This window comes from Carcharodon carcharias, chromosome 2, assembly GCF_017639515.1.
Source record: "Carcharodon carcharias isolate sCarCar2 chromosome 2, sCarCar2.pri, whole genome shotgun sequence".
NCBI classification, from domain to species: Eukaryota; Metazoa; Chordata; class Chondrichthyes; order Lamniformes; family Lamnidae; genus Carcharodon; species Carcharodon carcharias.
This window is the reverse complement of record NC_054468.1, coordinates 61,155,169-61,227,257: the sequence shown is the minus strand read 5'-3', so window position 1 is coordinate 61,227,257 and position 72,089 is coordinate 61,155,169.

The window sequence follows — 72,089 nt, the reverse complement described above, 5'->3', positions numbered from 1 at the left end:
TGCAAGTACAGCATGTTGTGTCTAAAAAAGGGGAATCCACTTAATGCCAAGTATATGCAAAAACATGCAAAAAAAATGGGGGCATTCTTTTGTGCTGAGTTAATTTACACGTCTATATATAGACTAGGTTAGTTTAATTGTAGAAGGACTAGTGACAATGCATTTACATTTCAGAACAAGTGGAGAAAGGTCAGAAAAGAATCAAACAAGGTATTATTGGTTTATCATTGATGTGCTTATATTGTATGGATGAGGTGAACATTAGGGGTTGCTGCCTCACCTGAAATCATGGGCTGGATTTTACAGGTGAGGTGCTACCCACCCCACCCCAGCCCGCCCCCACACCTACCCATCCCCACCCCCACAAACTAACGAATCAGCTGGGAGCCTGTCCACAAAAAAAAACAGCTGCCTAACAGCCATTTTGCGCTTAGAGGGGCTTTAAACAGCTCAGGCTGTGACCTCCACCCCCATCTGAGGAGGAAGTCATGCCTCAGAGAGCTGCCAGCCAATCGATTCATCTGGTAGCTCTGTAGCCCCAACAGCACCAGGTTTGAGTGGTAGCCACTGCTGACACTATAACCGAAGAAGAGGAGGTTAAAGAAGCTGGACTGTCAGTAAGCCCAGGGTGTCAATGGGGCCTAGCTGGCAGGCCTCAGCAAGTGGGGTACAGGGTTAAGAACGTTTCTGGTCAATGACTTTTCATCAGAACTGAAAAATGTTACGGATGTAACAGGTTTTAAGCAAGTACAGAAGCTGTGAAAGTAGGAATGGTGCAAAAATGAAAGCCAGCAGAATCGCCAAGATTTGCGGTAGTGAGCGGGAAAAAGGATGTTTTACCTGCCGACCACAATGGCGGGTGGCTGGTTTTCGCACTGTATCGTCCCATTCCCGGCGCATCCTGCCTCATTAACAATGCATTCCTGGGAAACATGCCGTGTCGCTGGCTGTGCGTCCTCTGATTCGCCAACCCAACTGTCACCTCAGGCTTTCACTCATCCGGGTGCCATATTTAAAGGGTGCCTTGGCACAGACCCAGCTCGCTCTAAGGCACCGGAAGCTGCTAGAAACTCATGGCTCCCAAAAGCAGTAAACATGCTGCCCCCAAATTTAGTGACGCCTCCCTTGAGCGTCACTGGATGCAGTGGAGGCCCGCCATGAAGTCCTTGACCCCTTCTCTGGGCGACGACCAGCAAACAAGATGACAAATCCAGCATGAGAGGCAATAGCAGCAGTTGCCAGGTGCTAATGCCCTGCAAAAGAGGACAGCCATCCAGTGCAGAAAGAGAATGAATGATCTCCTCTGTTCCGCCAGGATAAGTCACTCTTCTCATCACTCTCAACTCACACTCTCAAGCCCATCACACATCCACAGGGATCTCACTCAATGCCAATTCAAGGGACATCATCATTCACTCTATCTCACTCACAACCCACACATGCCAGGCATCCTTATCATCTGGCCTGGCAAATGTCCTGCTTACACACTCTCCATCTGTCCTCATGCAGGGCAAGCTGGCACACAACATAAGGGAGTGGTCGTAAACTGGTGGAGAAATGCCTCACATCAAGGGCCTCACAGACTTGAAAGTAGAGTCATACAGCTGGCCAGCAATGATCTGGACATTTTCTGTGCTGACGGTGAGGTTGGTGGTGCTAAACCAAGTGAGGATGCAGCAGTTCAACATCCATCAGGTGACCATGTTGTGAGCCACTTTCCCTGTTCCGCAATCCCCTGCCATGCACTAATTATCTCTTCCTGCCTTTGCAGGCACATCTGGGAAGCAGCTGATGAGTTCCATGAGCCAGATCCTCGACTCAAGCCCCAAAAACACCCCGGAAGATGAACCTGATGACACCCGAATTGAAAACCCGTCACAGCCACTCATCCACACCCTCCACCAGTGCAGAGACACACACCTTGGTGGGACCTAGTTCTAGAGTAGCCTCGGGGTCACAAATCCGATGAGCACATCGCACTGTCTGACCCACAGCAGGTGGTGGCAGGGACTTTCCAGGTTTCCGGCACTCGGAGAATTATTGGAGGCCAGACATTTGCTGAGTCCGAGTCAGATGATGAGCCCCTGGCCTCGGTTATACCTCAGTTGCAGGAGCTGCAAAGGCAAGCTCAGGGACATCAGGAAAGGATGTTTGCTGTACTCCTCAGATTGCAAGGTACAATGGAGGAGTCCGTCCTCCTTCAGGCTGAGGTGCTAGTGCTGGCATGCCAACGCACCGAGGTCAAAACTGGTAGGATGGCGTCCACCATGAAGACCTTGGACCAGGACTTTGCTTTTGCACGGCTGCGCAGGCTGAATTCCATCGCTGATGCCTTGGTTGGCCTCCAACAGTATCAATGTGAGAAGAGTGCAGGGCAGCCCAATCCGACTCCAGATTCCCTCCCCCCTGAAGGAGTCAGCCAGTGGCCCTCAGGCACCCATAGGGAGGAGAATCATCAGGTGCACACCCCGGGGCCATCCGCCCAGGTGAAGTCCAGCCCATCCAAATCCCCTCTTCCTGTGACCCCAGCAGCTCCAGCTCCACTGGACGAAGAGGGTGCCACCGCCATACAGCAGGACCCCAAAAGGAAGTCGGGGCCCACGAGATCTTGGCCCTCCAGAGGACACCCGTCAAGGTCATCACAGACAGGGCTTGGCAATCAGCAGGCTGCCTCCACCTCTGCTGTGGATGTCTGAGGAGTACCTAGATGTAGCGGCAGGATTAGAAAGATGAAGAAGATGTAACTCTTTTGGAGTTAAAACAATTAAACTAAATTAACAAAATAAGGGATAAATCAAGCACAGCCCCTAAGTCAGGTCAGCGGTAAAACCAAGGACAAAGTTTAAATGAAACTTACAAACATTAAACCAAAATGTGATTAAAGAGGTCATAAAACACCCCAGTCCCTGTGGTGCCCACCGAGCACGGAAGGCCTTGAGAGTGCCGGCAGACACCGCGTGCTCCCTCTCTAGGGACACCCGGCCGCGAACGTAGCCGCGGAAGAGGGACAAACAATCAGATGGGACTCCCCCTCGATCACCTGCTGCCAGAACCTGTTAATGGCCAACTTGGCCTGGCCCAGGAGCAGGTTCACGAGGAGGTCCTCCTCCTTCCCAACCCCCTTCCAGATCGGGTGTCCATAGATCAGGAAGTGGGGCTGAAGTGCAAACAAAACATTAATAAAATGTTTTTTAAATAACTGAAAAGGGAATGCAGCCTATCACACCCTATATAAGCATGGTCCACAGACTCCACAAGACCATAAAAAGAGCAGGTGTCCTTGGACTCCGTGAACCTATACATTCTTCGTTTGTAGGGGGAGTAGGTCTCGAGAGTGCTGGCAGACACCGCATGCTCCCTCTCCAGAGACACCTGGCCGCGATTGTAGCCGTGGAAGAGGGACAAACAATCGGGTGGGACTCCCCCCTCGATCGCCTGCTGCCTGGACCTGTTAATGGCCAACTTGGCCAGGCCCATTGGTAGGTTTCACGACGGTGTAAAACAGATTTTTGGCCTTTCCGCCATATTGTCTCCCCTCCCCAGCAACCACTTGCCATGATGCCTGCCATCAATGTGGGCAGAAGTTTTCGGCTAGAGTTAACATTTCCTCAGAAGAGGCCCCATGTCATTGCTGGGGTCATGCAAAATGGAGCTTTAATCGTTTGTAGAGCAGCTCATTCCATACTAAATGGATTTCTACATGAAATTGGTCACTGTGAGAAAGCTACCTGACAATGTTACATGTGTTACCAATTAGCTTGCAATGAATAAGTCACTATTTTATTAATGATTAAGGGATTTTACAACATTAGAGTAAAGAAGAAGCTACTTAGAATATGAGGCTTTTGAATTATGTAAATTGCAAGGTCAATTAATTCTTGTAACTTAGAAACAAATCAATTTTCTTATTCATCTAGCTTGCAAAGGACACTGTGAAATATATTACTTTACCTGAAGCCTAAAACCCCTTAGTAAATAAGTGCCTCCCTCTCTGGGTATGAGAATTTGTGTGAGAGGATGGGAAAGGCTGACCTCTTATAAGCATAGGAAATATTTGCAAGAATTTAGAGGACGCAACTAAAATGAAAGATTGAGTAGGCTGGGACTCTTTTAAGAGAAGACTAGAGGAGTCCTGATCGAAGTCTTTAAAATTATGAACGGGTTTGATAGGATGGATGTGGAGAAATTGTTTCCACTTATGAGTGAACAAAGGATCATAAATATAAAGGCAAAATATTGCAGAGGTTGGAGATCCTAAATATGAATCCTGAAACTATTTAGCAGGCAGCACCTTTGATAGAGAAACAGGGTTAACGTTTCTTGTCAATGACTTTTCATCACAACGGAAAAATGTTACAGAAATTTCTAGTAAGTTCAGAGGCTGGGAAAGGAGGAATGAGGCAGAAAGAACAGGATAAGTCTGAAGAAGGCTCATACAGGCTCAAAGCATTAACTCTGTTTCTCGCTCCACAGATGCTGCCAGACCTGTTGCGTTTTTCCAGCACTTTCTGTTTTTATTTCAGATTTCCAGCATTCACAGTATTTTGCTTTCAGGATAAGTCTGTGATATGGTGCAAGGCAAATGAAATTAAATGATAAAACAGATGTTTTATGAGAATTTGTGATGAGAGGATGATGATGCAAGATAAAAGGGGATGGTAATGAAACAAGTAAAGAAATGGAAGATCAGTCTAGAGGAGGCGCAAATAGCAACAGCAGTATCATTACCAACAGCTGCTGTCCAATAAAATGGGATCCATGGTTAAGATTTGAAATTATTTATCTCAATGTTGAGAACAGAAGGTTGCAAAATACTTAATCAAAAGCTGAGATGCTGTTCCTCAAGCTTCTATTGATTTTCATTACAACATTGCAGGTGACCAAGGACTGAGGTCAGAGTGGGAGTAGAACAGAGAATTGAAATGGCTAGGTACTGGAAGCTCAGCATCATGCTTGTGGACTGAATGGAGATGTTCAATGAAATGATCACCAAATCTGCATTTGATCTCCCCAATGTAGAGCAGACCACTTTGTGAGCAGTGAATTTGATAGAAGTACAAATAAATCATTATTTCTCCCGGAAGGAGTGTTTGCGACCCTGGACGTTTGGAAGGGAGGAGGTGAACGGGGAGGTGTTACATCCTTTTTATGCACTTGCATGGGAAGGTGTCATGAGAAGTTAAATGGTTGTTGTGGGTAATTGAAGAGGTGGCTGGGGTATTACAAAGAGAACAGTCCCTTCGGAATGCTGAAAGGGAAGAGCATAGTGTATTTAATGGTATCTCACCAGAGGAGATGGAAATGGCAGAGGACATGTAGAGGCCAGTGGGAATGAAGGAAAAGGGGTGAAAGCAAAAGTGTGGGAAATGGGATGGTCACGGTCAAGGAATTGGTCAACCATAGTGAAGATGGTGGGCAGAATTTTCCGTTCCAGAGACTAAGTGTGATGGTGGGTGGCAAAGTTGGCACGGCTCCCACTGGCTGGGGCGGGGGGCGGGGGGCAGGTTGCCGCACCAGATCTCTCACCTCCAAGTATGAGAGGCGTCTTTGTTACACCTTGGGTTGCACCAAAAGCCTCCATGGAATTGGTCGCTTCTCTTCAGCTTCTGGGTCTTCATGGTGCCCCACTGGCCCATGGTTCTCAGCGCAAAGCTCTTCCTTTGGTCCTGCCTTATGGCAACAGGCCTTTCTTCTCCTCTTCAGTTGCATGAAAGCCATGATAAAAGTAGCATTGCCTGCTGCCTCCAAACTGCACTCTTCCTCATGTCTGTGGAAAAATTGATCAGAGGCATAATTGAACATTACTCTGCAATGATCACCTTCCACCACCAAGCTAGGGAGTCATTGCAAATCCCTTGGGCTGCTCTCATTCCAGACATTCCATCTCTAAGTCCTCCCTTGCACAGCCTTAAGGATCATTGGCAGCTGAGTTTCTCCCACTCCCACCAACACCCCAGACATGACAGCGCATTCATTGGATCTGGATGAGAACAGCCACCAGGTGCTATCAGCCTCAGTCAGGTCATGGTCAAGCTGCCTCTTTTAGAGTACACTGGAGCTCAGCCTTGCAGTAACGTAATAACTGTAATCATTGAGCCATGTAAAGCCTGCTGCTCTCAGCTGCAATGCGTAGTGTTGTTTGGAGCATTTTGCCTAAGTATTTTAGCTGTGGCCCCTTTACAGTTGGATCCTTCTGACCTTTTCATATTCCTATGAAAGGGACGAATGGCCATTCAAACCCAATCAACATTTGGCCCCAAGCCCTATAGATTCTCACAAGAATGTGCACCATGAGTTAAGGTGCTCAAGTCCTTCAATTGACATTTGAATCTTCCTAACTTGTCTCAGCTGAGCCTTGCTCTCCATGTCCTGAAGCAGAAATTATTAGGATGCTCCTTTAGTCATTCCAAAAGTGCAGTAATCGACTCCTCCCACAAGCCCTCAGACCCCTTCCACGGTGATTTATTTTTCCAAGGTTATTTTTCAACTGCTTCATTCCATCAGCTGTCAAAATGGTGCTGCTCCGCTTCTATTATGAGACCAGCTTCAAATATCCCCTGTCACCATCCAAGTCCCTCCTATCATCCCTGGAAGATCATCATGTGCAAGTTAGCCTCCTTCTGGTTACTCTCCTGGTTTCCCCTTTAACTCTGGAGCTCACTGTTATTCTTATAGATACCCCTGTCCTCCCCACTGAACCATTTTCTGCAGATGTCATCATGCCCCATGTTGACCTCACCTCTCCTCATCTTGAAGTCCTATCGAGACTGTGACCTATCGAGAAACCCCACCCCCACCATGATCCATGATACCATCGAGTGCTCCCCTCTTAACAATCAGTTCCCCATTTACAGGCTGCAGATGCCTTCCCTGACTGTGATTGTGCCATCTGGCGCCCAGTATCAAGACGCCACCCCCCTCAAGACTCTAATGTGTGAGAGATTGAGCACACTCTGCACACCATGCTGTGCATGACTAAAAGACCACAGGCAGGCCCTTCTCCAACCTGGACTGGGACTCGGACATTCATGCCAGGCATAGGCTTGTAGCAAAGTGCGCACTAACCCAGGACAGCCTTTGTTTTCTGGCCTTGACTACATGGTGCGCAATGCCCCAGGTCTGCCTTAGACTTAATCCCTGCTCTTCCTTTAACACCCCTCAAGTCATGTGTCTCTGTCCACCCCTTGCCTCCTGGGATTCACTCAATTCAAGTGTGTGCCTTCCAACCTGCCCCCCTTTCGCTTCCTGCTGGTCTTGCCTGAGGAGCCTTCGCCCAGCGCCGAAGCAGCCACGAGCACGGTGCAGTGAAAGGTAGGTGAATGCTGTGCATATAAACCTCAAAGTCATGAGTGAAGCACAGTTTGCCAGGTGCCTGTCAGTTATATGCGATTATGATTCACAATGCTCTAATTAGCCATCAATGTGGCAATTAGATTTGGAGTAGGGGTGTGATTCTGAAGACCTGGATTTTAAATGAGCATTCATGAGATGCAAAGACAAGCAAATGTGGTTCCCGACATGGCGCAGTGGACAACCTGACCTGTCATGAAAGACGGAACGGGAAAATTGCCATCCGATACCACTGGCTTTTGGCCACGCTCTGAATTTTCTGGTCCTACCCTCAATGTTTCCCAACGTTAGTGATACTGGAAAATCCCACCCAATGCCTCAGTGAATGATATAAGTAGACCTATAGGAAGCTCTAATTCTGGAAAGTGCATTTGAAGTACAGATGCAGCATGACTGAGAAACTAGGAAGCAGGGTTGGAGGATGAGTGGTAAAAACAAAATAAACTGCGGATGCTGGAAATCCAAAACAAAAACAGAATTACCTGGAAAATCTCAGCAGGTCTGGCAGCATCGGCGGAGAAGAAAAGAGTTGACGTTTCGAGTCCTCATGACCCTTCGACAGAACTTGAGTTCGAGTCCAAGAAAGAGTTGAAATATAAGCTGGTTTAAGGTGTGTGTGTGGGGGGCGGAGAGATAGAGAGAGAGAGAGGTGGGGGGGTGCGGTGTGGTTGTAGGGACAAACAAGCAGTGATAGAAGCAGATCATCAAAAGATGTCAACGACAATAGTACAATAGAACACATTGGTGTTAAAATTAAAGTTGGTGATATTATCTAAACGAATGTGCTAATTAAGAATGGATGGTAGGGCACTCAAGGTATAACTCTATTGGGGTTTTTTTTTATATAATGGAAATAGGTGGGAAAAGGAAAATCTTTATAATTTATTGGAAAAAAAAGGAAGGGGGAAACAGAAATGGGGTGGGGATGGGGGAGGGAGCTCACGACCTAAAGTTGTTGAATTCAATATTCAGTCCGGAAGGCTGTAAAGCCCCTAGTCGGAAGATGAGGTGTTGTTCCTCCAGTTTGCGTTGGGCTTCACTGGAACAATGCAGCAAGCCAAGGACAGACATGTGGGCAAGAGAGCAGGGTGGAGTGTTAAAATGGCAAGCGACAGGGAGGTTTGGGTCATTCTTGCGGACAGACCGCAGGTGTTCTGCAAAGCGGTCGCCCAGTTTACGTTTGGTCTCTCCAATGTAGAGGAGACCACATTGGGAGCAACGAATGCAATAGACTAAGTTGGGGGAAATGCAAGTGAAATGCTGCTTCACTTGAAAGGAGTGTTTGGGTCCTTGGACGGTGAGGAGAGAGGAAGTGAAGGGGCAGGTGTTGCATCTTTTGCGTGGGCATGGGGTGGTGCCATAGGAGGGGTTTGAGGAGTAGGGGGTGATGGAGGAGTGGACCAGGGTGTCCCGGAGGGAGTGATCCCTACGGAATGCCGATAAGGGGGGTGAAGGGAAAATGTGTTTGGTGGTGGCATCATGCTGGAGTTGGCGGAAATGGCGGAGGATGATCCTTTGAATGCGGAGGCTGGTGGGGTGATAAGTGAGGACAAGGAGGACCCTATCATGTTTCTGGGAGGGAGGAGAAGGCGTGAGGGCGGATGCGCAGGAGATGGACCGGACACGGTTGAGGGCCCTGTCAACGACCGTGGGTGGAAAACCTCAGTTAAGGAAGAAGGAGGACATGTCAGAGGAACTGTTTTTACAGGTAGCATCATCGGAACAGATGCGACGGAGGCGAAGGAACTGAGAGAATGGGATGGAGTCCTTACAGGAAGCGGGGTGTGAGGAGCTGTAGTCGAGATAGCTGTGGGAGTCGGTGGGTTTGTAATGGATATTGGTGGACAGTCTATCACCAGAGATTGAGACAGAGAGGTCAAGGAAGGGAAGGGAAATGTCAGAGATGGACCACTTGAAAATGATGGAGGGGTGGAGATTGGAAGCAAAATTAATAAATTTTTCCAAGTCCCGACAAGAGCATGAAGCGGCAACGAAGTAATCATCGATGTACCGGAGAAAGAGTTGTGGAAGGGGGCCGGAGTAGGACTGCAACAAGGAATGTTCCACATACCCCATAAAGAGACAGGCATAGCTGGGGCCCATGCAGGTACCCATAGCCATACCTTTTATTTGGAGCAAGTGAGAGGAGTTGAAGGAGAAATTGTTCAGCGTGAGAACAAGTTCAGCCAGACGGAGGAGAGTAGTGGTGGATGGGGATTGTTCGGGCCTCTGTTCGAGGAAGAAGCTAAGGGCCCTCAGACCATCCTGGTGGGGGATGGAGGTGTAGAGGGATTGGACGTCCATGGTGAAGAGGAAGCGGTAGGGGCCAGGGAACTGGAAATTGTTGATGTGACGTAAGGTGTCAGAGGAATCACAGATGTAGGTGGGAAGGGACTGGACAAGGGGAGAGAGAAGGGAGTCAAGATAACGAGAAATGAGTTCTGTGGGGCAGGAGCAAGCTGAGACGATCGGTCTACCGGGGCAGTTCTGTTTGTGGATTTTGGGTAGGAGATAGAAGCAGGGCCGTCCGAGGTTGGGCGACTATCAGGTTGGAAGCTGTGGGAGGGAGATCCCCAGAGGAGATGAGGTCAGTGACAGTCCTGGAAACAATGGCTTGATGTTCAGTGGTGGGGTCATGGTCCAGGGAGAGGTAGGAGGAAGTGTCTGCGAGTTGACGCTCAGCCTCCGCGAGGTAGAGGTCAGTGCGCCAGACAACAACAGCACCACCCTTGTCAGCGGGTTTGATGACAATGTCAGGGTTAGACCTGAGAGAATGGAGTGCAGTAAGTTCAGAGAGAGACAGGTTAGAATGGGTGAGAGGAGCAGAGAAATTGAGACGACTAATGTCGCGCCGACAGTTCTCAATGAAAAGATCGAGAGAAGGTAAGAATCCAGAGGGAGGGGTCCAGGTGGAGGGAGAATATTGGAGATGGGTAAAAGGATCCATTGAACTGGGAGAGGACTCCTGCCCAAAGAAGTGAGCCCGGAGACGAAGACGGCGGAAGAAGAGTTCAGTATCATGCCGAGCCCGAAATTCATTGAGGTGAGGGCGTAAGGGTATGAAACTAAGTCCTTTGCTGAGCACTGAACGTTCAGCATCGGAGAGGGGAAGGTCAGGGGGTATAGTGAATACACGGCTGGGGTTGGGATTGGAAGGAAGGGTGGGGACGGAGGGACAGGCAGGGGTGGAGGGTCCTAGATGGGTGTTGGTGTCGATGAGTTGTTGGAGCTTGCGTTCCTTATCACTTGAGAGAAAGAGAAAAAGTTTCTTGTTGAGGCGTCGGATGAGCCGAAGGATAAAATGAAACTGGGTCACGCGCAGCTTTGACAAAGGGTACAGCGGTGCTGCTGGAGGGAGAGGTCGAGTGTGTTCATATGGCGCATGGCACTGAGTGTGGATCTCAGAATGTGATGGGAACAGCAGTCCAAGAAACGTTTTATGTCCCGGAGATACCTGTAATCCTGGGTGGGTTCGAAACATGAGGGGTGGAATTTCAGTTGAAATCCACGTTGGGTAAGTCGGAGACGGAGACAGTCACTGAGAAAGGAGATATGGCTGTGAAAGCGGGTTTTAGTAAACACCTTGTCAAACACTAGGAGGGAAATGGAAAGCAATGAAGGTGAGCAAGACAACAGAGAGATACGGAAATCTTGTCGCAGAGAGGAACAGAACTTCTTCAAGGAGGTAGGCATTTCTTGAAGAGCAGTGGCAGTCAATTAAACACAGAGATAAAAACAAAAAAACTGCGGATGCTGGAAATCCAAAACAAAAACTGCCACTGCTCTTCAAGAAATGCCTACCTCCGTGAAGAAGTTCTGTTCCTCTCTGCAACAAGATTTCCATATCTCTCTGTTGTCTTGCTCACCTTCATTGCTTTCCATTTCCCTCCTAGTGTTTGACAAGGTGTTTACTAAAACCCGCTTTCACAGCCATATCTCCTTTCTCAGTGACTGTCTCCGTCTCCGACTTACCCCACGTGGATTTCAACTGAAATTCCACCCCTCATGTTTCGAACCCACCCAGGATTACAGGTATCTCCGGGACATAAAACATTTCTCGGACTGCTGTTCCCGTCACATTCTGATATCCACACTCAGTGCCATGCGCCGCCATATGAACACACTCGACCTCTCCCTCCAGCAGCACCGCCGTACCCTTTTTCAAAGCTGCGCATGCCCCCAGTTTCATTTTATCCTTCAGCTCATCCGACGCCTCAACAAGAAACTTTTTCTCTTTCTCTCAAGTGCTAAGGAACGCAAGCTCCAACAACTCATCGACACCAACACCCATCTAGGACCCTCCACCCCTGCCTGTCCCTCCGTCCCCACCCCATCTTCCAATCCCAGCCCCAGCCGTGTATTCACTATACCCCTGACCTTCCCCTCTCCGATGCTGAACATTCAGTGCTCAGCAAAGGACTTAGTTTCATACCCTTACGCCCTCACCTCAATGAATTTCGGGCTCGGCATGATACTGAACTCTTCTTCCGCCGTCTTCGTCTCCGGGCTCACTTCTTTGGGCAGGAGTCCTCTCCCAGTTCAATGGATCCTTTTACCCATCTCCAATATTCTCCCTCCACCTGGACCCCTCCCTCTGGATTCTTACCTTCTCTCGATCTTTTCATTGAGAACTGTCGGCGCGACATTAGTCGTCTCAATTTCTCTGCTCCTCTCACCCATTCTAACCTGTCTCTCTCTGAACTTACTGCACTCCATTCTCTCAGGTCCAACCCTGACATTGTCATCAAACCCGCTGACAAGGGTGGTGCTGTTGTTGTCTGGCGCACTGACCTCTACCTCGCGGAGGCTGAGCGTCAACTCGCAGACACTTCCTCCTACCTCTCCCTGGACCATGACCCCACCACTGAACATCAAGCCACTGTTTCCAGGACTGTCACTGACCTCATCTCCTCTGGGGATCTCCCTCCCACAGCTTCCAACCTGATAGTCGCCCAACCTCGGACGGCCCGCTTCTATCTCCTACCCAAAATCCACAAACAGAACTGCCCCAGTAGACCGATCATCTCAGCTTGCTCCTGCCCCACAGAACTCATTTCTCGTTATCTTGACTACCTTCTCTCTCCCTTTGTCCAGTCCCTTCCCACCTACATCTGTGATTCCTCTGACACCTTATGTCACATCAACAATTTCCAGTTCCCTGGCCCCAACCGCTTCCTCTTCACCACGGACGTCCAATCCCTCTAAACCTCCATCCCCCACCAGGATGGTCTGAGGGCCCTTAGCTTCTTCCTCGAACAGAGGCCCGAACAATCCCCATCCACCACTACTCTCCTCCGTCTGGCTGAACTTGTTCTCACGCTGAACAATTTCTCCTTCAACTCCTCTCACTTGCTCCAAATAAAAGGTGTGGCTATGGGTACCCGCATGGGCCCCAGCTATGCCTGTCTCTTTATGGGGTATGTGGAACATTCCTTGTTGCAGTCCTACTCCGGCCCCCTTCCACAACTCTTTCTCCGGTACATCGATGATTACTTCGGTGCCGCTTCATGCTCTCGTCGGGACTTGGAAAAATTTATTAATTTTGCTTCCAATCTCCACCCCTCCATCATTTTCACGTGGTCCATCTCTGACATTTCCCTTCCCTTCCTTGACCTCTCTGTCTCAATCTCTGATGATAGACTGTCCACCAATATCCATTACAAACCCACCGACTCCCACAGCTATCTCGACTACAGCTCCTCACACCCCGCATCCTGTAAGGACTCCATCCCATTCTCTCAGTTCCTTCGCCTCCGTCGCATCTGTTCCGATGATGCTACCCTCAAAAACAGTTCCTCTGACATGTCCTCCTTCTTCCTTAACCGAGGTTTTCCACACACAGTCATTGACAGGGCCCTCAACCGTGTCCGGCCCATCTCCTGCGCATCCGCCCTCACGCCTTCTCCTCCCTCCCAGAAACATGATAAGGTCGCCCTTGTCCTCACTTATCACCCCACCAGCCTCCTCATTCAAAGGATCATCCTCCGCCATTTCCGCCAACTCCAGCATGATGCCACCACCAAACACATTTTCCCTTCACCCCCCTTATCAGCATTCCGTAGGGATCGCTCCCTCCGGGACACCCTGGTCCACTCCTCCATCACCCCCTACTCCTCAAACCCCTCCTATGGCACCACCCCATGCCCACGCAAAAGATGCAACACCTGCCCCTTCACTTCCTCTCTCCTCACCGTCCAAGGACCCAAACACTCCTTTCTAGTGAAGCAGCACTTCACTTGCATTTCCCCCAACTTAGTCTATTGCATTCGTTGCTGCCAATGTGGTCTCCTCTACATTGGAGAGACCAAACGTAAACTGGGCGACCGCTTTGCAGAACACCTGCAGTCTGTCCTCAAGAATGACCCAAACCTCCCTGTCGCTTGCCATTTTAACACTCCACCATGCTCTCTTGCCCACATGTCTGTCCTTGGCTTGCTGCATTGTTCCAGTGAAGCCCAACGCAAACTGGAGGAACAACACCTCATCTTCCGACTAGGGACTTTACAGCCTTCCGGACTGAATATTGAATTCAACAACTTTAGGTCGTGAGCTCCCTCCCCCATCCCCACCCCCTTTCTGTTTCCCCCTTCCTTTTTTTTCCAATAACTTATAAAGATTTTCCTTTTCCCACCTATTTCCATTATATAAAAAAAAAACCCCACTAGAGCTATACCTTGAGTGCCCTACCATCCATTCTTAATTAGCACATTCGTTTAGATAATATCACCAACTTTAACTTTAACACCTATGTGTTCTATTGTACTATTGTCGTTGACATCTTTTGATGATCTGCTTCTATCACTGCTTGTTTGTCCCTACAACCACACCGCACCCCCCCACCTCTCTCTCTCTCTATCTCTCCGCCCCCCACACACACACCTTAAACCAACATATATTTCAACTCTTTCTTGGACTCGAACTCAAGTTCTGTCGAAGGGTCATGAGGACTCGAAACGTCAACTATTTTCTTCTCCGCTGATGCTGCCAGACCTGCTGAGTTTTTCCAGGATGAGTGGTAAAGTTAGCTAAGGGAGTCAGTGGATTTACAGTAAATGTTAAACAACTGCCTAACCACAGAATTGGAGACAAAGAAGTCAAGGAAGATAATCGTTGGAGAGGATCATGTGAAGTGGAGGGAAGCAGCGTGGGAAATTTGAAGCAAAGTTCATAAAATTTTCCAGTTCAGGGCAAAAGCCGGAAACAGCACTGATATAGCTATTGATATATTGGGAAAAGAGGTGAGGGAGGGGACATGAGTAGGCCTGTGACAAAGAATGTTTCAAGTATCACAACAAAAGGCAGGAATATCTGGGACCCATGTGGGTACCCATGGCAATACCTATTATTTGGAAGAAATGAGATCAGTCAAGGGAGAAGTTGTTCAATGTGAGAAACAAGCAATCAAAGTGAGAAGGGTGGCCATGGTCGTGGTCTGATTGGGCCTCCATTCGAGGAAGAAGTGGAGAGCATGCAAAACATTCTGGTGGAGGATGGATGTTGGAGGAGACTGAACAAGACAATAAAAAGAGTTGAGGTGGAAAGAAATCCTTTTCTGTGAGACAAGAAAAGGCTGAAATGATCAATCTACCAATGTAGACCTCTTTGTAGATCTTAGGAAGGAGGTAGAAGCAGACTGTGAGGGGCTGGAGGAATATGAGGTCGTAGGCTACAGGCCAAATCTCTCCAGAGGAGATGATGGTTTCTTGTTCGGTGTGAGGTCGGTCTGAGGCGGGTGGGAAGAGGTGTCAGAGAATTGGCATTCTGCCTCTGCAAAGTAGAGGTCTGTTTGCCGAATAGAAAAAATATCTACAAGATAGGCAGTAACAGATCATATAAATAATCCAGGGGAAATTCCTTTACACAGAAATTGCTAAGATTGTGCATACGTCTAAGTGGAGGCTTGATGCATACATGATGGGGAAGGGAATAGAGGAAAATAAGGTGCATTAATTATAGTTTTGATCAATGTAGGACTGTAGCTTTAAGAATAATCCTGTTTTGTAAGATCACATGATCTGTGTAAACCAATGAGTTAGCAGCATGGGGTACGTCTAGGAGGGCGTTCTCCTTTAGTGACAGAGTTTGATGCTGCTGCTGTCTTGTAAACAAATTTAAATGTGTCCACTAAGAAACATTGCCTGGAAAATCAATTCTATAACATAGGGACAGGGTGAAAACAGGTAACTAGAGTAGGAGGAGGTTGGTATGAAGTCTAAACACTGGTACAGACTAGTTAGGCCAAATGGCCTGTGTCCATGCTATAGATTCTAAGTATCTAGAGTTTCTCCATAAATATTTGTCTTATGAAAGGAATATGTACTTGCTTTCTTCTTATGAACTACAGTGTATTTTAAATATTTTCAAAATATAATTTATTTCGTCAGAATACTATCTAAACAAAATAATTAATCTTTTCCATGGTGCTGACTCACGAATCATGTTTGCTTTCATGATATCTGTGTTGCATCAACAAGTCTATTTTCACTTGAATTTTTTCACCTGTGCAATTTGCTTATTTTTCAAAGCTCTGTAATTGGATTCTTTCTGCAACCCATTACTCAGGGAGGCAGCTCATATGATGGCATCTTATTTTTTCATTTCCAAACATAGTTTATATTATCATTTTTATACACAGTGCTGTTTCTGCATAATACCTTAAGAGAACATTGGCCTGATCCCAAAGCCTATTTATTTTTTTAATCTTAATTAAAAATGATTCATCTTGGACTCATCAAAGGTTCTCAGTGGATTTTATTTCACAGATACAACCAACTTCAAGGGCAGAATTTTCCTGCAGGCTTCAGGACCCCGACTTCAGGACTCAACAGTCCCCAGCTGCATGCCAGCGGCCAGGCAAGGAGCTACTCTCTCGCTGATGGCCTCATAATTGGTTGCCTCTTAACTGGCCATCTCTGAGCTCACTGCCCTACTAAGGGTGGAAGGTGGGTTCTTGATACTGCCATCAGAATTTCAGCATCCCCAACAGGAGAGGTGGGTGCTGTTGAGTCAGGTCAGGAATCAAGAGGCCGTCTCAACATGGAGGCGCCCTCAGTGGGGTTAGTATAAAATAAAATCCCAGAGGCACCAAACAGGCAGGTCCCTCAGATCAGAGGGCCATCTCCACCAGTGGCAGTGTTTGGGCCTCGGTTGAGGCCTTTGCTGCCATTGGACTCATCCTTGGGGGATTGAGTTTCAGGTGCCGATGCCCCCCAACCTTAAATATGCAGATTGGCTGCCTGCCACCTTGAAGTGAGCAGCCAATACCCATTCCTGTCCAACCCTGGAAAACATCCCCAGTGGCAGGAGTGTGTCGGAGAGGCATCCTTATGTGATTCTCTGTTATTTTCCCAGTCCCTCCATCTCCACCCTGACGCCAAGGAAATTCATCCTCAAGTCTTTATGTTTGGCATTTATATACATCATTGTGAAAAATACGTTTGTCATTCGCAACTAGTCCAGTTTGGTTGGACCAGTTTATAACACTCAGTGGGTCAACAGCTATTTTTTCAGACTGTGTTAGAATTACACCTGACATCTTGCAGCTAAGTGAGAGGCACTTTTCAAAACCCCTTAAACGCATGTTATGCATTTCTACAAATCTACACAGCCATGACAATTCTTTTTCTTTTGTCAATCAACCCTTCCTTTCCTGAACGAGTTGGTTCCTTGCCGATGTACAAATTCCATTAGTAACAGTTGCTCTCTAGTATTTGGCTAAGTGGCCATTTGTCATGAATGAGCCTTGACAGTGAAAGTGGGTGAGCTATTTTATTATAAGGGTGTCATCAAAGCTGAGCTCAAACTCATCCTCATGTGATGTTTACACAGCAAAGGTTACCAAGTCAGGAGTAGAAACACTGACTTGTTTCTTTTCCTGTTCTCTAACTCAGGGTGCTGAAGCCAATTGTCACACTGTCTACTGCCATTCCAACTGAGATCAGCTAGAAGCATAGACTGGAGTTTTCCTGGTTCATTTAATCAGCTATTTTCTGGATAAACTTGCTGTAGTTATTATGGTTTTGCCTAGTGTGTAATGTCCCTTTGAGAATAATACTTGTTAAGGAAGAACACATGATCTGTAGTAACCAAAGGGAGAGTTGCACAGTCTAACTCAGCAGTCAGTGTAAAGTTGAAAGCACAGATGTAGTTGCTGCTGAGTATATTGTAAATAAACTTAAAGTTTCCACCCAAGCAGTGTCTGCTCAAAAACTATATCATTAATAGCACAACTCGGCCACGTTACAACAAACTGGCAATGAGGATAAAACAGGGTTGAACAGAAGGAATCAAGTTAAAAAGAAATTGGCACTGTACCTCGCCCAGTGATTGTAAGTAGCAACCTCCATTAGAATTGAAGAAGTTATCCCCTCTCAAAAAGCCACAGTTTGGGAGAATTGATCCTTTTGAACTTGCCACAGATAATTGGTCTCAATGCATAGAACGCCTCATGTTCTTTTTTCAAGCAAATGAGATTACAGGAGAAGAGAAGAGGTGAGCAATCCCCTTGAGTACTTGTGAGTTGATTCAAAGTTTGACAGCACCCAATGCCCCAGATTTGAAAAATTTTGATGAATTGGTGGACCTCATGAAAGGTCACTTTCAACCAAAGTCCTCAGTTACGATGCAGAGTTTCAGGTTTAATTCGTGAAATAGAGCCCCAGGTGACATAATTGCATGCTATGTGGCAAATCTGAAGCAGCTGACAAAATATTGTGAGTTTGGTATGATTCTGAACGACATGCTCAGAGATTATTTAATGTGTGGTGTAAAAGAGGACACAATTCAGAAAAGATTATTGTGCAAAGTGAATCTGGATTTCGAGAAGGCATTAGAGATAGCGCTGGCCATGGAAAGCACAGTGAAAGATTCAAAAGCAATACAGGGTGTGCAAAGTGGCACCGTCCTCCACATCAGGCAGGAAATCTCAGCTGAAAGAGGCGTGAAAAAGCAAGACTCCGTCGAGAAGCGGAAAACAGCCACCGCTAGCCGAAAAATGAAGAAAAATAACTTTGCAGCAAAATCAAAGAATAATTTTAATAGAGATGGAAACAATCAGTCTTTTAACGATTGGCAGTTTAAAAAAATCAAATGCGGCTATTGTCATAGAAACAGACATATGATAATGCAACACAAGGAAAGATTCAAGCAGGCTTGTAAACAAAAGAAGAAGCCCAATGAAATCCACAATGTAGAAGAGCCTGAAACAACAAATTCAGACATTTACTCATTGTTTAGCCTGAAAGTTGGAAAGACAGAAACAATATTTGTCACAGTGAAAGTAAATGGCAAACCTGTTAGAATGGAAGTAGACATTGGAGCTCCCACTAGAGTAATTTGGATATTTGAATAATGGTGAACATCAATTAAGTTTAGAAGAAACAACCGCCAAGCTAAAAACATAAACAGATGAAGACATTCTAGTAAAAGGCATAAGCAGAGTAACTGTCTACTATGGAAGCCAATCAGGAAAGCTCCCAGTGTTAGTATTGAGAGGCAGAGGACCAAGCCTGCTAGGGCAAAATTGGCTAAGGGAAAGCAGCCTTGATTGGCCACTGAGATTTCAAAAGGAAGGTGGAAGTGTCCCTGTTTTGATAAATAAGTGTGTAAGGACTCCACAATCTGAAGAAATGCAAGCTGTCCAAAACCAAAACCTAGAAGAACAGCAGAAGGAACTTGAAAAGACCCTGCTCAATGACAGAGTTCGAGACGGGGTGAGCCACCCTCCAAGGAAAAAAGAAACCTGTTGAAAGAGCTTCATACACTAGAATATTCCCTCAGGTCAAAATGTATACCTCTGGAAAAGTATGAAGAGAAACAGAAATAATTCAGCACTTCTCTGAAAAAACTGAAACGTCAGTTGGCATAGAAGACACAACAATGCACAATTTTCCAGGAGGCAGCAAACAAATACAAAAAAGAGATGGAGGAGCTGAAGAATTTGGCTTAAAAAAAGTCAAAAAGGCTTTGGAAGCAAAAGTCGCAGAATTTTCCAAGAAGCAGGCAGATAATGAAATTTTGGGAGACTCAGCCACTGAGCTCAGACATGTTGAGCTTGCATCTGAGAGAAGTCTGGCCAACAGCGAAATCAAAAAGAAGGCCGAGATTAAAGTCTGTGCTAGAAAGAAGAAAGCATGTAGAAAGAAAATACAGAAATAGTAATAGGGATTTCATTCTAGCAGCATAAGAATACAATTTTGTACATAGGCCTGGCAATCAAATCTCAAATGCTGATGCCCTTAGTCGTTTGCCTTTACAAGAAAATGATGAGCACGTCCTAGTTCCACAGAAACTTGTTTTACTGCTAAATTTCTTAGATTCCTCGCTGGTATGTGCTTGACAGATCAGAGACTGGACAAGTCAGGATCCAGTCCTGTCTCAGGAACAAGAACAAGTGCTTCATGTTTGGTCATAAGAGCTCTTATCTGACGAAATGAAACCGTACTTCAACAGAAGACATGAAAAAACCAGCCAGAATGGCATCTTATTATGGGGAGCATGAGTGATTGTTCATCCAAAGGGAAGGTGGCCACTTTTAATTGAAGTACACAGTGCCCATCCAGGAATTTCCTGAATGAAGACCATAGCATGCAGCTATCTATCGTGGCCTGGGATGGATGGAGAAATAGAGAGTTTAGTAAAGCACTGTGTGCAATGTCAGCAACTGCAAAAGTTGCCAGTGACAGCTCCATTACACGCATGGGAGTGGCCAGGTAGTCCCTGGGTATGGTTACACATTGACTACGTTAGACCTTTCCAGGGAACAATATTTCTGTTCATTGTCGATGCCCATTCAAAATGGTTGGATGTATATGAGGTGAAGTCACCGACCTCGGCTGCTACAATTGAGAAATCATGTTAGAGTTTTGTCATTCATTGACTATAGCATGCAGCTATATATGGTGGCCCGGGACGGATGGAGAAATAGAGAGTTTAGTAGTAGTCATTTCCAATAATGGCACAGCATTCACGAGTGCTGAGTTTCAACAGTTTATCAGCTTCAACAGTATCACTCACGTGAAAACTGCACCCTACCATCCTTCCTCAAAGGAACTGGCCGAAAATCGGTTCAAATGTTCAAGGGAGGCATGAGAAAACTAACTGGTGATTCCTTGGCAACCAAGCTAACACACTTTCTTTTTTATTACAGGACTACCCCTCGTACAACAACAGTTGTCACACCAGCGGAGTTATTGTTGAAATGCCGTCTCAAGACAAGATTGAGATTAATAATGCAGAATTTAGAGGGGAAGGTGGGAAGGAATAAGGGAAGCCATAAAACTAGACATGACTGACATTGTCGCAAGAGGAAATTTACCATGAGAGAGACGGTATAGGTGAAGAACTTCGGGGAAGGACCAAAGTGGTTACCTGGTGAAATAAGTGCAGTGACTGGACCTCTATCTTGCCACGTGGAGGTAGAAGGCTGGATCATTCATAAGTATGTGGACCATTTAAGAAAGAGAGAGACAAATCACCAAGATATGGTTCCACCAGCGATCATGACCGGGTCTGTATCTCCTGTTGAGGATATTCAACCCAGGACTGACATGTCTGATGTTCCTGTGAGAGTTGAGGATACAGAACTGCAAGTGCCCACCGAAGCACCTGATGTTCAGGCAACTCCAGAAAAGGAGGTCCCTGACAAAGAATCTGAAGTTGTGGATCTGAGACGTTCCCCATTTACCAGGAAATCACCTGAAAGACTGAACTTGTAAATTCCTTATCCAGTGTAAATATTATGTTGTCTTGAAAAATATGTACTTGTAAATACAACATGTATAGCCGAGTAAAGGGGGAGGAATGTAGTAATTATGGTTTTATTTAGTGTGTAATGTACCTTTAAGAAGATCACATGACCTGTAGTAATCAATAGGAAAGCAGCGCAGGCTACCTCAGCAGTCTGCATAAAGAAAGCACATGTGTTGTTGCTGCTGAGTATATTGTAAATAAATTTAAAATTTCCACCCAAGAAGCGTCTGCTGATCAACTCTATGATTAATAGCACACCCTAGCCACACTACAACACTTGCCAATGCTTTAGTTTTCTGCAATGTGTTCTGAGCTTTCACCCCCATGGATAGGTGGCTGAGAACAAGAGTATGAACATCTTTAGGAACAATAAATTACTTTATTAAAAAGAACTAAACCAAACACAAATGTCAATCATTAGCCCTTCATGCTGACAGTCAGTATTTATGCCAACATTTACTGACAGAACTGAATGGTTCTCACATTGCTTCTGGTCCCTCTTCTGAAGTCTTCCAGAATGTCTCACAAATATCTGTCACACAGACACGTTCATGTGGACCCTGCACTGACCTGTTACTGGCACTCAGCTTTACCCAGCAGGCATTCACTCTTAACAATCAGTAACAGTAATTATATTGTGTTATGTAATAGTGAAAAGGGGAATATTTTACAGAAAAATTTGTACTGAAAACCACCCATAGGATCTGGAAAGCGTTGCAATCATGATTTTGAACTGCAATAATTGCAGAGGGTTAATCTTCAGGGAAATTATTTCATTCTCTCTTCATAGTTGCAACTGGCTGTGCCATTTAGTAAGAGTAAGGGATTAAGTGGTGAGAACGTACCAGTTTGAGTAGAGAGCACACAACAGAATGGGACAGACTGAAAGCAGTATTTCCTGGCAGGAATTTGTCTATGCTGGGAAGTTCAGGGCAGAAAGCAAGAAAAAGGAAGACTTGCATTTATATAACATCTTTCATGATTTCAGGGTGTCTCAATTCATTCTACAGCCAACTTTTGAAGTGTAGTCATTGTTCTAATGCAAGAAACACAATAGCCATGTTTTACACAGCAGACTCTCAAAAACAACATTGTGATAATGACCGGATAATGTCGTTAACTAAGGGATGAATAATTGTCGTGACACCTGGGTTAACTCCTCTTCTCCTCTTTGAAACAGTGCTGTGGGATCTTACTCCCCACGCCACCCTGAGCTGACAGGGCCTTTACATCTCACCCAAAGGCAGCACCTCAAAGTGCAGCACTCCTTCAGTATTGCACTGGAATATTGGCTTACATTTTCTGCTCCAGTCTCTGAAATGGGACTTGAATCCACATCTTTTTGACTCAGAGGTAAGAGTGCTACAGCTGAGGTTCAGCTGATTTTTGAAAGGAGGAACAGAATGACTCAACTGAAATTTAAGCAGATAAGAATATAATTTTAATTTAGGTGAACTAACATCTATACGCAGGATAGCAATACAAAAAAATGATAAGCAATTTCTACAGGGGTGAAGATTTTGATTAGCAGATGTTAATTTGTGTAAATGCATCGGCATCACATGCCTGCTGCTTAGATTACTTAGGTGAAAGATCTCAGAATTTGAGAGAGACCTTGGGAAATTTGGTGCATCAAGGAATGAGTTTTATGGCTGAGTTTCAGAGGCTAATCACCCCACTGAGCAACCGCAATGGCAGAGGAGTGTGACAATAACAGGTCACCGAGAGCAAGGATGGATAATTGGTGCAAGAAAACCCAAAACAATTTATCTACTCCAACTATAATTCCAGAGGAAAGCAAAAAACTGCAGATGCTGGTAATCCAAAACAAAAACCAAAATAAAAATACCTCGAAAAACTGAGCAGGTCTGACAGCATCTGTGGAGAGGAACACAGTTAATGTTTCGAGTCCGTATGACTCTTCAACAGAACTAAAGAAAAATAGAAGAGAGGTGAAATATAAGCTGGTTTAAGGGGCAGGGGGTCGGGGGGGTGGGACAAGTAGAGCTGGATAGAGGGCCAGTGATAGGTGGAGATTGCCAAAAGGACAAAGAGGTGTTGACGGTAGTGATATTAGCTAAGAAATGTGCTAATTGGTGACATTAGGGGTTTCTGCTTTCTAGCAGGACGAGCAAGGTACAGATAGCCCTAGTGGGGGTGGGATGGGGGGAAGGGATCGAAATAGGCTAAAAGGTAGAGATAAAAAAAATGGATGGAAATACATATAAAAATAATGGAAATAGGTGGGACAAGAAAAATCTATATAAATTATTGGAAAAAAGGGGGATCGGAAAGGGTATTTTTCTGGATGTGCAACGAAAGCCCTGATGTGTGGACATACATGGGGGATTGCCTTGAAAGTTAAAACATCCAATACGAAATTCCCTGTTGCCCGGGGCCCTCCAGGAGTGTCAACAACTCTGAGCTAGAGTTGGAGACTTGGGACAGTTACGCATGACTTACCTTGATAGTTACCCAGGAAACATTAGACAGTTTAAAGCCTGGTCTGCCTGCTGGGTAACTTCACAAAAGACTCCACAATCACTTCCCTGACACCCAATCTGGTTAACCCACTGACCACCCGACAACTCCCCCCAACCAGACCCGACTACCCCCCACAAACAGTCCAAACTAGCCATCCCCTACCCCGACCACCTGACCAGATCCGAATTCCTCGCCCCCAAACAGACCCAACTACTCCCTAACAAGACAAGACTACCCCCCCGCCTCCGACCACCTGATAACTCCCCCCTCAACTGGACCCAACTACCTCCTGACCACTCGATTTCCTCCCTGACCACCTGACAACTCCCCCCACCACATGACTACCCCTCTGACTGGACCCAACTACCCTTCCAAAACAAAAACAGAATTACCTGGAAAAACTCAGCAGGTCTAGCAGCATCGGCGGAGAAGAAAAGAGTTGACGTTTCGAGTCCTCATGACCCTTCGACAGAACTTGAGTTCGAGTCCAGGAAAGAGCTGAAATATAAGCTGGTTTAAGGTGTGTGTGTGGGGGGCGGAGAGATAGAGAGACAGAGAGGTGGAGGGGGTTGGTGTGGTTGTAGCGACAAACAAGCAGTGATAGAAGCAGAATATCAAAAGATGTCAACAACAATAGTACAATAGAACACATAGGTGTTAAAGATAAAGTTGGTGATATTATCTAAACGAATGTGCTAATTAAGAATGGATGGTAGGGCACTCAAGGTATAGCTCTAGTGGGTTTTTTTTTTTTATTTTATATAATGGAAATAGGTGGGAAAAGGAAAATCTTTATAATTTATTGGGAAAAAAAAAGAGAAGGGGGAAACAGAAAGGGGGTGGGGATGGGGGAGGGGACTCACGACCTAAAGTTGTTGAATTCAATATTCAGTCCGGAAGGCTGTAAAGTCCCTAGTCGGAAGATGAGGTGTTGTTCCTCCAGTTTGCGTTGGGCTTCACTGGAACAATGCAGCAAGCCAAGGACAGACATGTGGGCAAGAGAGCAGGGTGGAGTGTTAAAATGGCAAGCGACAGGGAGGTTTGGGTCATTCTTGCGGACAGACCGCAGGTGTTCTGCAAAGCGGTCGCCCAGTTTACGTTTGGTCTCTCCAATGTAGAGGAGACCACATTGGGAGCAACGAATGCAGTAGACTAAGTTGGGGGAAATGCAAGTGAAATGCTGCTTCACTTGAAAGGAGTGTTTGGGTCCTTGGACGGTGAGGAGAGAGGAAGTGAAGGGGCAGGTGTTGCATCTTTTGCGTGGGCAAGGGGTTGTGCCATAGGAGGGGGTTGAGGAGTAGGGGGTGATGGAGGAGTGGACCAGGGTGTCCCGGAGGGAGCGATCCCTACGGAATGCCGATAAGGGGGGTGAAGGGAAGATGTGTTTGGTAGTGGCATCATGCTGGAGTTGGCGGAAATGGCGGAGGATGATCCTTTGAATGCGGAGGCTGGTGGGGTGATAAGTGAGGACAAGGGGGACCCTATCATGTTTCTGGGAGGGAGGAGAAGGAGTGAGGGCGGATGCGCGGGAGATGGGCCGGACACGGTTGAGGGCCCTGTCAACGACCGTGGGTGGAAAACCTCGGTTAAGGAAGAAGGAGGACATGTCAGAGGAACTGTTTTTGAATGTAGCATCATCGGAACAGATGCGACGGAGGCGAAGGAACTGAGAGAATGGGATGGAGTCCTTACAGGAAGTGGGGTGTGAGGAGCTGTAGTCGAGATAGCTGTGGGTGTCGGTGGGTTTGTAATGGATATTGGTGGACAGTCTATCACCAGAGATTGAGACAGAGAGGTCAAGGAAGGGAAGGGAAGTGTCAGAGATGGACCACGTGAAAATGATGGAGGGGTGGAGATTGGAAGCAAAATTAATAAATTTTTCCAAGTCCTGACGAGAGCATGAAGCAGCACCGAAATAATCATCGATGTACCGGAGAAAGAGTTGTGGAAGGGGGCCGGAGTAGGACTGCAACAAGGAATGTTCCACATACCCCATAAAGAGACAGGCATAGCTGGGGCCCATGCGGGTACCCATAGCCACACCTTTTATTTGGAGGAAGTGAGAGGAGTTGAAGGAGAAATTGTTCAGCGTGAGAACAAGTTCAGCCAGACGGAGGAGAGTAGTGGTGGATGGGGATTGTTCGGGCCTCTGTTCGAGGAAGAAGCTAAGGGCCCTCAGACCATCCTGGTGGGGGATGGAGGTGTAGAGGGATTGGACGTCCATGGTGAAGAGGAAGCGGTAGGGGCCAGGGAACTGGAAATTGTTGATGTGACGTAAGGTGTCAGAGGAATCACGGATGTAGGTGGGAAGGGACTGGACAAGGGGAGAGAGAAGGGAGTCAAGATAACGAGAAATGAGTTCTGTGGGGCAGGAGCAAGCTGAGACGATCGGTCTACCGGGGCAGTTCTGTTTGTGGATTTTGGGTAGGAGATAGAAGCGGGCCGTCCGAGGTTGGGCAACTATCAGGTTGGAAGCTGTGGGAGGGAGATCCCCAGAGGAGATGAGGTCAGTGACAGTCCTGGAAACAATGGCTTGATGTTCAGTGGTGGGGTCATGGTCCAGGGAGAGGTAGGAGGAAGTGTCTGCGAGTTGACGCTCAGCCTCCGCGTGGTAGAGGTCAGTGCGCCAGACAACAACAGCACCACCCTTGTCAGCGGGTTTGATGACAATGTCAGGGTTGGACCTGAGAGAATGGAGTGCAGTAAGTTCAGAGAGAGACAGGTTAGAATGGGTGAGAGGAGCAGAGAAATTGAGACGACTAATGTCGCGCCGACAGTTCTCAATGAAAAGATCGAGAGAAGGTAAGAATCCAGAGGGAGGGGTCCAGGTGGAGGGAGAATATTGAAGATGGGTAAAAGGATCCGTTGAACTGGGAGAGGACTCCTGCCCAAAGAAGTGAGCCCGGAGACGAAGACGGCGGAAGAAGAGTTCAGTATCATGCCGAGCCCGAAATTCATTGAGGTGAGGGCGTAAGGGTATGAAACTAAGTCCTTTGCTGAGCACTGAACGTTCAGCATCGGAGAGGGGAAGGTCAGGGGGTATAGTGAATACACGGCTGGGGTTGGGATTGGAAGATGGGGTGGGGACGGAGGGACAGGCAGGGGTGGAGGGTCCTAGATGGGTGTTGGTGTCGATGAGTTGTTGGAGCTTGCGTTCCTTAGCACTTGAGAGAAAGAGAAAAAGTTTCTTGTTGAGGCGTCGGATGAGCCGAAGGATAAAATGAAACTGGGGGCACGCGCAGCTTTGAAAAAGGGTACGGCGGTGCTGCTGGAGGGAGAGGTCGAGTGTGTTCATATGGCGGCGCATGGCACTGAGAGTGGATTTCAGAATGTGACGGGAACAGCAGTCCGAGAAACGTTTTATGTCCCGGAGATACCTGTAATCCTGGGTGGGTTCGAAACATGAGGGGTGGAATTTCAGTTGAAATCCATGTGGGGTAAGTCGGAGACGGAGACAGTCACTGAGAAAGGAGATATGGCTGTGAAAGCGGGTTTTAGTAAACACCTTGTCAAACACTAGGAGAGAAATGGAAAGCAATGAAGGTGAACAAGGCAACAGAGAAATCCGGAAATCTTGTCGCAGAGAGGAACAGAACTTCTTCAAGGAGGTAGGCATTTCTTGAAGAGCAGTGGCAGTCAATTAAACACAGAGATAAAAACAAAAAAACTGCGGATGCTGGAAATCCAAAACAAAAACAGAATTACCTGGAAAAACTCAGCAGGTCTAGCAGCATCGGCGGAGAAGAAAAGAGTTGACGTTTCGAGTCCTCATGACCCTTCGACAGAACTTGAGTTCGAGTCCAGGAAAGAGCTGAAATATAAGCTGGTTTAAGGTGTGTGTGTGGGGGGCGGAGAGATAGAGAGACAGAGAGGTGGAGGGGGTTGGTGTGGTTGTAGCGACAAACAAGCAGTGATAGAGTTGACGTTTCGAGTCCTCATGACCCTTCGACAGAACTTGAGTTCGAGTCCAGGAAAGAGCTGAAATATAAGCTGGTTTAAGGTGTGTGTGTGGGGGGCGGAGAGATAGAGAGACAGAGAGGTGGAGGGGGTTGGTGTGGTTGTAGCGACAAACAAGCAGTGATAGAAGCAGATCATCAAAAGATGTCAACAACAATAGTACAATAGAACACATAGGTGTTAAAGATAAAGTTGGTGATATTATCTAAACGAATGTGCTAATTAAGAATGGATGGTAGGGCACTCAAGGTATAGCTCTAGTGGGTTTTTTTTTATTTTATATAATGGAAATAGGTGGGAAAAGGAAAATCTTTATAATTTATTGGGAAAAAAAAAAAAAAGAGAAGGGGGAAACAGAAAGGGGGTGGGGATGGGGGAGGGGACTCACGACCTAAAGTTGTTGAATTCAATATTCAGTCCGGACTGAATATTGAATTCAACAACTTTAGGTCGTGAGTCCCCTCCCCCATCCCCACCCCCTTTCTGTTTCCCCCTTCTCTTTTTTTTTTTTTCCCAATAAATTATAAAGATTTTCCTTTTCCCACCTATTTCCATTATATAAAATAAAAAAAAAAAACCCACTAGAGCTATACCTTGAGTGCCCTACCATCCATTCTTAATTAGCACATTCGTTTAGATAATATCACCAACTTTATCTTTAACACCTATGTGTTCTATTGTACTATTGTTGTTGACATCTTTTGATGATCTGCTTCTATCACTGCTTGTTTGTCGCTACAACCACACCAACCCCCTCCACCTCTCTGTCTCTCTATCTCTCCGCCCCCCACACACACACCTTAAACCAGCTTATATTTCAGCTCTTTCCTGGACTCGAACTCAAGTTCTGTCGAAGGGTCATGAGGACTCGAAACGTCAACTCTTTTCTTCTCCGCCGATGCTGCCAGACCTGCTGAGTTTTTCCAGGTAATTCTGTTTTTGTTTTGGATTTCCAGCATCCGCAGTTTTTTTGTTTTTATAAGCAGTGATAGAAGCAGAATATCAAAAGATGTCAACAACAATAGTACAATAGAACACATAGGTGTTAAAGATAAAGTTGGTGATATTATCTAAACGAATGTGCTAATTAAGAATGGATGGTAGGGCACTCAAGGTATAGCTCTAGTGGGTTTTTTTTTTTATTTTATATAATGGAAATAGGTGGGAAAAGGAAAATCTTTATAATTTATTGGGAAAAAAAAAGAGAAGGGGGAAACAGAAAGGGGGTGGGGATGGGGGAGGGGACTCACGACCTAAAGTTGTTGAATTCAATATTCAGTCCGGAAGGCTGTAAAGTCCCTAGTCGGAAGATGAGGTGTTGTTCCTCCAGTTTGCGTTGGGCTTCACTGGAACAATGCAGCAAGCCAAGGACAGACATGTGGGCAAGAGAGCAGGGTGGAGTGTTAAAATGGCAAGCGACAGGGAGGTTTGGGTCATTCTTGCGGACAGACCGCAGGTGTTCTGCAAAGCGGTCGCCCAGTTTACGTTTGGTCTCTCCAATGTAGAGGAGACCACATTGGGAGCAACGAATGCAGTAGACTAAGTTGGGGGAAATGCAAGTGAAATGCTGCTTCACTTGAAAGGAGTGTTTGGGTCCTTGGACGGTGAGGAGAGAGGAAGTGAAGGGGCAGGTGTTGCATCTTTTGCGTGGGCAAGGGGTTGTGCCATAGGAGGGGGTTGAGGAGTAGGGGGTGATGGAGGAGTGGACCAGGGTGTCCTGGAGGGAGCGACCCCTACGGAATGCCGATAAGGGGGGTGAAGGGAAGATGTGTTTGGTAGTGGCATCATGCTGGAGTTGGCGGAAATGGCGGAGGATGATCCTTTGAATGCGGAGGCTGGTGGGGTGATAAGTGAGGACAAGGGGGACCCTATCATGTTTCTGGGAGGGAGGAGAAGGAGTGAGGGCGGATGCGCGGGAGATGGGCCGGACACGGTTGAGGGCCCTGTCAACGACCGTGGGTGGAAAACCTCGGTTAAGGAAGAAGGAGGACATGTCAGAGGAACTGTTTTTGAATGTAGCATCATCGGAACAGATGCGACGGAGGCGAAGGAACTGAGAGAATGGGATGGAGTCCTTACAGGAAGTGGGGTGTGAGGAGCTGTAGTCGAGATAGCTGTGGGTGTCGGTGGGTTTGTAATGGATATTGGTGGACAGTCTATCACCAGAGATTGAGACAGAGAGGTCAAGGAAGGGAAGGGAAGTGTCAGAGATGGACCACGTGAAAATGATGGAGGGGTGGAGATTGGAAGCAAAATTAATAAATTTTTCCAAGTCCTGACGAGAGCATGAAGCAGCACCGAAATAATCATCGATGTACCGGAGAAAGAGTTGTGGAAGGGGGCCGGAGTAGGACTGCAACAAGGAATGTTCCACATACCCCATAAAGAGACAGGCATAGCTGGGGCCCATGCGGGTACCCATAGCCACACCTTTTATTTGGAGGAAGTGAGAGGAGTTGAAGGAGAAATTGTTCAGCGTGAGAACAAGTTCAGCCAGACGGAGGAGAGTAGTGGTGGATGGGGATTGTTCGGGCCTCTGTTCGAGGAAGAAGCTAAGGGCCCTCAGACCATCCTGGTGGGGGATGGAGGTGTAGAGGGATTGGACGTCCATGGTGAAGAGGAAGCGGTAGGGGCCAGGGAACTGGAAATTGTTGATGTGACGTAAGGTGTCAGAGGAATCACGGATGTAGGTGGGAAGGGACTGGACAAGGGGAGAGAGAAGGGAGTCAAGATAACGAGAAATGAGTTCTGTGGGGCAGGAGCAAGCTGAGACGATCGGTCTACCGGGGCAGTTCTGTTTGTGGATTTTGGGTAGGAGATAGAAGCGGGCCGTCCGAGGTTGGGCAACTATCAGGTTGGAAGCTGTGGGAGGGAGATCCCCAGAGGAGATGAGGTCAGTGACAGTCCTGGAAACAATGGCTTGATGTTCAGTGGTGGGGTCATGGTCCAGGGAGAGGTAGGAGGAAGTGTCTGCGAGTTGACGCTCAGCCTCCGCGTGGTAGAGGTCAGTGCGCCAGACAACAACAGCACCACCCTTGTCAGCGGGTTTGATGACAATGTCAGGGTTGGACCTGAGAGAATGGAGTGCAGTAAGTACCCTTCCAACCTGATCCGAATACCCCCTGACCCAACTAACCCACAACCAGACTACCCCGCTGGACCAGACCCAACAGACCACCTGATTACCCCCAACCACCTGACTAGCACCCGCCTGAATACCCACTCGCCCATTTACCTAGCTCACTCATTTATCCACCCACCCTTCGCACCCAACTATTCACTTCACCCGCTCACCCACCCACCTACCCAACTCACGCATCTACCCACTCACCCACACATCCACCTCACTAATGTATCTACTCACCCACCTACCCACCTCACACACCTACCTACCCACCTCATCCACCTAACTATCCACCTCATCTACTCACCCACTTATCCACCTTACCCACCCACAAACTCACCTACCTACCCACACACTCACTCATTCACTGCGCCCATTTACTCATTCATCCACTTACCCATTCATTCCTCTATTCATTAAACCACACTCAAAGAATGGACCTTTACACTTACTTGAATATGGCAGCCAGTGCTGTAAGAAGGGGGCGCATCTTCTGTTCCCCCGATTCTACTCGCTCTGATGGAGTTCTCTGGGAGACGCTGTGCTGTGCGTTTCTCTTTCAGCCAGGATTGGAAGATCCTAGAAGAAATGTGCAGTAGCTTCAGGTTGGGATAATTTTTGCAGGCAGCAGCAATGCGTGCAGCTGACCAGAAGTTTCAGGCCTCCATTTCATGAGGCAATGGCACCAGTTCTGAGGTATGATGCAAGTTATTCTGCAAAGATGGGCTACATCTGAACAGATAGGGAGCTAATGAATAATATATAACTAATTTAACACTCAATGACATAGAAAAAGTGTTTTGATGGGTTTTATTTAAGAATTAGAAATGTCAAGCATTAAGAATCAGGAATTAAGAATTAAGAAATATCAAAGAATTAGAATTTTTTTTACTTTAATTGATTACTTTAACCTCACAAATTTAATAACATTCAAATGCACCTTTATTTTTCAGTCTAAGTGGCTGCAGTGAGAAAATAAGCCTGAATCCAGGAAATTTGTGATTACAGTTAATTTAGGAATGAAATACGATAATCAAATTAGCAATTGTGCTCAAAATTTCCAGCACATATTGATACAATGTAAATAATTGCACAACTCACCTATGCCATAATTTCCTTGGACTTTTATGGCATAAAATTACAGCAGATGTACCCATTCCAATAATGCACGTCTCTGGGAAAGTGTCGGTCACTCATAGATACTGACAAACTTATGAGAATTGTAAACAAATGCTTGAAGCATCAAAATGCTAATCTCTGCAATGTATCATTTCAGAGTCATTGTTGAAAGGTATGTGATCAATTTGTAGGGGGTGTAGATTAACTTTGTGCTCTTACTAAACCTATTAAGCAAAGAAAGCTAACTTCCCACCACACCAGAGCCCGCCACTCTGTTAAATGCTACTATGCAGAGTATTCTGAATAATTACTATAACTTAATATTTTCTCTCTAACTAGATGTGAAGGTGCTTTTAAGTATAATGTCAAATCTATGTTTTGATATTAGTGCAAGTTCAGGTGAGCTATGAAAGTTTTTTGTCTCCATTTAATTTTAGTGTTTTCCAATTTACATAGGCTAATAAGAATAAATTTAATCTTATCCTTTTTTTGTTGTATGCACAGACAAAACATAGGTAACAGCACATGATTCTCTCAATGCACTTAACCCATGTAATACAGTCCATTATTGCCTTTGAAGAGTGATATTAAAGGCTCACAGAGGTTTATTGTTCTAATTCCAACGTGTGATCTATTTCCACCAATGTATTTATTTAAAGATTCCCTTCATTTTTCTGCCTTCTGTTGCTTCACTTTTTTTCCCTTCCTGCCTATCCCGATTTTCTTCCACCTATAATTCTTTTTCCAGAAGTTTGTTATGGTTTAATAATCAGTGATCCAGGGTAGGATTTTGTGTTGGCAATGGGGAGAACTGGTGCAAACCCTGTGTTGCTTCTCTCTGGGAGGCCAGATGCTATTATGGGGTAATCATGCACTTATCTGCATAGCGTCGGGCCTCTCATGAAATCAAGTCCCAAGGAAGGATGGAATTCCGTCCCCAAAAGCTGCTGGCCAATCAGAGGCTGGCAGTTCTTCAGCATTAACAATACCACTGGGAGCGATGGCCACTGCCAATATTACACTCAGGCCTACCTTGTGGATCAACACTGGATCACCAGGTAAACGTGAGTGTGGGCAGGATTGGGCTGCAGGAAGGGGATCACTGGAGAGACAGTTCAGAAGCAAGGGCAAGGGATAACTTTTCGTGGGCCCCCTCCTTCCCTATGTTGGGTCCCTTGATCGGGCACAAAATTCCTGAGAGCAAAGGACAACCCCCTCCTCCACGGAAGGCTGCAAACAAATTCAACAGGATTTGTTGTGTGGGCTCCCCACATAATGAGTGCCCGCTCGCTGCTGATTGAATATCAGTAGTGGTGGGACCACTCAGATGGCCCCCAAGTGTCTACAGAAAAGCCTCAATTGGCCTCCAGGCATGAAGGCCGCCCTTCATCCTTCCTGTCCAGAGCTTGATTGGAGGGAAGCGGAAAGGCAGTGGGGACCCCACTCCATACCCTCCCAATTGATGAAATGTTGCCATCTCCCTGAATCCGAACCCACCTCTGTCGGGGCATTAAAGTCTGCCCTCGGTATCAGTGTTGGTTATTTCTTACCTGTAAAGGAATTCAACCATCATAAATCTGATATTTTCCTTCTAGTGTTTGATTTAAATTTTCAAGTATCAAACTGATTCACCAAAAGAAACATATAAATTACACACATTAAAAGTTAATCTCCTGCTACTTGCATTTAGAAAAACATACATGATAATAAGTAGCTGTTGACATCTATATGAGGTACCATTCTGCCTTCTCAACACATTGATGATCAGTGTTGCCTTGTATTTTGCAATCAAACTAACATTTTAAAGATCTAAATAAACTTATCATCAATTCATCATTCTGTCAATATTTTGAGATAAAATTTAAGATCATACATTGTGTTTCAATTAAAAATTGGCTTTCTATTAACTTTGCAAAACAAGCATGTTATAACATTAAAGATAATCCTGCTAGTTACAGCATGAGCAATATGGAACACGAGTATGTGGTAACTATCAAGTAACAAGATAAGGATTCTGTTGTAATCGTTGAACAGATATAATTAAAAATCTTCAAAGATGTCAATTTTTTTCTGTTTTAGTGAGTTTAAATAATTTTATTTTCACAGCACTAAAGCATCAATCACTCAAAATAAAGAATATGGATGAGATTTTGTTGTCAACAATGAAGCAACACATTTACTACTGATCTTGAAGAAAGCTATCCACAAAAATTGAGCGACCTCTGTGCCACAAATTTCCTCTTTCGTGTTGGCAGTTTAAATCTGGCACCAAGTCAAGGGGACCTCCGGGTGTCCAACAGCAATGATGGCAAAAAGCAGGGTGAACAGAAAATCACATTGAAGTATTCTCACAGACAGCAAAGTAGGAAGTTAAAAGCTCTATTTCGCCTTCAGATTGGATTTAAATTGTGATATAGCGAAAAAAATTGTGATTGGATTAAAATATAAGCTAAAATTTTGTGCTGCTTGTTGATTTAAATGATTGTGCATGCAACCAGCACTAACCGAGTTATTGAGTAACCACATGCCTGAGCACAGAGTGCAATATTGCATGAGGGGGTAGGGTGTGGTGCAGGGGCAATGAGTTCAAGTTAGCCTGCACTACTTAAAGGGGATGTCCATTGTCACTGTAGCAGGTGCTAGGAATCATTTTGAGAGTCACTGACATGGAAAGACACAAGAACAGCACAACATGACAGAGCATGGGCAACAAAATGTTCTGAATCTGCGCTAGATGCTTTGGTTTAGAAGAGGAGGAGAGATGTAATATTTCCACGGTGTCCAGGGGGCCCTCCAGGCAAACTTTAAGAAGGCAGTGGGACTAGATAACCGTGGCAGGCAATGTCAAGAGCTGAACCCAGAGACCTAGAAAGCAGTACTTCCAGAGGTTCAATGACTTCACACAAGTGGTCAAATCAGTGAACATATTTTCAAATGTCATATGCCTCCAAATGCACCACTGGCCTCAGACACTGCTCATTGCAATACCGCCCCACCCCACACCCCCAATCGTTCAACTGTCAACAATCTCTATCAATCACAATTCATACCTCACATTCACAGCTTTACCTCACCCTCACACATTCAGCACTGGTGTGACCCGCACATCCATATCTTGCAGTTTGCACCCACTGTCAAGCACATCACCCAACACATTGGACCATACTCACTGATACACTTGTCTCTCTCTTGCACGACAAGATGGCTCATAAACAGAGGAAAAAGGAACTTACTGGTGGAGACTGACATAGCTTCAAGGCCTTATCCTTATGGAGGAAACGGTGGTTGCCATTATTGAAGTGACCATAACTAAAGTTGTATCCGACAGTAGGACTGAAGATGATGGTATTCTTATATCTAATCCTCCTTCCCACATCCCACCTCCCCCTCTTCCAACAATCTCTCCTGGTTTACAAGCTGCTGATGGTGCAAATACATAAGTCTTATTATGGTAGCCATTTGCCCAGTTTTAAACCGGACAGTCCAGTTTTTAACCAGTGTCTGGCACCAGATGGCTTTATGTCCAGTATTTTGTGCCTTAGTACACATACCTCAGTGAAGCACCTGAGGGGCTTGTGCTCATTCCTTTCCCTGTCCAGATCTGCCTCAAACCAACTGGGACATAAAAAAACAGTTTGGTGCACACTGACACTTACAACCAACACTCAGGTACTCATTGCACATACTTTAGGGGATAGCTTCAAGGCAGAAACTGCCCATGGTAAAAAACCAGGCATCAGTAGCCTGCAGTTGGATAGGGAGGTCACACATGAATTCTGCTGCAAAGGATTTAGATATCACTTTGATGGGGCAGATCTGCCAGAAAGTCTACGGTTGATTTCAAGGAGCATGGAGGAGGCTGCCACAACTTTGCACAGGGCTTTGTGCAGAACTTGGAGCCGACCCTTTCCAGTGCGGAAGTGATGGCCAACTCATTAGCAAACCTATGACACAAAAATGATGCAGTGTCTGACAGCTGATGTCTCAGTTTCCATATCAGGATAGGTAGAAGCTACACAAAGTCATGAAAGCTCAACTTTCTGCTACACAAGTTCGGACCACTGCCATCATAACTGCGGATAAGGCGGCTTGCAGGGTGTCACAGCAGTCCAGCAATCTGTCCTCTACATTACTAGGCTAGAATTGTGGAGGCACCAGCCCACCAGTGACACCGTGAAGCACAAACACAAAGTCCTCTCTCAGGATGACAGCTTTTGTCCTCCCACCATTGTCACTCTGCTGGTGCCCTTGGCTGTTTCCTATGTGCCAGCCAGCTCAGACTGCTGCCATCCATACCAAAATGATATAATCAAAGACAGGCCCTCCAGAGCTAGAGTTGCTTCCAGTTTGTACTGCAAAGCCATTTGCAATTTTCTCCACTGAAACTCAGCAGCATTCCACCAGCCGTGCTGCAACCACTGAGGGAGCCCTGCAAAGGAGTGCTGGGACAAGCAAAGGAACCCAAGTTACAGGGACTAAGGGAATATACAAGGGTGATTAATTGTCTTTTATACAGAATATGGCATAACTTGATTTATAAATTTGGTTTGGAATGTTGATTTTTGTCGTGACTTTTATTTTTGCATTTTTCCAAGTGAATGCTGTGTTGGTTGGTAACAGAAGCAAGGTAAGATATGGGACAATTGGTGCATTGGATGTTTATTCATTGGTTGGATGAGTCAATCACACACAGCCCAGTTATAAAGGGGCTGCATTGATCGTCTCCTCCCTTTTTACTTCCTCCTCCTCCTTCTCAACAGATCGCCATATATCTGGTGGCAAGGTCTGTATACTCTCAAGAGAGCGAAGTTGTACAGATTGCAGCAGACCACTACAGATTCAGACATACTCTCTGCTGAGTACAATAGGGCTCTTCCAAAGTGGTCCAGGCAGCAGGAAAGTTAATTATGCACCTCAATGATCTGTTCAATAATATTCCATGTGGCATGATGTCTTTCATTATATACATGCTGCTCACATGTTGAATGGGTTATACCCTGGAGCCATGAGACAGGTGATCACTGGATAGCCCTTGTCGCCATAGCTACCCTCTGGTTTGTCACAGTTGCCCAAATGTACAGAGAACAGCAGATCGCAGCAAAGTGAAAGCATTATGGCTGCTGCCAGGATACTGGGCATTGATCTGTATGATTATGCTGTGTATTGTCACAAGGCTGGATGCTGAGCAAGTGGAATCCTTTTTGTTTGTAGTATCTCTCAGAGCTGCCTTCTGATGCCTGCAAACTGACATGCATGAGGTCAATGACACCCTGCACCATGGGAAAACCTTCAGTCTTCATGAAGCTGTGTGCTTGATTCATCTGCTTCTCTCTGGTAAGAGAGAACAAAATGTACTCATCTCTCTTGAAAGACAAAACCTCAGTGACCTGCCTTATAAAATAATGGACCACAACATTAGAGGTGTTAAAATGTTACCTGCTTGGAAGAGGCCAGACACATAGAGGTTCATGGCCACATTCTCTTTCACAACCGCTTACAATGCTATCCTCATCCTGCTCTGTAGTTGTAGTTATGGTGTCAGATTGCACTGAGGACATTCTTAGTGGACTAGGGATGCCTGACACACTGTTCCTTTCTGAGGTTCAGATACAAAAATAGTTTCCTGAACACCCTAAGTGAATATGGCCTCCAAATGAGAGCCCTCACCGCTTTCTCTTCATGCAGCTTGTCCTGCTTTGTGTCAACTCAGTTCATTCTCTCTGTCATAGCGAAAATAAATGGGGATTCATACTATACGCATGAGTGGGAGCTGATAGTTTATGCAGAATCTTTGAAGTCAGGACAATGTCCTGCAGCATGTGCCATACTATTCATAAACAACTTTGGAGCTCACCAAACACACCTACAATCACAGCACAAACCAATAGAATGCAAGTAGCACCCAACATATAAGTATAAAAGCAAAATACTGTAAGCAGTTGATGATTCATTTTAAAATTGCTGGTGGGTGTCTTACCTCCTGCTGTATGGATACTCAGCTGTGTGTGGTTAAGAGAAGGCATTGAGCTACAAAATGGCAGTGCTGACTCAAATATGCAGGAATATTTAAAATGATGGGTGTTGGTTCACCAAGAATTGATGTAAAATGGCCATATTGTAATGGTTTTGTATAAATTATAAATTATTCATATGCAATCTATTTTATGTATAACCAGTTTGATTATTTTGTCACATTGAAATTGAGTTTTAGTAATTGTCCTGGGATAAATTTAATGTGAGACATGATGATACCATTTAACATTCACAGACAGAATGTATTTTCTAACTTACTGTCCATAACCTGTATATTTGTCTGAAAAGTGGTGTGTCTTTTCTGACCCTTGGAGTGTGAATTCCAATTAAACAATTCAGCAGCAAGTTCTTGTAAATTTAAAAATAAAGAAGGCTAATTATTTTCACACACTTACCCTGAATTAATGCAATGCCACACACTTGGTCTCATGCATGTGCACACATACACAAAGATTGGATACAGAAAAAGATACAGCACTTTTACTGATTACAAACCCCTGATATCTGACTTTCAGTCTCCTGCATGGCAGGACTGTGGTTTCTTGCATGGATCCTATAATTCAAAATTGAAGTGAGGCTCTTGTAAACCAAAGGGTTCACAGCAGGTTGCAAGGTTTCTTTTAGTCAAATACCTAGGAGGTTGGTTCTCAGGTAAACTTTGAAAATGGAACAGGTTAAGTACTTTGGCTACTTGATGACTTTCAGCTAGAGTTTGAGTCTACCATCCCCACCCCCTTTCTGTTTCTTCCCCCTTCCTTTTGTTTTTTCCAATAAATTATATAGATTTTTCTTTTCCCACCTATTTCCATTATTTTTAAATATTTTTAAATCTTTTGTGCTCCCCCACCCCCACTAGAGCTATACCTTGAGTGCCCTACCATCCATTCTCAATTAGCACATTCGTTTAGATAATATCACCAACTTTAACACCTATGTGTTCTTTTGTTCTGTTGTCTGTGACATCTTTTGATGATCTGCTTCTATCTATTACTGCTTGTTTGTCCCTACAACCACACCAACCCACCAACTCCACTTCTCTCCCCCCACCCAAACCACCTCCCCACCCCCCCACACACACACACCTTAAACCAGCTAATATTTCACCCCTTTCTTGGATTCACTTGAGTTCTGTCGAAGGGTCATGAGGACTCGAAACGTCAACTCTTTTCTTCTCCGCCGATGCTGCCAGACCTGCTGAGTTTTTCCAGGTAATTCTGTTTTTGTTTTAGAGTTCGAGTCTGTTTGTTAGACAGGCTGACAACTGATGGTTCTGAAAAGGCAAAGATGCACACCCTTTTTCTGCAACTGTTGTCTTATTGTTGTTCTTCTGCAGTCTGACTGGGTATTTTTTGTGTCTTGGGATAATAAACCATCTCAGTATCAGAAGCCACTTTTAGTCACATGGTCATTGTCCATCAAGAATGGTTTGAAGCTAAAAGGCCATTGATACACAATAAGAGATAGATGGTAATCTTTATGATTAGCTGGTGGATAACTGGTCTCGTCAGCTTTCCTTTGTTGAACTGCAAACCTGGAGACATAGGACTAAATCTTACCTATGTTGGGCGGGCTGCGCGGGAACAGGCGGGGGCGGGTGCAGAGCCGAACACCACCCATGATCAGCTGCACGCCGTCATTTTACGTGGGTGGGCCAATTAAGGGCGGTCCAATGTAATGCGCATTCCGTAGCGGTCAGGGCTACCTGTGCGGGCAGGGGGAGAGTCGGGGCCTGTGCTCTTTTGCACACATGCGCGAAAGAGCGCAGCAATCTCCATGAGGCAAGGAGCTTCCTCAGGGAGATTGAATGGCCAAGAAAAGTTTTTAAAAGTTCAAGTGAAAAATTATTTAAACATGTCCCCTCACGTGACAGTGTAACACGAGCTGGGATATGTTTGTCAAGCTCACCAAATTTATTTATTAATTTTATAAAACCTTCAGGAAACTTCACCCCGCCCTTGGAAGAGGTTTCCTGGGAAACGTGAAGGCCGCTTGGGCTCTTCACCTGCCCGCCAACCTTAAGGTTGTATGGGCAGTGGTTTTAACGACATTAATGACTTTCTTAATGGCCTTAATAGGCCTTTGACAGTTTGGCGGATACACAGCTGCCTCCAGTATGCACCCTCCCAATGCAATATTGGAATGGCATGCGAAGATATCGGGATGCACGCCCGACGTCATCTCACATCATTTTGCATGTCGATGTGTTGGGCCCGCCCCCGCACACCAACGGCAATATTCTGGCCATAGGGCCTGAATTTCTGTGGAGTGGCAATCAGAGTCAAACTGTGTAGGGCAGTGCACTCCTGAGGCCTTCAGTCAAGGGCTGCACAGTCGAACGTAAGGAGGCCGCTCCCCATTTTTACAGCACAAGCTGCCGTAAAGCTGATAAGCACAAATGTCCAGCCACTTTTAGAAGCCATGGAAAAGATAGGTTTGTTAGGTAAGTGGGTAGGATTGAGGTGGGGGGTTCCGGTTGTTGAGGGAGCACAGGTGGTCAGTGGGGGGGTCTGGAGGGTGGGGATTGGCTGGTTGAGGGGGGTAATTTGGTTGGGGTAGTGGTGTGGTGGTCAGGTGGTTGGGGGGGATCTGTTGGTCAGGGTGTTGGGTGGTCGGGGGTTTTGGGGATCAGGTGGGGGTCTTCGGTTGGGAGATGCAGTTGGGGGAATGCCATTGGGGTGTGCAGGGGTGGGTGTAGAAGTCGGGATGGGCGCAGTTGGGATGCTGTCATTGGTGGCTCCCATTGAGGAGGTATGGGCATCTCATGGAGTGGTTGGGTGATAGCCTGGGGCAGTTGGGGGCTAGTGTAGAGGTTGGGGCCAGTTGGGAAGCCCTGTGGGGGTTTGGGTGGTTGGGGTTGTTCTTGTGAGAGTTTTGTAGGGTGAGGAATGTCCTGTGGGGTGTCTGGGAGGTGTGAGAGTCCTGTGGTGGGTTGGGGGATGTAAAGGGGGATCGGGGAATTTGGGGGTCCATTGGGCGGTCGGGCTGATCAGTACAGTTACCCAGAAGTTAGAAGTGGTTCTAATTCTTCTTTTTCTTGTTAACTGTAAGCTCACGTGACCCCTTGGCAGCCAAGTTAACAGTTCATCAACGTCCATTTTAGAAATAAAAGATAGTTCCAGAAGCTTACTTTCTAGCTCAGTCCATATGTAAAGTTATGAATTTGACATGCCTTTACTGGGCATGACAAGAGGGAGAGAATATTTGGTTAAACTCTCAATTACAAAAAGACAATGAGCTAATCCATCTTTTATCATACATTGTTATGGAATCAATAAGGTTTTTATTTATTTATGATTACTATTATGTGTCTAACCATTATGTTTCCGGTAGTCACAGAATTCTCCCCTGGATTTGGCCTGCAGCCTCAGGAACATGCCCACTGTCCTTAATTAGATGGAACTCCAAGAGGCGGCTTCTTAATTGGCTTCTCTGGGACAAGCCATCAGGATCAGGAGCCACATTTGTCCCTGATGAAAGAGCATTTTCAAAGGCAGTAAGATGTTGCCCTATGTTTCATATTTAGTGAGAAACACCTGACACAATATCCTATGCTAAAGTTTTAGTTTAAGTTAATAATCTCACCCTTGTCACTTTGTCAGGCTCCTCTTACAATAATCACATAGTGATCTTTCATGTACAGAAATCTGTCATCATGTTAAAGAGTCTCTATTAAAAGCTATTGAAAAGGCATCGGGATTATGATGCATGTTTAACCCACACCTGATCCTTCTGATGCAGGCAGCACACAAACTTTGTGCTTTTTCCAGTATGGAGCTGATGGCTAACTCCTTGAGAACAGTTGCAGGTCCAACCATGATGCATCATCTGATAGCCAATGTCTCAGCTCCCATTGCAGCACGAGCAGAAGCCACCCCGCGTCTAAAGCAAAAGCTCAGATTGAAATCATGCCATCTCAGCTTGCTTCCATGCAGGCTCAGACTGCTGCCATCATAGCTGTGAATATTAGTGTGCAAAGGAGTTTACAGAGTCTCACAGCAGTCCAACAATCTGTGGTCCAAGGCACCAGCATGGCGTAGTGGCAGTAGCTCCATGGAGGAAGAATTGTCCTCTCCCAGGATGACAGCATTCACCACTGCCACTCAACCAGAGCCTTTGCTGTTCAGTCAATCATCCCAGACTGCTGCCACTTATATAAAAACAAAAAAACTGCGGATGCTGGAAATCCAAAACAAAAACAGAATTACCTGGAAAAACACAGCAGGTCTGGCAGCATCGGCGGAGAAGAAAAGAGTTGACGTTTCGAGTCCTCATGACCCTTCCACAGAACTTGAGTTCGAGTCCAAGAAAGAGTTGAAATATAAGCTGGTTTAAGGTGTGTGTGTGGGGGGCGGAGAGATAGAGAGAGAGAGAGGGGGAGGGGAGGTGTGGTTGTAGGGACAAAAAAGCAGTGATAGAAGCAGATCATCAAAAGATGTCAACGACAATAGTACAATAGAACACATAGGTGTTAAAGTTAAAGTTGGTGATATTATCTAAACGAATGTGCTAATTAAGAATAGATGGTAGGGCACTCAAGGTATAGCTCTAGTGGGATTTTTTTTTTTATTATTTTTTTTAAATAATGGAAATAGGTGGGAAAAGGAAAATCTTTATAATTTATTGGAAAAAAAAGAAGGGGGAAACAGAAAGGGGGTGGGGATGGGGGAGGGAGCTCACGACCTAAAGTTGTTGAATTCAATATTCAGTCCGGAAGGCTGTAAAGTGCCTAGACGGAAGATGAGGTGTTGTTCCTCCAGTTTGCGTTGGGCTTCACTGGAACAATGCAGCAAGCCAAGGACAGACATGTGGGCAAGAGAGCAGGGTGGAGTGTTAAAATGGCAAGCGACAGGGAGGTTTGGGTCATTCTTGCAGACAGACCGCAGGTGTTCTGCAAAGCGGTCACCCAGTTTACGTTTGGTCTCTCCAATGTAGAGGAGATCACATTGGGAGCAACGAATGCAGTAGACTAAGTTGGGGGAAATGCAAGTGAAATGCTGCTTCACTTGAAAGGAGTGTTTGGGTCCTTGGACGGTGAGGAGAGAGGAAGTGAAGGGGCAGGTGTTGCATCTTTTGCGTGGGCATGGGGTGGTGCCATAGGAGGGGGTTGAGGAGTAGGGGGTGATGGAGGAGTGGACCAGGGTGTCCCGGAGGGAGCGATCCCTACGGAATGCCGATAAGGGGGGTGAAGGGAAGATGTGTTTGGTGGTGGCATCATGCTGGAGTTGTCGGAAATGGCGGAGGATGATCCTTTGAATGCGGAGGCTGGTGGGGTGATAAGTGAGGACAAGGGGGACCCTATCATGTTTCTGGGAGGGAGGAGAAGGCGTGAGGGCGGATGCGCAGGAGATGGGCCGGACACGGTTGGGGGCCCTGTCAACGACCGTGGGTGGAAAACCTCAGTTAAGGAAGAAGGAGGACATGTCAGAGGAACTGTTTTTGAAGGTAGCATCATTGGAACAGATGCGACGGAGGCGAAGGAACTGAGAGAATGGGATGGAGTCCTTACAGGAAGCGGGGTGTGAGGAGCTGTAGTCGAGATAGCTGTGGGAGTCGGTGGGTTTGTAATGGATATTGGTGGACAGTCTATCACCAGAGTTTGAGACAGAGAGGTCAAGGAAGGGAAGGGAAGTGTCAGAGATGGACCACGTGAAAATGATGGAGGGGTGGAGATTGGAAGCAAAATTAATAAAATTTTTCCAAGTCCCGACGAGAGCATGAAGCGGCACTGAAGTAATCATCGATGTACCGGAGAAAGAGTTGTGGAAGGGGGCCGGAGTAGGACTGCAACAAGGAATGTTCCACATACCCCATAAAGAGACAGGCATAGCTGGGGCCCATGCGGGTACCCATAGCCACACCTTTTATTTGGAGCAAGTGAGAGGAGTTGAAGGAGAAATTGTTCAGCGTGAGAACAAGTTCAGCCAGACGGAGGAGAGTAGTGGTGGATGGGGATTGTTCGGGCCTCTGTTCGAGGAAGAAGCTAAGGGCCCTCAGACCATCCTGGTGGGGGATGGAGGTGTAGAGGGATTGGACGTCCATGGTGAAGAGGAAGCGGTTGGGGCCAGGGAACTGGAAATTGTTGATGTGACATAAGGTGTCAGAGGAATCACGGATGTAGGTGGGAAGGGACTGGACAAGGGGAGAGAGAAGGTAGTCAAGATAACGAGAAATGAGTTCTGTGGGGCAGGAGCAAGCTGAGACGATCGGTCTACTGGGGCAGTTCTGTTTGTGGATTTTGGGTAGGAGATAGAAGCGGGCTGTCCGAGGTTGGGCGACTATCAGGTTGGAAGCTGTGGGAGGGAGATCCCCAGAGGAGATGAGGTCAGTGACAGTCCTGGACAGTCCAGTGACAGTGACAGTCCCATAGCTTCCAACCTGATAGTCGCCCAACCTCGGACAGCCCGCTTCTATCTCCTACCCAAAATCCACAAACAGAACTGCCCCGGTAGACCGATCGTCTCAGCTTGCTCCTGCCCCACAGAACTCATTTCTCGTTATCTTGACTACCTTCTCTCTCCCCTTGTCCAGTCCCTTCCCACCTACATCCGTGATTCCTCTGACACCTTACGTCACATCAACAATTTCCAGTTCCCTGGCCCCTACCGCTTCCTCTTCACCATGGACGTCCAATCCCTCTACACCTCCATCCCCCACCAGGATGGTCTGAGGGCCCTTAGCTTCTTCCTCGAACAGAGGCCCGAACAATCCCCATCCACCACTACTCTCCTCCGTCTGGCTGAACTTGTTCTCACGCTGAACAATTTCTCTTTCAACTCCTCTCACTTCCTCCAAATAAAAAGTGTGGCTATGGGTACCCGCATGGGCCCCAGCTATGCCTGTCTCTTTATGGGGTATGTGGAACATTCCTTGTTGCAGTCCTACTCCGGCCCCCTTCCACAACTCTTTCTCCGGTACATCGATGATTACTTCAGTGCCGCTTCATGCTCTCGTCGGGACTTGGAAAAATTTATTAATTTTGCTTCCAAATCTCCACCCCTCCATCATTTTCACGTGGTCCATCTCTGGCGTTTCCCTTCCCTTCCTTGACCTCTCTGTCTCAATCTCTGGTGATAGACTGTCCACCAATATCCATTACAAACCCACCAACTCCCACAGCTATCTCGACTACAGCTCCTCACACCCCGCTTCCTGTAAGGACTCCATCCCATTCTCTCAGTTCCTTCGCCTCCGTCGCATCTGTTCCGATGATGCTACATTCAAAAACAGTTCCTCTGACATGTCCTCCTTCTTCCTTAACTGAGGTTTTCCACCCACGGTCGTTGACAGGGCCCTCAACCGTGTCCGGCCCATCTCCCGCGCATCCGCCCTCACGCCTTCTTCTCCCTCCCAGAAACATGATAGGGTCCCCCTTGTCCTCACTTATCACCCCACCAGCCTCCGCATTCAAAGGATCATCCTCCGCCATTTCCAACAACTCCAGCATGATGCCACCACCAAACGCATCTTCCCTTCACCCCCCTTATCGGCATTCCGTAGGGATCGCTCCCTCCGGGACACCCTGGTCCACTCCTCCATCACCCCCTACTCCTCAACCCCCTCCTATGGCACCACCCCATGCCATGCAAAAGATGCAACACCTGCCCCTTCACTTCCTCTCTCCTCACCGTCCAAGGACCCAAACACTCCTTTCAAGTGAAGCAGCATTTCACTTGCATTTCCCCCAACTTAGTCTACTGCATTCGTTGCTCCCAATGTGATCTCCTCTACATTGGAGAGACCAAACGTAAACTGGGTGACCACTTTGCAGAACACCTGCGGTCTGTCCTCAAGAATGACCCAAACCTCCCTGTCGCTTGCCATTTTAACACTCCACCCTGCTCTCTTGCCCACATGTCTGTCCTTGGCTTGCTGCATTGTTCCAATGAAGCCCAACGCAAACTGGAGGAACAACACCTCATCTTCCGACTAGGCACTTCACAGCCTTCCGGACTGAATATTGAATTCAACAACTTTAGGTCGTGAGCTCCCTCCCCCATCCCCACCCCCTTTCTGTTTCCCCCTTCTTTTTTTTTCCAATAAATTATAAAGATTTTCCTTTTCCCACCTATTTCCATTATTTAAAAAAAAAAATTAAAAAAACCCCACTAGAGCTATACCTTGAGTGCCCTACCATCTATTCTTAATTAGCACATTCGTTTAGATAATATCACCAACTTTAACTTTAACACCTATGTGTTCTATTGTACTATTGTCGTTGACATCTTTTGATGATCTGCTTCTATCACTGCTTGTTTGTCCCTACAACCACACCACCCCCTCCACCTCTCTGTCTCTCTATCTCTCCGCCCCCACACACACACCTTAAACCAGCTTATATTTCAACTCTTTCTTGGACTCGAACTCAAGTTCTGTGGAAGGGTCATGAGGACTCGAAACGTCAACTCTTTTCTTCTCCACCGATGCTGCCAGACCTGCTGAGTTTTTCCAGGTAATTCTGTTTTTGTTCTGCTGCCACTTATGTTGAGGGAGTGCAAATCAAATATTAGGGTTGCAGCTGCTGAGGGTGCCCCGGAAGGCTGTTGGCAGTCTTGCCCACTGAAAGTCAGCAACCTTCTGCCATCCATTTTGTAGCCACTGGTGTAGCATTAGGAGCACAAAGACAGGCAAATTCACCCATAAGGCAGGCCTAAGGGAATGCACAAGAGAGATTAGCTGACTTTTGCATGGAACAGTGAATGGTTTGTTTGGTAAAGTTAGTTTGGAATGGTTGTCTTATTGTGGCTTTTATTTCAGCATTGTGGTCCAGAGGACACTGTGATGGTCCGTGACAGAGAGAAGGTAAAGTGTGTGACAGTTATAGAATGGAGACTTGTGGATGGAATCATAGAATCATAGAAAATTTACAGCACAGAAAGAGGCCACTTGGCCCATACAGTCTGTGCCAGACTAAAAACGAGCCATCCAGCCTAATCCCACTTTCCAGCATTTGGTCCGTAACCCTGCAGGTTATGGCAGTTCAGGTGCATATCCAGATACCTTTTAACTGAATTGAGATTTTCTGCCGGTACTACCCTTTCAGGCAGTGAGTTCCAGACTCCTACAACCCTCTGGGTGAGAAAATGTTTGCTTGTTTCCCCTCTTAATCTTTCTCTCAATCACTGTAAATCTATGCACTCCCCACACCCATCGACGTCTCTGCTAAAGTAAACAGCCCCTTCCTGTCCATGCTATCCAGGTCCCTCACAATTTTGAACATTTCAATCAGATGTCCCCTCAGCCTCCTCTATTCCAAGCAGAACAACCTCAACCTATCCAATCTTCCCTCATAGCTGCAATTTCCCAGTCCTGGTAACATCCTTGTAAATCTCCCCTGTACCCTCTCTAAAGCAATTACATCATTTCTGTAATGAGCTAACCAGAATTGCACACAGTACTCAAGCTGCAGCCGAGTTAATGTTTTATATTGGTTGTGTTCATTGGAACCACAGTCGTGTGAGGCAATCACATAAAGCCCAGCTGAAAAGTAAATGTGTTGGTTAGACCTGCCCTTTCCCCTGCTTCTCCTCCTCCTCTTTCACCATTTCCTCCCCTCTACCTTCCCACCCCCCACCGTCTCCTTCTCAGCTGCTTGTGGTATCCTTTGTGGCAAGGGCTATTCCTTCCTGATGGTGAAGCTAGGCATCATATAGCAGACCATAATGGATACTGCAAGGCTAGTCCACTCCAGTCCAGACAGCGGAAATGCTGCTTGAGCACCCCAGTGATCTGCTTGGTGATGTTTCATGTGGCACCATGGTTCTCATTATACGCATCCTGATCATGCAAGGTTGGGTTCCACAGTAGAGCATTGAGTCAGATGTTAAGCAGATGACCCTTGTTGCTCAGCAGTTTGGTGTGGTGGGCCAAATACTAATTGTACAGTGGACTGGTGCAGAATAAAGGCACCATGACTGCTGCCAGGATACCAGGCATTCACCTCCAGAATGTGCTGAACATGGTCACGCACCAACTGCACATTCAAGGCCCTTTGCAGTTATGGTTTATCTCTGTTTGTACCCACAATCCATGTGCAAATTGTCAATGGCACCCTGCACTTTGGGGAGGTTGACTATTCTGGCAAAGCCACGTACACACTCCCCCCTCCTCCTCTCTGGTCAAAGAGAACACCATGTACTTACCTCTCCTGGCATAAAGAACATCAGTCACCTCCCTTATACAGAGTGGACAGTGAACTGGAAAATGTTACAGATGTCACCTACTCCAATCAGGACTAATTCCAATGCAAATAAATTCATGGTTACAGCACTTTCACAGCCACCATTCTCGTAAAAGGTGGCAAATTTCGTGAGCACCTCCTTCATAAAACAGAGATGACACGCACTGTTCCTGGCTTACGTTGAGGTAAGAAAAATGCTCTTAGGTGGAGAATACCTACTGCTGAGAGCCATACTCCCCCTGCTCCCTCTGAGTGCAGCTTGTCCTTTCAGTGCTGTCTCTGCTCAATCTTCCGGTCATGCTTTAGGCCAAGGGGGGTGGTAACTACAGCGTCCATGACTGCAAGCAAGTAGTCTGACCAGAGTGTTTGAAGTCCAATCAAAAGCCTTCCAAAGGTGTAGCACCAGTCCCTGTGTTAACTTCACCAACTTTAAACAGCATTGGAAACTCACAGCGCTTCTCCAAACTCAAACAGAACCAATAGAAGCCAATCAGCAACAGATCTGAAAATGGTTGATAATACTTTTAAATCACATTGATGAGTGGTCCTTTGTTCAACTCTGACTGTTTAAGTGAAGATTTTAGCCAGAGCAACAAGGTCAAAATTGGCAGCACTGGCATCAAGCCAGCATTATTAGCTGACTGTCATTACAATATACCTGCTCCGTCCATCTCCATATAACTTGTGCTCCTAAAGCCCAAACCACCATCCTCACAAAAATGGCATCCAGTGCAGTCTGTGTCAGAAATGAGCGCACTTAACACAAATGACATTTTGTTTCCAAAATGGTACCTTTGAGCCAAAACTACAGGCATTACAGAGTTGAAATTTTGTTTGACCAATACAGATTGTATATTCACTCACATTTGGCAAATGATATTTAACTTAAATAAATGCAATGCTATCCACTTGGCCAGCACCAATGCTTATGATACACCTTACAGAGAGCAGAACTGAAGCCTGCAGAAATAGAAAAAGATCTTGGTGTCATAGCGCATTATTCTCTAATGGTACACAACCAATGCTGTAAAACAAAAGCTGAAAGTAACAGGATATTGGGCTGCATACACAGGAGTTTTAAATATAAAATAAAACAGCATTTTTGAGGATTAAAGGTATCCCATTCAAGAGCGAATTAAGGCAGCAATTTTTCACACAAAAGTTAGTGAAAATGTGGGATTCTCTCCCCCAAAGTTCTGTGATGCTTTCAAGACTGATATCGAAAGTTTTTATTAGCCAAGGGTATCAAGAGATATAGATCAAAGGTGGCGAAATTGATGTGACGTACAGATCAAGCATGATCTAATTGAATGACAAAGCAAGCTGGAAGGACTGACCGACCAACGTCAAACCTCCCAGTGTCTAATGATTCTTCCATGAATACAGCCAGTGCCTCACAGATTTCCTCCCTGATAAATTTCAAAATCCTGGGATAGATATCATCTGGCCTCAGAGATCTTTTAGTCTTAAATCTTTTTAATTTGACAAGTACCTCTGTATCACTGATCACTGATCAAGATTTTTGGCTTTACAAGGACATAATTTAATTTAGTGCTTTTACCTTATTGTGTTACAAATGCATTTTTAAGCTCTTAGATACAGATTGCTGATTCCATTTATATACGTGATGCAATATCTTGATATTGTCGTGTTGTCAAATCATGAACTAGCTGCAAACCTTTGGTATCACAGTCATAGATAATACCTAAGAACAAGAGGAAATGTAAGGCAGACTAAGATGTGTTTAAAGTACATATGTGTAAATGCCCATAGCATGGTAAAAAGATGAGCTGTAGGCAGAAGCAGCCCCATGTGATTATGATATAATGGAGATGTGAGTTATAGACACTCAAGCCATAAAATTGGGCTCTGCAATGCCATTGGTGTCAATGCTACAGAAACCATGTACTCAAAAAATACCTAAATGCCTCCAAACATTTTCAGCATGGCTCCCATGGCACACCCCGACTGTGAGGGTGCTAGCACAGGTATGCTACATGTAGCTAAAGCATGGATATTGAACTGATTGTGATGTCAAAATGCTTCTAACATTGCTTTGACATGCAATCTGCCATTTTGGAGCCAGCAGATCCAGTTAAACACCATCTCTTAGTCACATGCAGCTGAGTATGCATTCAACGCTACATGAGGGACCCCTACCCCACTCCCACTAGGTAATCTTATTTAAAGTGCCACCCTTTCAATCTCCAGATGAGGTGCTTTTAACTTAGTTTTGCTGATGCAAAGTTAGGGGAAGTTCTATGTTCTGTGATATTGGAAGAATTTTGAAAAGTTTCTAGATTTGCAAAGAAATGGTGCTGAATCTTGATGGGTGGTTGCCTGAAAGGGTGGTGGAAGCAGATTCAACAACAACTTTCAAAAGAGAATTGGAGAAATACTTGAACATGAAAAATCCACATGGCCATGGGGAAAGAGCAGTGAAGTGGGAGTAACCATATAAATATAATTCAAAGAACTGGCACAGGCAAAATGCGACAAATGGCCTGCACTTGTGTTGTATCAGCCTATGATTCTAAGAATCTTGTCTGCTGATTATTGTCTTTTCAACATTCACATTCATCAAAAATGCTAATGGAAGAATTAATCAGCTGTGCCATCAAACATAATCCACTGGCCAATAAACTGCTCATCAATAGTCAGTTTGGGTTCTGCCAGAACCACTGGATGCTGGATGTCATTACAATCTTGACCCAGACATGGACACAAAAACTGAATACAATCAACACAATTTAAGGTCTTGTGACTAGTATGCATATATTAAGGCATATGTCAAACTTAAAAAACTTAACACATGCTATGTGTTTCTCATTCACATGCTTTATCCAACCTCAATCCTTCCGCTGTACTCTCAAAAGACCACTTACATTCTCCAGCCATACTCCCAACTAGCACCCATCCATTCCCTATGTTGTTTTTTACTCCGAGGCATATATCCCAAACATTGGAACGCAAGCTCTGCATCCAATGTGAGAATTGGATCCTGGGTAAAGTTTGCAAGATAATGTGCTGTCATTCTGGAAGGGTTAACTGGCACTTGGAATGCTACGAGATGCCAATAAAAACAAAAATTAAGTTTGTTTTATCCCTAAGGCAAGAATTTCTGCTCAACTGCTTCAGTGGAATAAACTATGTTAAAGATTAGACAATGAGAAAGATCTGCATTAGTGGATCCATGGTTCACAAATCTTAATGATGCAACCTGCTGTGACTTGGTAAGTGCTTGGCAGTATCAAGATAAAACATTCCCCACACAATTTATATTCCTCTATCCATCAACAATAAAATATGATAGCAGGCACACTGTTCAAAACAAAGAATTATAGAAAAAAAAATCACAGCATTTTTTCAAGCTAACAAAATACTTTCTATGTGGTTAATGCTTCCAGGTAAACTGAAAGGAGCTCATTGCAGATCTTGAAAAAACAATTCATGAAACGCATATTAAAAGAGAAGAGTAATGAATTGAGTCAAGAGGGGAAAATGTAGGTTTCCATTTTGGACAGCTAATGTGAAAAACTGAGAGAACTCAAGTTATTAGTTACTAGTTATTGGTTATCAAACTATATATCTTGTTTCTGTATGAGGAAATTATATTGATTTTCACTGGAACAAGAAAGACCAACTAAGGTTTCAAAGCACACAATACGTAAAAGTGTAAGGTCAGTTTTGCACTGCTAATAGTTGATTATATAACCTATGATTGTAACAGTCTCCATTCTATTTTGGAGAGTTCAGTAAGTTTCAACATCATTTACACCAGTTCAAAGAAATGCAGTGGACAGTGCTCACATGTTAGATTAAGCAATGTGGCATTCTGAGTTAAAAGGTGTCATTTTCATGTTGTAAAATGAGCATATTTGACAAGTAACCATGAGGAAAAGCATTTACTAATTTCTCAAATTCCCGTTGAGTTGTTTAAACCAGAACTCAATATATCAAACACGTTAGACATTGCATAATGTTAAAACAAAGTTAAATCATGTAAACAACACTCAAAAAGTTCAACACCACCCAAGATAAAGCAGGCCAATTGATTGGAAAACCATGCGCCATCTTAAACATTCACTCCCCCCACCACAGTGGCAGCATAAACAAGATACACTGCAGCAACTCACCAGTTTCTTATGACAGCCATCCAAACCCATGACCTCTACCACCTAGAAGGAGAAGGGCAACAGACGCATGGAAATACCCTTCCAATGCAAGTCCCCTTCCAATCCACACACTATCCTGATTTGGAACTTTATTGCTGTTTCTTCACTGCTGCTGGGTCAAAACCTCGGAACTCCCTCCCTAACAGCACTGTGTATCATTGTGATTCAAGAAGGCAGCTCACCACCACCTTCTCGACGGTAACCAGGGATGGGCAATAAATGCTGGCCTTGCCAGCAATACTCACAATCCAAGGAAGAATATATATTTTTAAAATGGCAATAGTTGTAAACATACATAAAGAGTAACCATCATTTTTCTTGATATAAATAATTAAGTGAAGGCCATACCTCTCAGCAGCATGATGTAATTTAAGGTCTACTAAATAGGTCTTTGTTTTCTAATGAAGTCATCATTCAAAAGGGCAATGTTTGCAACTTGGCTACAGCATATTGTAGAACATAATACCAGCTGAACGTATTAAAATTTACAAGCAACATCATATTTATTGCTTCTAATATTTTTATCATTAACATTGTCCCAATAAATAATTAAACTGAGAACTTTCAAATAGAAAAAGGATAATATTAAGTTTCCACAAGAAGAACGTCCAGGACTGAAACTCCAGTCTGTGTTGCGATAGTTTATCTGATTTGGGACAGCAGAAGACATTTAATAGTCAGGCTGCAAGATTTGACTCTGTAGCATCACTGGCAATATGGAAGCTTCTTGCGGAAAAAAATGACAGGAAGGGCAACTCTTGACCATTTGCATTACAGCCCATGCCAATTGGCATATTTTTGAGGGTGAAAGCGGGGGTGTCCTAGGCATGTATCAGAAGTATGCAGAGTGGGCAGATTGTGGCATCAGGTAAGGTTCAATGCTGATTTGACATCTGACCTGCCATTTTGGACCTCGCTACTCTTGTTAATGTCCTTCCTTATGCATGCATAGTTTAATATGCCTTCAGTTGTATGAGGGAGCCCCCCTCCCACCAATATTTTATAAAGATGTCACCTTCTAACTTGCAGATTAAGTATTTTTCACTAATTAATTGCTGTTGCAGAGTTAGTGGAAATATTGTGCTATTGGAGGAGCTGTGAGAAGTTGTTTAAGTCAGAAGGGAATGGTGCTGGATGTTTGGAAGGAGTCATGTGATTCTAAAAGGCATTAAACCACTTGCTGCTGTTCACCTTTGGCCACAGCAACACAAGAAAATGGAGCAGAGGCAGCAATGCAATCACAGTGCTTACAGAGGTAGGCGGAGGCCTCTCAGCAGGAGGCCTCACTCACTTAGGATCTTCATGTTTTGGTGCCCTGTCATCCATGTGTCTCTGCTTATCCTAATGCTCCTACCAGTGCTATCTCAATAGCAGGTTGTAGAGTGTTCATGAAAGGCTGCTGACTTTCCTTGGGGGGGATTCTAGCCTTACAGGATCACCTTGACCAGCTGGTCACTTCTCTAACCTCCATCTCAACCAGGAGTGCTGTGTTTCACCAAGGAGGTGACCACAGAACTGTGCTACCACCTCTAATCAGACCTATAGCCAGTGAGCAGTGCAAGGGTGGCACTACCAATGACTGTCAAGGTACAGTGGCCCTGAATTATCATGCCAGTGGACCCCTCAATGGATCCTACAGCAGGTGAAATTAACAACATATCTCAGTTTGCCGACCTTGTGTCTTTCTCCTTTGAGATACCCAGTGAGTGTAACCTGATAGGGCAGTAGTGGAAGAGTAAAAGATTGAGAGGGAAGATAATGATGAAGTTGAAACACTATTACACTTAAAGCCACCATCGCATTTGCTGACATTACAAGTACTCTAGAGGTTAGCTTAAATGAGCAATCTACATTTGGTGGGACATTAGAAACAAATGGCTAGTGTAGGGGACAAGGGTAGCACAGGTACTAGATTGCACATAGGCTCTGCTGTAGAGGACCTAGTTGAGGACTCAGTGAGAGTGGCACACAGAAGAAGGTAGATGCACAAGCACAATACATGCACAAGGAAGTTTGCAGTCAACGTCAATAGGCATGGAGGAGTCCAGCACCAACTTGGCACAAGGCTTTCTGCGGAGTTTGGTGCTTATTCTTTCCAGTGTGAAAGTGATGGCCAGCCTTATTCTTGTTGACCCAACCATGATGCAGTACTTGATGGCCTAAGTCTTAGCTTCCATTGCAGAACCAGCAGAAGCCAGTCAATGCCTAGGCTGCATTGGAAGTGGAAAGTGCTCAGCTAATTGCCATACAAGCTCAGACTGCTGCAATCAGAGCTGCTGACAGCATTGTCCAAACAGGCTTGCAGGATCTCACAGTACAATCTGTCCTCCAACACATCACCAGCATGTTTAAGATGGCACCTCAGGGGACAGAAGTGGCTCCATGGAGCACCGACCTGCCGTCCTCTCTCAGGATGACTTTGTTAGTTCTCCCACCAATGCCAATATACCATTACCCTTGGTGTTGCCTGTTAGCTAGCCACCCTGGCCCCCATCCAAGATGGTGCAGTCTGAAGCCAGGTCTTCTAAGGCCTGAGCTGGTCAAGGTAATCCTGTAAGGCTAGAGCCCACCCAATGAAAGTCTTCCTTGAACATTCTACAACCACTGAAATAGCACTTGTAGGAGCACAAGGATAAGAACAGACACATGGATTATAGGACACCAAAGGAATGCGCAAGGGTAATTAATTGATCTTTGTGTGCATTGCGTGCATGTTTTCGTTCATAAATTTGGTTTGGAATGTTTATTTGTGCTGGCTTTTAATTTAGCTTTGTAACCAATCGAGCAGTGTGATGGTCAGGGAGGATAGAAGGTAAGATGTGTGAGTGTTGCTGAACAAGGAATTGTTGTTGCATTTATTGGTATCACAGTCAAATGAGTTGATCACAAATAGGGGCTGAGTTGGATATCTCCTCCCTTCGTCTTCCACTTCTTTTTTATTCATTCATGGGATGTGGGCTTCGCTGGCTGGGCCAGCATTTATTGCAAATCCCTAGTTGACCTTGAGAAGGTGGTGGTGGGCTACTTTCTTGAACCACTGCTGTCCATGTGGTGTAGGTAAACCCACAGTGCTGTTAGGAAGGGAGTTCCAGGATTTTAACCCAGCGACAGTGAAGGAATGGCAATATATATATATATTTTTTTTTTTTTATTCATCATGAATGTGGGCATCACTGGTTAGGCTAGCATTTATTACCCATCCCCCTAGCTGCTCTTGTTCAGAGGCCATTTTAAGAGTCAACCACATTGCTGTGGGTCTGGAGTCACATGTAGGCCGGACCAGGTAAGGACAGCAGATTTCCTTCCCTAAAGGGACATTAGTGAACCAGATGGGTTTTTACAACAATCAGCAATGGTTTCATGGTCATCATCAGACTTTGATTTTCATTATCTGCTGTGTGATTAGAACCCACGTCCACAGAGCATTGCCCTGGGTCTCTGGAATATTAGTCCAGTGACAATACCACTATCCCACTTCCTCCCTTTCCAAGTCAGGATGGTGGGTGACTTGGTGGGAACTTCCAGATGATGATGTTCCCATCTATCTTATATTTCACCCCTTTCCTATTTCTACTTAGTTCTGTCGAAGGGTCATGAGGACTCGAAACGTCAACTCTTTTCTTCTCCGCCAATGCTGTCAGACCTGCTGAGTTTTTCCAGGTAATTCTGCTCTTGTTCCTATCTATCTGTTGTCCTTGTCCCTCTAGATGGTAGTGGTCATGGGTTTGGAAGGTGCTGTCAAAGAAGCTTTGGTGAATTCCTGCAGTGCATCTTGTAGATGGTATACACTGCTGCTACTGTGCATCAGTGGTGGAGGGAGTGGATATTTGTGGATGTGGTGCCAATCAAGCAAGCTGCTTTGACCTGGATGGTGTCAAGCTTCTAGATTGTTGTGGCAGCTGCACTCATCCAGGCAAAAGGGCAGTATTCCATCACACTCCTGACTTGTGCCTTGTAGATGGTGGACAGGCTTTGGGGAGTCAGGAGGTGAGTTACTCTCCACTGAATTGCCAGCCTCTCACCTGCACTTGTAGCCATAGTAATTATATGGCTTGTCCAGTTCAATGTCTGGTCAATGGTAGCCCCCAGGATGTTGATAATGGGGGATTCAGTGATGGTAATGTCATTGAACATCATGGGGCAATAGTTGGATTCTCTCTTGTTGGAGATTGGAGATGGTCATTGCCTGACACTTGTGTGGCACGAGTGTTGTTTGCCACTTGTCAGCCGAAGCCTGGATATTGTCCAGGTCTTGCTGCATTTGGACATGGACTGCATCAGTATCTGAGGAGTCATGAAAAATGCTGAACATTGTGCAATCATCAGTGAACATCCCCACTTCTGACCTTATATGTAAGGAATGTCATTGATGAAGCCGCTGAAGATGGTTGGACTGAGGACATTACCCTGAGGAACACCTGCAGTGATGTCCTGAAGCTGAGATTACTGACCTCCATCAACCACAACCATCTTCCTTTGTGCTAGGTATGACTGTAATCAGTCGAGATTTTCCCCCCTGATTCCCATTGACTCCAGTTTTGCTAGGGCTCCTTGATGCCATGCTCAGTCAAATGCAGCCTTGATGTCAAGGGCAGTCACTTGCACCTTACCTCTGGAGTTCAGCCCTTTTGCCCATTTTTGAACCAAGGCTGTAATGCGATCAGGAGCTGAGTGGCCCTGGCGGAACCCAAGCTAAGCATCAGTGAGCAGGTTATTGCTAAGCAAGTGCCACTTGATAGCACTGTTGATGACCCCTTCCATTAATTTACTGATGATGGAGTGTAGACTGATCGGGCAGTAATTGGCCGGGTTGGATTTGTCCTTCTTTTTGTGTACAGGGCATGCCTGGGTAATTTTCCATATAGCAGGGTAGATGCCAGCATTGTAACTGTACTGGAACAGCTTGGCTAGGGGCATGGCAAGTTTTGGAGCACAAGTCTTCAGTGTTATTGCTGGAATGTTGTCAGGACCCATAGCCTTTGCAGTATCCAGTGCCTTCAGCTGTTTCATGATATCACGTGGAGTGAATCAAATTGGCTGAAGTCTGGCATCTGTGATGCTGGGGACCTCCGGAGGAGGCCGAGATGGATCATCCACTCAGCAATTCTGGCTGAAGATTGTTGCAAATGCTTCAGTCTTATCTTTTGCTGGGCTCCCCCATCATTGAGGATGGGGATACTTGTGGAGACGCGTCCTCCAGTAAGTTGTTTAATTATCCACCACCATTCACGATGCGATGCGGCAGGACTGCAGAGCTTAGATCTCATCCATTAGTTGTGGGATCACAACTGAGTCAGTAGTGGTGCTACTGAGCCATTCTTGGTGATGGACATTGAAGTTCCCTACTCGGAGTACATTCTGCACCCTTGCCACCTCAGTGCTTCTTCCAAGTGGTGTTCAACATGGAGGAGCACTGATTCATCAGTTGAGGGAGTGCGGTATGTAGTAATCAGCAGGAGGTTTCCTTGCCCATGTTTGGCCTGGTGCCATGAGACTTCAATGTTGAGAACACCCAGGGCAGTTCCCTCCCACTGTGCTGCCACCTCCTTTGGGTCTGCCCTGCCGGTGGGACAGGTCATACCCAGGGATGGTGATGGTCTCTGGGACATTATCTGTAATTCCGTGAGGATGCCTATGTCAGGCTGTTACTTGACTCATTTGTGAGATAGCTGTCCCAATTTTGGCACTGGCCCCCAGATGTTAGTAAGGAGGACTTTGCAGGATCAGCAGGGCTGAGATTGCCATTGTCGTTTTCCGGTGCTTAGGTCGATGCTGGGTGATCTGTCTGGTTTCATTCCTTTTTTGAGACTTTGTGGTGGCTTGCTAGACCATTCAGGGGGCATTTAAGAGTCAACCACATTGCTGTGGGTCTGGAGTCACATGTAGGCCAGACCAGGTAAGGACAGCAGATTTCCTTCCCAAAAGGGCATTAGCGAACCAGATGGGTTTTCGCAAAAATTGACAATGGTTTCAAGGTCATCATTAGGCTGTTCCATTTCAGCTTTATGTTTAATTCAAATTCCACCATCTGCTGTGGTGGGATTCAAACCCAGGTCCCCAGGGCATTACCCTGGGTCTCTGGATTACTAGTCTAGTGACAATACCACTATACCATCACCTCCCTCCTATTATTCAGCTGATCACTGTTTGACAAGGGCTGTTTCTTCATGATGATGAGTTTGTGCAGAATAAGACCACCACTTGTCTTGACCCCCTGCTCTGCAGAGTACTGCAGAGATCCTTCAGAGTAGCTCTGGCAGCTGTGGCATTGTTTAAGCACCCCAATGGACTGCTCAATTGCCTTTCATATGGCAACATGTCTTTCACTCTTTCCATGCTGTGTATATGTGTGTACGTTGTGGAGTACTGAGTCATGTTATCAAAGGATATCTATTGTCGTTCAGAAGCCACTCTCTACTTTGTCATTGTGGCTCAAATATAGAAGACAGAATGAAGATATTATGGCTGCTGTCAGGTTACTGGGTATTGACATACATGATATGCTGTACATGGTCATACACCAGCTAGACATCCCTTTCAGTTGGAGGAAATCTCAGTGTTGACACATGCTGCGTGCAAAGCACCCGTGTGCAAACAATAGCATCCTGTACCTTGGAGAAGCCTGCAAGACTTGCAAAGTTGTGCGCTCACTCTGAAATATATTTGTAAGCAAAGTATTGCAGATGCTGGAAATCTGAAATACAAACGGAAAATGCTGGAAATACTCAGCAGGCCTGGCAGCAACTGTGGAGAGAGTGTTTAAGATTAATTATCTTTCATCAGGGCCATGGTGCCCCGGGAAAAACCAAGACCAGTCCAGGCTCTAGAGATAGAAAGCAGTGTGGATGCCACTGCTCAGAACCTATGGGTCTTAAAGACTGAAATGCACTAACTGATTAATAATGTCTCCAAAGATTCAAGTAAATTTAATATTTCTGCATATTTTTGGGAAATCATGAATTTCCCTCTAGAAATTCCTTTGTTCCTCCTTTTGAAGGGGAGGATGACGATAGAGAGGATAAAAGGAAGGAGAATGTGGCATCATAAATACTCGCATCAAGAGGGTATACAGAGGCAGATCATAACCTGAGGCAGAATTTTCTGCCTGTCGGACAGGCTGAGCAGGAGTGGGCGCGGATCTGATCAGCGCCCCCCCCCCCCCCCCCATCGGGTCCACGCTGCCATTTTACATGGGCAGGTAAATTAAGGCCTGCCCAGCATAATGTGCACCTGGAAGCCCTGTGCGCTTCCTGTGTGGGCGGAGTGGGAGTTGCCTGACTTGGGAGTGCGCTCTTTCACTCATGCACGCGGAAGAGCACAGAAATCTCCCTCAGGCACCTCTGTGCCTCAGGGAGATTAGTTTTAAGTCCAAAAAGTTTAATAAAGTGGTGAAAAAATTTTTATGACATGTCCCTTCATGTGAAACTGTGACAGGAGCTGGGACATGTGCATTAATTTCAATAAAAAATTTTGTCAAAATTTAAAATCATTCATGAAACCTCGACCTGCCTAAGGATGAGGTTCCATGAAAAATACAAAGGCCGCCTGGGCTCTTCGCCTGTCGACCAACCATAAGGCTGGACAGGCAGATGCGTTAATTATTCTACTTGAGAGTTAAATGGTCTTTGACAGTTTGGCGGGCGCACAGCAGACAAGGGTGCACGCCCGCCAAACTGAAAGTCTGAATGAAGCCCTGTGACATCGAGACGCACGCCCGACATCACCCCTTGTCAAGTTACGCCTCAGCGAGTGGGCCCCGACCCTGCTCGCCGAGCCGAAGATTCAGCCCCTGAGATTTCTTACACCAGCAGTTGAGCTAGAGATAAAGTAAAGCAACTAAACAGCAGAGAATTAAAAAGTATAATGATAGGGTCCCCCTTGTCCTCACTTATCACCCCACCAGCCTCCTCATTCAAAGGATCATCCTCCGCCATTTCCGCCAACTCCAGCATGATGCCACCACCAAACACATCTTCCCTTCACCCCCCTTATCGGCATTCCGTAGGGATCGCTCCCTCCGGGACACCCTGGTCCACTCCTCCATCACCCCCTACTCCTCAACCCCCTCCTATGGCACAACCCCATGCCCACGCAAAAGATGCAACACCTGCCCCTTCACTTCCTCTCTTCTCACCGTCCAAGGACCCAAACACTCCTTTCAAGTGAAGCAGCATTTCACTTGCATTTCCCCCAACTTAGTCTACTGCATTCGTTGCTGCCAATGTGGTCTCCTCTACATTGGAGAGACCAAACGTAAACTGGGCGACCGCTTTGCAGAACTCCTGCGGTCTGTCCGCAAGAATGACCCAAACCTCCCTGTCGCTTGCCATTTTAACACTCCACCCTGCTCTCTTGCCCACATGTCTGTCCTTGGCTTGCTGCATTGTTCCAGTGAAGCCCAACGCAAACTGGAGGAACAACACCTCATCTTCCGACTAGGGACTTTACAGCCTTCCGGACTGAATATTGAATTCAACAACTTTAGGTCGTGAGCTCCCTCCCCCATCCCCACCCCCTTTCTGTTTCCCCCTTCCTTTTTTTTTCCAATAAATTATAAAGATTTTCCTTTTCCCACCTATTTTCATTATAAAAAAAAACCCACTAGAGCTAAACCTTGAGTGCCCTACCATCCATTCTTAATTAGCACATTCGTTTAGATAATATCACCAACTTTAACTTTAAAACCTATGTGTTCTATTGTACTATTGTCATTGACATCTTTTGATGATCTGCTTCTATCACTGCTTGTTTGTCCCTACAACCACACCCCCCCCCTCCACCTCTCTGTCTCTCTATCTCTCCGCCCCCCACACACACACCTTAAACCAACTTATATTTCAGCTCTTTCCTGGACTCGAACTCAAGTTCTGTGGAAGGGTCATGAGGACTCGAAACGTCAACTCTTTTCTTCTCCGCCGATGCTGCCAGACCTGCTGAGTTTTTCCAGGTAATTCTGTTTTTGTTTTGGATTTCCAGCATCCGCCGTTTTTTTGTTTTTATCTCTGTGTTTGATTGACTGCCACTGCTCTTCAAGAAATGCCTACCTCCTTGAAGAAGTTCTGTTCCTCTCTGCGACAAGATTTCCGTATCTCTCTGTTGCCTTGTTCACCTTCATTGTTTTCCATTTCCCTCCTAGTGTTTGACAAGGTGTTTACTAAAACCCGCTTTCACAGCCATATCTCCTTTCTCAGTGACTGTCTCCGTCTCCGACTTACCCCACGTGGATTTCAGCTGAAATTCCACCCCTCATGTTTCGAACCCACCCAGGATTACAGGTATCTCCGGGACATAAAACGTTTCTCGGACTGCTGTTCCCGTCACATTCTGAAATCCACTCTCAGTGCCATGCGCCGCCATATGAACACACTCGACCTCTCCCTCCAACAGCACCGCCGTACCCTTTTTCAAAGCTGCGCGTGCCCCCAGTTTCATTTTATCCTTCGGCTCATCCGACGCCTCAACAAGAAACTTTTTCTCTTTCTCTCAAGTGCTAAGGAACGCAAGCTCCAACAACTCATCGACACCAACACCCATCTAGGATCCTCCACCGCTGCCTGTCCCTCCGTCCCCACCCTTTCTTCCAATCCCAACCCCAGCCGTGTATTCACTATACCCCCTGACCTTCCCCTCTCCGATGCTGAACGTTCAGTGCTCAGCAAAGGACTTAGTTTCATACCCTTACGCCCTCACCTCAATGAATTTCGGGCTCGGCATGATACTGAACTCTTCTTCCGCCGTCTTCGTCTCCGGGCTCACTTCTTTGGGCAGGAGTCCTCTCCCAGTTCAACGGATCCTTTTACCCATCTCCAATATTCTCCCTCCACCTGGACCCCTCCCTCTGGATTCTTACCTTCTCTCGATCGTTTCATTGAGAACTGTCGGCGCGACATTAGTCGTCTCAATTTCTCTGCTCCTCTCACCCATTCTAACCTGTCTCTCTCTGAACTTACTGCACTCCATTCTCTCAGGTCCAACCCTGACATTGTCATCAAACCCGCTGATAAGGGTGGTGCTGTTGTTGTCTGGCGCACTGACCTCTACCTCGCGGAGGCTGAGCGTCAACTCGCAGACACTTCCTCCTACCTCTCCCTGGACCATGACCCCACCACTGAACATCAAGCCACTGTTTCCGAGACTGTCACTGACCTCATCTCCTCTGGGGATCTCCCTCCCACAGCTTCCAACCTGATAGTCGCCCAACCTCGGACGGCCCGTTTCTATCTCCTACCCAAAATCCACAAACAGAACTGCCCCGGTAGACCGATCGTCTCAGCTTGCTCCTGCCCCACAGAACTCATTTCTCGTTATCTTGACTACCTTCTCTCTCCCCTTGTCCAGTCCCTTCCCACCTACATCCGTGATTCCTCTGACACCTTACGTCACATCAACAATTTCCAGTTCCCTGGCCCCTACCGCTTCCTCTTCACCATGGACGTCCAATCCCTCTACACCTCCATCCCCCACCAGGATGGTCTGAGGGCCCTTAGCTTCTTCCTCGAACAGAGGCCCGAACAATCCCCATCCACCACTACTCTCCTCCGTCTGGCTGAACTTGTTCTCACGCTGAACAATTTCTCCTTCAACTCCTCTCACTTGCTCCAAATAAAAGGTGTGGCTATGGGTACTCACATGGGCCCCAGCTATGCCTGTCTCTTTATGGGGTATGTGGAACATTCCTTGTTGCAGTCCTACTCCGGCCCCCTTCCACAACTCTTTCTCCGGTGCAGCGATGATTACTTCGGTGCCGCTTCATGCTCTCGTCAGGACTTGGAAAAATTTATTAATTTTGCTTCCAATCTCCACCCCTCCATCATTTTCACGTGGTCCATCTCTGACACTTCCCTTCCCTTCCTTGACCTCTCTGTCTCAATCTCTGGTGATAGACTGTCCACCAATATCCATTACAAACCCACCGACTCCCACAGCTATCTCGACTACAGCTCCTCACACCCCGCTTCCTGTAAGGACTCCATCCCATTCTCTCAGTTCCTTCGCCTCCGTCGCATCTGTTCCGATGATGCTACATTCAAAAACAGTTCCTCTGACATGTCCTCCTTCTTCCTTAACCGAGGTTTTCCACCCACGGTCGTTGACAGGGCCCTCAACCGTGTCCGGCCCATCTCCTGCGCATCCGCCCTCACGCCTTCTCCTCCCTCCTAGAAACATGATAGGGTCCCCCTTGTCCTCACTTATCACCCCACCAGCCTCCGCATTCAAAGGATCATCCTCCGCCATTTCCGACAACTCCAGCATGATGCCACCACCAAACACATCTTCCCTTCACCCCCCTTATCGGCATTCCGTAGGGATTGCTCCCTCCGGGACACCCTGGTCCACTCCTCCATCACCCCCTACTCCTCAACCCCCTCCTATGGCACCACCCCATGCCCACGCAAAAGATGCAACACCTGCCCCTTCACTTCCTCTCTCCTCACCATCCAAGGACCCAAACACTCCTTTCAAGTGAAGCAGCATTTCACTTGCATTTCCCCCAACTTAGTCTATTGCATTCGTTGCTCCCAATGCGGTCTCCTCTACATTGGAGAGACCAAACGTAAACTGGGCGACCACTTTGCAGAACACCTGCGGTCTGTCCGCAAGAATGACCCAAACCTCCCTGTCGCTTGCCATTTTAACACTCCACCATGCTCTCTTGCCCACATGTCTGTCCTTGGCTTGCTGCATTGTTCCAGTGAAGCCCAACGCAAACTGGAGGAACAACACCTCATCTTCCGACTAGGGACTTTACAGCCTTCCGGACTGAATATTGAATTCAACAACTTTAGGTCGTGAGCTCCCTCCCCCATCCCCACCCCCTTTCTGTTTCCCCCTTCCTTTTTTTTTCCAATAAATTATAAAGATTTTCCTTTTCCCACCTATTTCCATTATAAAAAAAAATAAATAAAAAAAAACCCCACTAGAGCTATACCTTGAGCACCCTACCATCCATTCTTAATTAGCACATTCGTTTAGATAATATCACCAACTTTATCTTTAACACCTATGTGTTCTATTGTACTATTGTCGTTGACATCTTTTGATGATCTGCTTCTATCACTGCTTGTTTGTCCCTACAACCACACCCCCCCCCCTCCACCTCTCTGTCTCTCTATCTCTCCGCCCCCCACGCACACACCTTAAACCAGCTTATATTTCAGCTCTTTCCTGGACTCGAACTCAAGCTCTGTCGAAGGGTCATGAGGACTCGAAACGTCAACTCTTTTCTTCTCCGCCGATGCTGCCAGACCTGCTGAGTTTTTCCAGTTTATTCTGTTTTTGATATAGAATTATAAGTTGGAGTAAAAGACAATTTTAAACATAAAAAGCTGTCAAATTGCTGTCTGACTAGCGACTTTAATAACCACATACCCCTATTTAGTTTGATGTGCTAAACATCTCTACTATACATTAGTATATTCCTCTCTTAGATGTTTCAGTTCATTTAAAAGAATTTGACAGCTTTCACATATTCAACTTGTTCTGCTCTATGATTCAGGGAATCAGCAAGATACTCAGGTGTAGCTCAAGTGTCTGACTTGTATATTCCTAATCTACAGAAAATAAGCATTACAGAAACTGATCCTACAATAGATGCTAAATGTGAATGGGTTTTTTTGTCACCAGCATTCCCCTCTCTTCAAGATCCTGAGCTAAGATGAATTAGTTTAATTGCATAAATCCTCAGTGTTAAAGCTTAGGATCATTACTGAAGACAGGCATACTTCATATAAATCATTATGCTATTGACTAACTGGTTTCACCAGTATCTTAGGTGATTTGAATTACAACTAACATTAGGTTTTTTGTTGATGTTTGTGGCCAATTCGTATTAAGGAAAGATGAGAAACTGTTCCCTCCTTCCTACATTACAACAGTGACCAGACTTCAAAAAGCTTTGCGTTGGAACTTTCTGTGGACATATAAGGCACTATATAAATGCATTTTTTTGTTTTCTTAATTCATTCTCCAAATTGTGCTTAAAATACAACAGTATAAAAGCTTCAGCAGTTAAAATGTTGTGCATTTCCAATTTGAAATAACATTAATTGTTCTGAAATATGGACAAGTATCCTCAATTCTCTTCATTTGTGCAATGCTGGATTCCCCAGGATATCTCCAGTGGATAAGCAACAAATCAGATCGAGAGTAGCTCACCATCTTCCAAATTTTCTGCTGGAAGCAACACAGAATGTAGAAAACATCTGCCTTAACATTCGCAAATGAAATCAAAGTGTACACGTTTTCTGTCACTTGTGCCATAGTAACATTCAGCACTAGAAATCTCTTTGCCTTTGATTTAATGGTAGCATCTCCACCTCTGAGTAAGATAGTGTAGAGTTCAGACTGTTTCAAGAAGAGAGGACGGGAACTCTGGCATTGAATGTTGGGTCATAGATGTGGTCTGGATAACAAAAGCTTTTAAGATATAGCAGTGGGAATCAACTTACATAAACAGGGAGGACTGGTACCACTGAGCTTGAGTAGAAGCCTGAAACAAATCCAAATTCATAATATGGAGACAAGAGTCAGGTGCAAGTGTTTGAAAATGGAATAAAATGTATACTTTTACAGATGAAAAAAATGGTACTTTTACAATGTTATAAGCTTTAGAACTTATATTACAGTATAAGTATACTCAAGGCTATCAAAAATTGTCAGTTACCAAAAAATAGGCTGCCACTGAAATTTTTAATTCTGCTGGGTCCATCCAGGGGAGATGGTTATGTTAGACTTCAGATGCCTGCTACAGAGTAGCATGAGTGATGGACTCCAGAGCTGGTCTCAAACAACTTACACTTTTTAATAAATTCAATGCCCCACAATAACTAAGGCACTTCCCCCCAACACCATGGAAACCCTGGATGTCTGGAATACACAGGGATAGTTTTATACCTTTACAACCTTTTCTTTTGGAGAATAGTGGAAGGATTCGCAGGCAGATTAATAGCCTGGCGAGCAGCAATGTGAATGTTCTTTCCATGGTCATAACTAATAGGGTGGTTAGTCCAAGAGAGACTTATGGGCTTTCACAAGTCATACACTGTGATGAGGAGACTGATGATGGGGGGCACTGGATGTGAGCATCCTGCTGGACATTCAGTTCTGACCACTGAGTCACAAGGGAAAATTCACGCCCTGGAAGTTCCACCAGGGACCTTCTCTATGGTCACAAGTTTTAGAGACTAAGATAGGTTCACAAAACCTGGAATCTTCAATCTTGAAAGAAGGCAATTGAGAGGGGAAGTTATGGACTTGTATAGGATACTAAATTGAGATTAAGTCAAACCATTATTCAGGGTTAATCCACACAATGTGTTCAAATTAATGGAAATTTCAGGACTGACTTCAGAAGCAGCTTCAATGTAAAGGGTAAAATTATCTTCCAGGCGTCGTAGCTAGAAAAACAATCATTCAAGAAGCAGCTGGATTGTGTATTGGGAAACTATTGGGGTCTAGGCGAGGATGAGCCTGGTGGACCCTGTTTGTAGCATAGGAGAAGTGGCATATTTCCAGATCTCGTTGAGTTTGTGTGAGAACTTTAGCGATGTTGAGACTAAAATTTGAAAATATGGCCAAGTATTTAAATAGCTTTGGGATGAGGGAAGGACAAACATGAACAATATTACAAAGATAGAAGTAAAGCACTCTTTGCATTAGATGGGATGTGGGGTATGAAGTTCAGCTCAGGGACAAACCGATACAGAGTAAAAATCAGTCTGAATAAATAGTTGGAAAGGAGAATGAATCAGGAGCTACTGGGGGTGGCAAGCCAAACAGGATGGCATTAATCGTGGTAATGGTAGGTGTAGAAATCCATTTCATCGATGATTTGAGTTGGTTAAGTTAGACTGCATTGCAACAGTCATTTAGTCAAGGGTGGTGACAGATTTTTTGCTTCCATTATCCTGACAGGAAACCATTTAAGTATTAGTCATTCTTTGAAGTGCTTCCTGACATGTGTTTTGAAATTGCTTTACACTGGGTTGTCCTTTTGCCCTAGCTTTAAATTGAAATAATTACCTGGATGAATTAATTCTGTTCCACTTAGCAGCTTATGGACCACTATAAGATTCCTTCTCATTCACTTCTTTACAAGCTAGTGTTGTCAGAATATATAGTGAAGATGACCCCATATTTATAAATAATAGGACTAGTTTTGATTCCTGCCACAATGGACAGGAAAGTGTCAGGGATATTAAATATAGAAAATTGTGACCCCAACACACTGTGCACTGCCACCATTACATATGTCTATGACCTTCTTTCGATAATAATTTATTTAAAACCACCTCCCACAATGCATTTGAGAACCTCATTTAAATTTAACGCTGGCTGACTGATTTCGTAGGTCTCGTAAAACACACCAGCTAATCGGAAGCGGGATCAACAGGCTAATGCAGCTAGGTGCTTTTTATGGGATCAGGAGGACTAGGAGCTCTCTTCCTTCCTCTCAAGCAAATTTTCAACCATGATCAATGACCACCCCTCCACAAATCCCCAAAGTCTGTCCCCTCCTCCCTCCCAATTGCTGGCCTGATCACTGGCCACCAGCCTCCTTCTGCCCTGTGAAAAATCCCAGTGCCCCTTTCCTGACTGCCAGTTAAACCTCTGCATGAACCCCTCACCTTTCTTGGTTGCCAAGGACTGTCCCTTAACGATCCCTAGCTATAGCATCTACCATTGTCAGCTGCCAACCTGTCTATCTGGCCACCTTCTGGGTGGAAAACAGTAAAACCAAATGATAATTATGTGCTGCTGTTAACTTCTGCAGGCCCTCCATGTTCTGGGATTTCAGGCCTCTTCCTCTCTGCAAACATGTTTCCCCGCTCCCTCCCAGCCTCCATGTAAATATTGGGGCCAATGTTTCTGAGTCAGTGTGTAAATGAAGAATAGGAAAAAACCAAGAATAGAGCAGCAGGCCAGACCAGAATGTGGGTTGCGGGAAGATGGAGAAGTCATCGCAGGAGATATGTTGGTTGCATTTCGACAGTTAGGATGGGAAGATGGCCTGTGACATTGATTTTTGTCGACAACCGCTGAGGCTAATCTATAATTGGATGAAAGAAGTTTATCCTGCTGTGTAAAACTGCTTTTGTCAATTTTATTTCTTTTCAGCACAATACACTCTATCGAGTACTCAGTAACTAATAAGGGCAGCCAAGTTCAAGTGGTAATCAAGACGAATAAGAGTTTGTGTTTACAATTTGTAATTCAGCCCAAAATTCTACTACTAATGCTATTGTGTGACCATCTTATCAATGAAAAATTAAAGTAATACAAATCAGGAAAATTGAAAATCAGAAATTAGTGGAAGGCATTCTATTTGTGGCTGCTTTCTTATAAAATTGAATACATTTTACTAGTAATATATTTTTTCCAAATATATACTTTATTCATTAAATTTACAAAAGCATATTACAAAATGTTTCATCTTGGAAATTACAGAAAGTGCAATAATTCATTTTGTCTCCATACAGGATGTTCCACTTTTAGGTGCCTCAATACAACTGTATTACTCTTGATTCTGTGGAGATGGATGTTATTTTTTTTAATATTTTTGGGTATATGATGACATTCTGTAAAGAAGACTGTGTGTGTGAGTGTGTGTGTGTGTTATCGTCCGTCCGTCCATGGGTAATTAAACTGGGGGAAGGTTAGTAAAGACAGCTTTTCTGTGATAACTGAGAAAAGGTCCTGGATGCATGCATTTGTAATGAAAGTCTATGGTGATGTTGGAATTATAAGTAAATAAATTGGGTTTTAAAATTTGCATTAGCTGATAGGTAAGGATTTGCTTTTTTAGCTGCACAATTTCAAAGGGAGCTTAAGGGACTTTTACAATTTGCAAATGTTTAATAAGTAAACAAGGGAAGGTTATTAAATTTTATTTGAACCAAAAGTGGAGGCAATAGGAAGACCTGATGGATTTTTACATTTTGGAAAAGTTGAGTTCAAAGAGGTGGTTAGGACAATTGAGTCAAGGATGAAAGGGGACAAAAGGGTATTTAAATAAAAATGTTGAGCGGAGTTGAGATGGCTGTGTGGGGGAGATGTCCTGAGACCAGCTCTATGCTGAGAAAAGTTGTGAATTTGGAGCAGCCATCCAGTTTCAAGCCAGAAAAAGTCTTTCTTGTCAGAAAGCAATCTGTTTATGAACTTCCTTCAGATTTTCACAGTGAAATGGAAGAGAGTGAGAAGTCATGTGGTATAGTTTATTAAAGTAGCAGCAGTCTTTGCCTTGGGTAACATTACTGGATTCTTATGCTTAGAAATCTATAAGGGAGCTGTTGCCAAGTAGTTTATTTATGTGTTCTGACCAAGTGAGTTTTTTGGGGCAGGTGTTTTGTAAGACTGTTTCAACTGTGTAATTTTAATTTTGTGTGCTTAAAATTTTTTCTTGTTAATAAATCTTTTAATTTTAAAATCATAAAAACGTTACTAGGATTCTATGCTTCTGGGATCAGTACTTTCTCACTCATTTTCAAAATGCAAAAAAAAGTTATGATCAGTAAGACTTTTCCCTCTGGGATTTGGCTTGCTCAGCACATAACATCGGCTGTGGTCATAACAAATTTGGGGGCTCTTTGCGGGATTTGAAATTCCTTAATGGAATTGGGATTTGTGCATTTATAGGATGTGGATACAAGGAGACTACTGAACTCAGGAATTTTGTACTGAAGGGCTTTAAAATTGTTGGACTGCAACATCTCGCAGTTTTTTGTTTTTATCTCTGTGTTTAATTGACTGCCACTTCTCTTCAAGAAATGCCTACCTTGAAGAAGTTTTGTCCTACTCTCTGTCAGGATTTTCGAATTTCTCTTTTACCTTGTTCAACTTCATTGCTTTCCATTTCTCTCCTGGTGTTTGACAAGGTGTTTACTAAAACCCGCTTTCACAGCCATATCTCCTTTCTCAGTGACTGTCTCCGTCTCCGACTTACCCCACGTGGATTTCAACTGAAATTCCATCCCTCATGTTTCGAACCCACCCAGGATTACAGGTATCTCTGGGATATAAAACGTTTCTCAGACTGCTGTTCCCGTCACATTCTGATATCCACACTCAGTGCCATGCGTCGCCATATGAACACACTCGACCTCTCCCTCCAGCAGCACCGCCGCACCTTTTTTCAAAGCTGCGCGTGCCCCCAGTTTCATTTTATTCTTCGTCTCATCTGACGCCTCAACAAGAAACTTTTTCTCTTCCTCTCAAGTGCTAAGGAACGCAAGCTCCATCAACTCATCGACACCAACACACATCCAAGATCCTCCAACCCTGCCTGTCCCTCCGTCCCCACCCCACTTTCCAATCCCAGCCCCGGCTGTGTATTCACTATACCCCCTGACCTTCCCTTCTCCAACACTGAACGTTCAGTGCTCAGCAAAGGATTTAGTTTCATAACCTTATGCCCTCATCTCAATGAATTTTGGGCTTGGCACAATGCTGAACACTTCTTCCACCGCCTTCGTCTCCGTGCTCACTTCCTTGGGCAGGAGTCCTCTCCCCGTTCGATCCGTTTACCCACATCCAATTTCTCCCTCCACCTGGACCCCGCCCTCTGGATTCTTAACTTCTCTTGATCTTTTCATTGAGAACTGTCGGCATGACATTAGTCATCTCAATTTCTCTGCTCCTCTCACCCATTCTAACTTCTCTCTCTCTGAACTTACTGCACTCCATTCTCTCAGGTCCAATCCTAGCATTGTCATCAAACCCGCTGACAAGGGTGGTGCTGTTGTTGTCTGGCGCATTGACCTCTACCTCATGGAGGCTGAGCGTCAACTCGCAGACATTTCCTCCTACTTCTCCCTGGACCATGACCCCACCACTGAACATCAAGCCATTGTTTCCAGGACTGTCGCTGACCTCATCTCCTCTGGAGATCTTCCTTCCACAGCTTCCAACCTGATAGCTGCCCAACCTCAGATGGCCCGCTTCTACCTCCTACCCAAAATCCACAAACAGAACTGTCCCGGCAGACCGATCGTGTCAGCCTATTCCTGTCCCACGGAACTCATTTCTCGCTATCTTGACTCCCTTCTCTCTCCCCTTGTCCAGTCCCTTCCCACCTATATCCAGGATTCCTCTGACCCCTTACATCACATCAACAATTTCCAGTTCCCTGGCCCCAACCGCCTCCTCTTCACCATGGATGTCCAATCCCTCTACACCTCCATCCCCCACTGGGATGGTCTGATCGCTCTCCGCTTCTTCCTCGAACAGAAGCCCGAACAATCCCCATCGACCTCTACTCTCCTCCGTCTGGCTGAACTTGTTATCACACTGAACAATTTCTCCTTTAACTCCTCTCACTTCCTCCAAATAAAAGGTGTGGCTATGGGTACCCGCATGGGCCCCAGCTATGCCTGTCTCTTTGTGGGGTATGTGGAACATTCCTTGTTGCAGTCCTACTCCAGCCCCCTTCCACAACTCTTTCTCCGGTACATCGATGATTACTTCGGTGCTGCTTCATGGTCTCGTCGGGACATGGAAAAATTTATTAATTTTGCTTCAATTCTCCATCATTTTCACGTGGTCCATCTCTGACACTTCCCTTCCCTTCCTTGACCTCTCTGTCTCAATTTCTGGTGATAGACTGTCCACCAATATCCATTACAAGCCTACCGACTCCCACAGCTACCTCGACTACAGCTCCTCACACCTCGCTTCCTGTAAGGACTCCATTCCATTCTCTCAGTTCCTTCGCCTCTGTCACATCTGTTCTGATGATGCTACCTTCAAAAAAGGTTCCTCTGACATGTCCTCCTTCCTTAACCGAGGTTTTCCACCCACGGTCATTGACAGGGCCCTCAACCGTGTCCAGCCCATCTCAAGTGCATCCACCCTCACACCTTCTCCTCCCTCCCAGAAACATGTTAGGAGCCCCCTTGTCCTCACTTATCACCCCACCAGCCTCCGC